At 48.5% G+C, this 68622-nt stretch overlaps 4 protein-coding genes and 1 non-coding gene across 12 annotated transcripts in view; 2 read left to right on the forward strand and 3 right to left on the reverse strand.

The window, feature by feature from the left end:
• The first annotated feature begins 28924 nt into the window (after positions 1-28924).
• Positions 28925-31484, forward strand: Avpr2 (arginine vasopressin receptor 2). 2 transcript variants are annotated; one of them, XM_045140924.1, is made up of 4 exons: positions 28925-29053; positions 29250-29449; positions 29693-30577; positions 30727-31484. In XM_045140924.1, exons 2-4 carry the CDS (start codon positions 29425-29427, stop codon positions 30930-30932), a joined length of 1116 nt encoding a protein of 371 aa, XP_044996859.1. In that variant the 5' UTR covers positions 28925-29053; positions 29250-29424; the 3' UTR covers positions 30933-31484. The 2 variants fall into 2 exon arrangements, with proteins under 2 accessions (XP_044996859.1, XP_004672146.2); XM_004672089.2 differs by having other exon boundaries at positions 28945-29053; positions 29253-29449.
• A 481-nt stretch (positions 31485-31965) lies between these two features.
• Positions 31966-51922, reverse strand: Arhgap4 (Rho GTPase activating protein 4). 2 transcript variants are annotated; one of them, XM_004672090.2, is made up of 22 exons: positions 51843-51922; positions 47211-47418; positions 46970-47132; positions 46343-46405; positions 45934-46140; positions 44980-45108; positions 44670-44891; positions 38767-38868; positions 38426-38617; positions 38246-38330; positions 38002-38029; positions 37691-37793; positions 35516-35576; positions 35327-35404; positions 35103-35237; positions 34894-34999; positions 34565-34798; positions 34408-34481; positions 34142-34325; positions 33707-33799; positions 33331-33430; positions 31966-32404 (listed from the first exon to the last, which is right to left on the reverse strand). In XM_004672090.2, exons 1-22 carry the CDS (start codon positions 51907-51909, stop codon positions 32165-32167), a joined length of 2874 nt encoding a protein of 957 aa, XP_004672147.1. In that variant the 5' UTR covers positions 51910-51922; the 3' UTR covers positions 31966-32164. The 2 variants fall into 2 exon arrangements, with proteins under 2 accessions (XP_004672147.1, XP_044996858.1); XM_045140923.1 differs by lacking the exon at positions 34894-34999 and having other exon boundaries at positions 34565-34892.
• LOC123456869 lies at positions 42477-42587 on the forward strand. The gene has a single exon (XR_006634742.1). It is a non-coding gene; the product is annotated as a U6 spliceosomal RNA (small nuclear RNA).
• A 6235-nt stretch (positions 51923-58157) lies between the features above and the next one.
• On the reverse strand, positions 58158-63938 carry Naa10 (N-alpha-acetyltransferase 10, NatA catalytic subunit). 3 transcript variants are annotated; one of them, XM_004672053.2, is made up of 8 exons: positions 63790-63938; positions 63340-63438; positions 62942-63000; positions 60824-60869; positions 60614-60729; positions 60362-60406; positions 58960-59044; positions 58158-58431 (listed from the first exon to the last, which is right to left on the reverse strand). In XM_004672053.2, the coding sequence occupies exons 1-8, from the start codon at positions 63808-63810 to the stop codon at positions 58222-58224; spliced, it is 681 nt and encodes a 226-aa protein (XP_004672110.1). In that variant the 5' UTR covers positions 63811-63938; the 3' UTR covers positions 58158-58221. The 3 variants fall into 3 exon arrangements, with proteins under 3 accessions (XP_004672110.1, XP_044996498.1, XP_044996499.1); XM_045140563.1 differs by having other exon boundaries at positions 58158-58522; XM_045140564.1 differs by having other exon boundaries at positions 58343-58518.
• Positions 63939-64106: 168 nt separating this feature from the next.
• LOC101611089 (renin binding protein) overlaps positions 64107-68622 on the reverse strand; it is a 10963-nt gene continuing 6447 nt past the window's right edge. For 3 of the 4 annotated variants that reach the window (XM_045140560.1, XM_045140559.1, XM_045140561.1), the window contains exons 10-11: positions 64340-64481; positions 64107-64253 (exon numbers count right to left, since the gene is read on the reverse strand). In XM_045140560.1, coding sequence (XP_044996495.1) covers positions 64123-64253; positions 64340-64481 — 273 coding nt within the window. In that variant the 3' untranslated portion in view covers positions 64107-64122. The remainder of the gene's footprint in view (positions 64254-64339; positions 64482-68622) is intronic. The other variant, XM_004672092.2, reaches the window with a different exon arrangement.

Here is a 68622-nt window from a genome sequence, read left to right on the forward strand (position 1 = left end):
ATTTTTTATTTATTCATTTGAGAGAGAGAACGGGTGCGCCAGTGCCTCTAGCCACTGCAAATGAATTCCAGACGCGTTCGACCTCTTGTGCATCTGGCTTATGTGGGTCCTGAGGAATGGAACCAAGGTCTTTTGGCTTTGCAGTCAAATGCCTTAACTGCCATGCCTTCTGTCCAATCCCCCAACATGTATTTTTTTATTAACAACTTCCATGATTATAAACAATATCCCATGATAATGCTCTCCTCCCCCCCACTTTCCCCTTTGAAACTCCATTCTCCATCATATCCCCTCCCCCTCTCAATCAGTCTCTCTTTTTTTGTATTTTATTATTATTATTTTTTTTTTTTTTTGGTTTTTCGAGGTAGGGTCTCACTCTGGTCCAGGCTGACCTGGAATTAACTCTGTCATCTCAGGGTGGCCTTGAACTCATTGCAATCCTCCTACCTCTGCCTCCCGAGTGCTGGGATTAAAGGCGTGCGCCACCACGCTCGGCCTCTCTTTTATTTTGATGTCATGATCTTTCCCTCCTATGATGATGGTCTTGTGTAGGTAGTGTCAGGCACTGTGAGGTCATGGATATCCAGGTCATTTTGTGTCTGGAGGGAGCAGGTTGTAAGGAGTCCTACCCTTCCTTGGCTCTTACATTCTTTCCGCCACCTCTTTCACAATGGACCCTGAGCCTTGGAAGGTGTGATAGAGATATATAAACAAGCACTTTTAACCACTTACTCATCTCCCAGCCCCCACCATTGTTATTTAACATTAACCAAGGAAAGCAAGAGAGAAAAACCAAGAACACATCTTGGATGAAGCAAAGTTCTTACTTCAGCTGACCCTTGAACGTGGGTTTGAGTTCCACTAACACTTCTCGGCCCATTGTTTTCTTTACTGTGCTGAGAATGGATCTTAGAGCCTCCTTCCTACTTGCTAGGCTAGCACTCTGACACTAAGCCACACCTCAGCACTAGATTTTGCTTTGAGATTTGTAACAAGTTTAAAAAAATCCAGGGCCTTCTGGGCATGGTGGTGCATGGACCCAAGTTTGGTTGTTTTTTTTTTTTTTAATTTTTTTGTTTGTTTTTATTTATTTATTTGAGAGTGACACAGATTTTTGAGGTAGGGCTTCACTCTAGCCTAGGCTGGCCTGGAATTCACTATGTAGTCTCAGGGTGGCCTTAAACTCACAGCGATCCTCCTACCTCTCTTTTTTAAATTTTTTATTTATTTATTAGAGACAGGGAGAGGGAGAGAGAGAGAATGGCCTTCAGCCAGTGCAAATGAACTCCAGACGAATACACCATCTTATGCATCTGGCTTACGTGGGACCTGGAGAATCGAACCTGGGTCCATTGACTACATAGACAAGCGCCTTGACTGCTAAGCAATCTTTCCAGCCCAGTGAGACACTTTTTGAAAAAAAGTGAAAAGAAAAAAAAATGGCATGAATCTTTAGGGACTTGTTTTTGTGTGCCAAACATCACATGTTCTCTCTCATATGTGGATCCTAGCTACAAATGACCGGACTTCTGTGTGAGTAGGAAGAAAACTCAGTAGCAAAGGCCAGTAAGGTAGAAAAGAGATATAAAGGGAAGAGAAAGGAAGGGAGGGGGATACTTAATAGGATGGTGTTGTATATATATAAGTAGAAGAATAGATTAATGGGGGTGAAAAGGCCATAAGTGAGGTCATGGGAAGAGATTGAGTAAAGGAAAGGTGGAGGGAGGGCTAATCAAAATCTAAGAGGATGCAAATAAATTATACGGAAACCTACTTTTTTGGACAATGGAACACTCAGGAGCCATAGATAGTTGCTAGAAAATTTTCAGTGCCAGGGATGGGATAACCTCCAGTGAGTTGTTGGCCAGGGAGGTCCCTGATGCCCCCAAAACATTACAGGCCATTGCCAAGGCCCTTGGTTTCCCACCAGGAATAGATGGTAAGACCCTATTGCTGAAGACTCCACATACTTGGGCTGCAACGTCATGGAGAAATCCTGCTGGAGCTGAGCTGATAACCTCCTCCATGTAGACCAGCTGACAGAAAGCTGGAAGAAGCCATTCTGCATTTAGTTCAATGAGAGAGAGAGAAATCACCAGTGAAGATACTCTTTAGGGATTTGTTTTTGTGCAGATGTGTGAAAAAAATCATTCAAGGTTTCTGTGTGTATGTCTGTGCACACATGCACATGTATATGTGGTTTGCACGCATGTATGTATGTTCATATGTGTGTAGACACAATGCTGGTACATGCAGGTGCCTTACACATGTGTCTTCACACATGTGGAAGCCAGAGGTGAACATTGGGTGCTTTCCTTTGTTACTCTCCACTTATTTTTGGTCTCACAGTGAACCTGGAGTTCACTGGCTCAGAGAGTCTAGCCAGCCAGCTTGCCTCCGGGGTCTACCTGCCTCTGAGCACAGGGTTACAGTCCTGTACCACCACACCTACCCAAAATTGATGTGGGTTCTGGGGGTCTGAACTCAGGTCTTCAGGCTTGCTCTGCAAGCACTTTACCCACTGAGCTGTGTCTACAGTTCCCAAGGGTTCCAATTTCTTACACAGCAGATGTTTGGAGGTTCCCCCAGCCCTCGCGGGCATCTCTGCTACCCTGGAGCCTCCATTTGAACCTCAAAGGTGAAAGATCCAGACTTCTCAGGTTTGGACCTGAGGTGGTGTGGGGAGCTAGAGGACTCCCTTAGGTGGTCCTCAGAAATGCCATCCACTTCCTCGCAGACAGGATTTCTTTCTCTTTTTTAATTGTTTTCTTTTCTTTTTTTTCTTTTTTTTTTTTTGCTTTGTTTTCTTTGTTTGTTTTTTAGAGATAGGGTTTCACTCTAGCTCAGGCTGACCTGGAATTCACTGTGCAGTCTCAGGTGGCCTCAAACTCATGGCAATCCTCCTATCTCTGCCTCTTGAGTGCTGGGATTAAAGGCGTGCACCACCATGTCTGGCTAGGATTTCTTTTTTCTTTTCCTTTTTTTAAAAAATTTTTTCATTTATTTATTTGAGAGAGAGAGAAGGAGAAAGAGGAAGATAGAGAATGGGCACACCAGGGCCTCCAGCCACTGCAAACGAACACCAGATATGTGCACCCCTTTGTGCATCTGGCTTACGTGGGTCCTGGGGAATCGAACCTGGGTCCTTTGGCTTTGCAGGCAAGTGCCTTAACTGCTAAGCCATCTCTCCAGGGTCTCACTCTAGCTCAGGCTGACCTGGAATTCACTATGTTGTCTCAGGGTGGCCTCGAACTCACAATGATCCTCCTACCTCTGCCTCCCAAGTGCTGGGATTAAAGGCGTGCACCACCATGCCCAGCTCTATACCTGGCATTTTTATGTGGGTCTGGGCATCAAACTTAGGTCCTCATGCTTGTAAGTTAAGCACTATACCAACTGAGTTATCTCCCCAGACCCAAGATAGATAAGTTGTCTAAGCCAGTTGTAGTGGGTCACACCTGTAATCCTATTACCTGTAAGGCTGAGGCAGGCATATTGCCCTCAGTTTGAAGTCACCTGGACTACATGGCAAGTACCAGTTCAACCTGAACTACACAGCAAGTCCTCTTTCAAAAGCAAATAAGACTGGCTACACTAGCTGATTTGGTGAGCTCTAAATTCAGTGAGAAATCCTGTCATAATAAAAATAAGGTATGAGGGGCTGGAGAGATGGCTTAATAGTTAAGGCATTTGCCTGCAAAGCCAAAGGACCTTGGTTTGATTCCCCAGGACCCATGTAAGCCAGATGCACAAGGGCGTGCATGGGTCTGGAGTTCATTTGCAGTGGCTGGAGGCCCTGACGCATCCATTCTCTCTCTCCCTCTCTCTGCCTCTTTTCCTCTCTCTCAAATAAATAAATAAAAATAAAGTAAAAACAAATAAAGTGAGTGGGACTGGAAGGATGGCTTAGCAGTTAAGGCATTTGCCTGCAAAGCAAACAGACCCAGGTTCAATTCCCCAGGACCTATGTTAACCAGATGCACAGGGGGCACATGCGTCTGGAGTTCGTCTTCAGTGGCTGGAGGCCCTGGCACGCCCATTCTGTCTCTCGCTCTCGCTCTCTCTCTGTTTCTCCTTCCTCCTCCTCCTCCTCCTCCTCCTCCTCCTCCTCCTCCTCTTCTTCTTCTTTCTCTATCAAATAAATAAAAATGAAACATTAAAAAATAAGGTGAGTGGGCTGGAGAGATGGATCTATGGTTAAGGGTACTTGCTTGCAAAGCCTGACAGCATCTATGGAAAGCCATTGCACAAAGTGGCACATACATCTGGAATTGGATTGTAGTGAGAAGAGGTTCTGGCATGCCCATTTTTAATCTTATTCTTTTGCTCTCTCTCCCTCTTTGTAAATAAATAAATGAGAGAGAATAAGGTAGATTAAGACTGTTGATGACTTTTCTCCTCCAGCAGCCTGCATAGCCCTTTGGAGCATTATGACAGCTAGTCCCAAGGGAGGCTTTCAGGTCAGTTCTGGCTTAATGTTTCAGTGTCTGCAACTGAAGTGTATGGTATCTTCAGCAATAGGATAAGGTCTAGTTCTAATGGGCAAGCAAGAATTTTGTCAATAGTCTGTGTGGTTTTAAGGGCCTCCGTGACCAACAACTAATTCACTGGGAGGTATCCCACTCCTGGCACTGGGATTTTTCTTTTCTTTTTTAATGTTTTTATTTATTATTTGCAAGGAGAGAGAGGGAGAGAAGAAAGCGAGAAAGGATGGATGCAATAGGGCCTATTGCCACTTCAAACAAACTCCAGTGCATGTGCCACTTTATTTTGGTACTGGGGAGTTGAATCCAGATTGGCAGGCTTTTAGAGCAAGCAGCCTTAACAGCTGAGCAATCTCCCAGCCTGCACTGGGATTTTCTGTATGGCCTCTGTGTGCAGCCTTCTCCACCTTCATAATCTCTCTCTCCCTCTCTCCCTCCCTTCCTCTCTCTCTCTCTCTCTTTCTCTCTCTCTTTGGTTTTCCAAAGGAAGCTTTCACTCTGGCCCAGGCTGATTTGGAGTTAACTATGTAGTCTCAGGGTGGCCTCGAACTCACAGTGATCCACTTGTCTCTGCTGAGATTAAAGGTGTGCACCACCACGCCTGGCTCCAGCTCTTCTTTTAAACTCACATATCTCATTTATATACATTTTTTCATTAGGTAAAAAAGAAGTCTGAAGACGAACTCCATATGCCTGGTTCATAACTTCCTTGGGGGTTTTTTGTTGGTGGTGTTTTTGTTTGTTTGTTTGTTTTTTAGAGGTCCAGGCTAACCTGGAATTCACTATGTAGTCTCAGGGTAGCCTTGAACTCATGGCAATTCTCCTACTTCTGCCTTCCAAGTGCTGGGATTAAAGGTGTACACCACCATACAAAACTCTTAGATTTTCTTTTTTTCTCTTAGTGTTTTTTCTTTATTTTTTAGTATTTTTAAATGTACAATTCATTTTTAGGGTTTTTTTGTTTGTTTATTTTTATTTATTTATTTGAGAGTGACAGACAAAGAGGGGGGGGGGAGAGAATAGGCCCGCCAGGGCTTCTTTATTTACTTGAGAGCAAGAAACAGGGAGAGAGAAAGACAGAGAGAGAGAGAGAGAGCATGCCAGGGCCTCTAGCCACTACGAATGAACTCCAGATGCATGTGCCCCTTGTACATCTGGCTTACATGGGTCCTGGAGAATTGAACTGGGATCCTTTGGCTTTGCAGGCAAATGCCTTAACCACTAAGTCATCTCTCCAGCCATAATGTATAATTTTTTATTGACAACTTCTATACTTACAGACAATAAACCATAATTATCTCCCCTCCTCAACTTTCTCCTTCACAACTCCACTCTCCATCATATCTCCTCCCTCTCTCCATTAGTCTCTCTTTTATTTTGACGTCATCATATTTTTCTCCTATTATGAAGGTCTTGTGAAAGCATTGTTAGGCACTGTGAGGTCATGGATATCAAGGCCAATATCTGTCTGGACAGTTGTATGTAAGGAGTGGTGCCCTCCCTTTGTCTCTTACATTCTTTCTGCCACCTCTTCCACAATGGGCCCTAAGCCTTGGAGGGTGTGATAGAGATGTTTCAGTGCTGGACACTCCTTCATCACTTCTTCTCAGCATCCCAGTGGTCACCGCCATCTGAAAAGAGAAGCTTTTCCCACCAAAAGTGAGAGTAGCATTAATATATAATATGAACATTAAGTGTAGTGTTTAAGGGCAGTTTGGTGAGAATAATATATGCAATTAGCCAGACAAGAGCAGGCGTTATACCCCTGAGGGTCAGGACCTCCCCTACCATAGGCTTTTTTTAAATTTATTTTTATTTTTATTTTTTTTTAATTTTTATTAACATTTTCCATGATTATAAAATATATCCCATGGTAATTCCCTCCCTCCCCATACCATAGGCTTTTGATTAGGTTTTCAGTACTAGGCATGTATTCCCTCCCATAGAGCAGGCCTTCAGTCCAATTAGAGAGCAGTTGGTTTCCCCCAGAGCAGACATGCCACTATTGCACCCGTTCAGTCATTTGGCCTGTCTGGCCAAACTTGAGGCTTCCAGTGTCCATGTTTTCGCTGCTGATGACTTCTGTCTCCCAAAGGGCTACAGGCAGTGCAGCTTTTTCCAGCTTTCAGTTGGCTGGTCTACAGGGAGGACCCCAGCTCAGCCCCAGCTTGATTTCTCAGTGACCTTTCTGTCCAGGCATGTGAAGTCTTCAGCAATATCTCTTAGTTTTTTAAAAAATATACTTTATTTATTTATTTGCAAGCAGAGAGAGATAGAGAGAGGGAGAGAGAGAGAGAGAATAGGCACACAGGGCCTCCAGCAGTTGCAAACTTCAGATGCATGTGCCACTGTGCATCTGGATTTAAATAGGTACTAGGGAATCGAACTCAGGTTATTAGATTTTGCAGACAAGCACTTTAACTGCTGAGCCATCTCCCCAGCCCCACATCCTTAGTTGTTTTGTTTTTTTTTGTTGTTGTTGCTGTTGTTGTTTGGTTTTTCGAGGTAGGGTCTCAATCTAGCCCAGGCTGACCTGAAATTCATTATGTAGTCTCAGGGTAGCCTCGAACTCATGGCAATCCTCCTACCTCTGCCTCCCCAGTGCTGGGATTAAAGACATGCACCATCACACCTGGCTTTTTAATTCTTTTTTGTTTTCATCCTTAGTTTTAAAAAAAAGCATTTTTATTTGGGCTGGAGAGATGGCTTAGTGGTTAAGGCATTTGCCTGAAAAGCAAAGGACCCCAGTTCAATGCTCCAGGACCCATGTAAGCCAGATGCACAAGGGGGTGCATGCTTCTGGAGTTTGTTTACAGTGGCTGGAGGCCCTGGTCCATCTATTCTCTCTATATATCTGCCTCTCTCTCTCTCTCATAAATAAATAAACAAAAATGTTTTAGGGGCTGGAGAGATGGCTTAGCAGTTAAGGCACTTACTTGCCTGCAAGGCCAAAGGACCCAGGTTTGATTCCCCATGAACCACATAAGGCAGATGTACAAGATGGCGCATGTGTCTGGCTGGAGGCCCTGGTACACCCATTCTCTCTCAGACTCTCTTCTTCTTTTTCTCTCTCTCACACAAATAAAAATAGTTTTTTTTTAATATATCTTTATTTGGCCAGGCGCGGTGGCACACAACTTTAATCCCAGCACTCGGGAGGCAGAGGTAGGAGGATTGCCATGAGTTCAAGGCCACCCTGAGACTACAGAGTGAATTCCAGGTCAGCCTGGGCTAGAGTGAAACCCCCAGTCAAAAAAAAAAACAAAAAAAAAATCTTTATTTGTGTGTGTGTGTATGAGAGAGAGAGAGAAAAAGAGAGATGGAGGGAAGGAGGGAAAATGGGCACATCAGGGACTCTTGCCATTGAAAATGAACTCAAGACACATGTGTAATTTTTTTTATTAACATTTTCCATGATTATAAAATATATCCCATGGTAATTCCCTCCCTCCCCACCCCCACACTTTCCCATTTGAATTTCCATTCTCCATCATATTACCTCCCCATTACAATCATTGTAATTACATATATACAATATCAACCTATTAAGTATCCTCCTCCCTTCCTTTCTCCACCCTTTATGTCTCCTTTTCAACTTACTGGCCTCTGCTACTAAGTATTTTCATTCTCACGCAAAAGCCCAGTCATCTGTAGCTAGGATCCACATATGAGAGAGAACATGTGGCGCTTGGCTTTCTGGGCCTGGGTTACCTGACTTAGTATAATACTTTCCAGGTCCATCCATTTTTCTGCAAATTTTATAACTTCATTTTTCTTTACCGCTGAGTAGAACTCCATTGTATAAATGTACCACATCTTCATTATCCACTCATCTGTTGAGGTACATCTAGGCTGGTTCCATTTCCCAGCTATTATAAATTGGGCAGCAATAAACATGGTTGAGCATGTACTTCTAAGGAAATGAGATGAGTCCTTTGGATATATGCCTAGGAGTGCTATAGCTGGGTCATATGGTAGATCAATCTCTAGCTGCTTTAGGAACCTCCACACTGTTTTCCACAATGGCTGGACCAGATTGCATTCCCACCAGCAGTGCAGAAGGGTTCCTTTTTTTCCACATCCCCGCCAACATTTATAATCATTTGTTTTCATGATGGTGGCCAATCTGACAGGAGTGAGATGGAATCTCAATGTAGTTTTAATCTGCATTTCCCTGATGACTAGTGACATAGACCATTTTTTTAGATGCTTATATGCCATTCGTATTTCTTCCTTTGAGAACTCTCTATTTAGCTCCTTAGCCCATTTTTTGATTGGCTTGTTTGATTCCTTATTATTTAACTTTTTGAGTTCTTTGTATATCCTAGATATTAATCCTCTATCAGATATATAGCTGGCGAAGATTTTTTCCCATTCTGTAGGTTGCCTCTTTGCTTTTTTCACTGTGTCCTTTGCGGTGCAAAATCTTTGTAATTTCATTAGGTCCCAGTGGTTAATCTGTGGTTTTATTGCCTGAGCAATTGGGGTTGTATTCAGAAAGTCATTGCCAAGACCAATATGTTGAAGGGTTTCCCCTACTTTTTCCTCTAGCAGTTTCAAAGTTTCCGGTCTGATGTTAAGGTCTTTAATCCATTTGTACTTAATTTTTGTGCATGGCGAGAGAGAAGAATCTATTTTCATCCTTCTGCAGATATTTATCCAGTTTTCAAAACACCATTTGCTGAAGAGGCTGTCTCTTCTCCAATGAGTATTTTTGGCATTTTTATCGAATATCAGGTGGCTATAGCTACTTGGGCTTACATCTGGGTCTTCTATTCTGTTCCACTGATCTACATGTCTGTTTTTGTGCCAGTACCATGCTGTTTTTGTTACTATGGCTCTGTAGTATAGGTTAAAATCAGGTATGGTGATACCACCAGCCTCTTTTTTGTTGCTCAGTATTATTTTAGATATTCGAGGTTTTTTGTGATTCCAAATGAATTTTTGGATTGTTTTTTCTATTTCCATGAAGAAAGCCTTTGGAATTTTGATAAGGATTGCATTAAATGTGTAGATTGCTTTAGGTAAGATTGCCATTTTCACGATATTGATTCTTCCAATCCAGGAACAAGGGATGTTTCTCCACTTTCTAGTGTCTTCTTCAATTTCTCGCTTGAGTGTTTTAAAGTTCTCATTGTATAAATTCTTTACTTCCTTGGTTAGGTTTATTCCAAGGTATTTTATTTTTTTTGATGCAAGTGTGAATGGGAGTGATTCTCTGATTTCATCTTCTGTGTGTTTGTTGTTAGCATATATGAAGGCTACTGATTTCTGTGTATTTATTTTGTATCCTGCTACATTGCTGTAGGTTTTGATCAGCTCTAACAGCTTGCTAGTAGAGTCTTTAGGGTCCTTTATGTATAGAATCATGTCATCTGCAAATAATGATAACTTGATTTCTTCCTTTCCAATTTGTATCCCTTTTATGTGTGTCTCTTGCCTTATTGCTATGGCTAAGACTTCCAAAACTATATTAAATAGTAGTGGGGACAGTGGACACCCTTGTCTTGTTCCTGATTTTAGTGGAAAAGCTTCCAGTTTTTCCCCATTTAGTAATATGTTGGCTGTAGGCTTGTCATAAATAGCCTTTATTATATTGAGATATGTTCCTTCTATTCCCAGTCTCTGTAGGACTTTTATCATGAAGGGATGTTGGATTTTGTCAAATGCTTTCTCTGCATCTAATGAGATGATCATGTGATTTTTGTCCTTCAACCCATTTATGTAATGTATTACATTTATAGATTTGCGTATGTTGAACCATCCCTGCATCTCTGGGATAAAGCCTACTTGGTCAGGGTGAATGATCTCTTTGATATACTCTTGTATTCTGTTTGCCAATATTTTGTTGAGAATTTTTGCATCTATGTTCATGAGGGAGATTGGTCTGTAATTTTCTTTTTTTGTTCTATCTTTGCCTGGTTTTGGTATCAGGGTGATGCTGGCCTCATAGAAAGAGTTTGGTAGAATTCCTTCTTTTTCTATTTCCTGGAAAAGCTTAAGAAGCAATGGTGTTAGCTCTTCCTTAAAAGTCTGGTAAAATTCAGCAGTGAATCCATCCGGGCCTGGGCATTTTTTAGTTGGGAGATTATTGATAACTGTTCGGATCTCCATGTTTGTTATAGGTCTATTTAAGTGATTAATCTCATTTTGATTTGATTTAGGTAGGTCATATAGATCAAGGAAATCATCCATTTCTTTCAGATTTTCATACTTTGTGGAGTATATGCTTTTATAGTATGTCCCTATAATTTTTTGAATTTCTCTGGAATCTGTTGTGATGTTACCTTGTTCATCTCTGATTTTATTAATTTGTGTCTCTTCTCTCTTTCTTTTGGTCAGATTTGCTAAGTGTTTATCAATCTTGTTTATCCTTTCAAAGAACCAACTCTTTGTTTCATTAATTCTTTGGATTGTTCTTTTTGTTTCTATTTCATTAATTTCTGCCCTAATCTTTATTATTTCTTCCCGTCTACTAATTTTTGGTTTGCCTTGTTCTTCTTTTTCCAAGGCTTTAAGGCGAAGCATTAGGTCGTTTACTTGCGACCTTTCTAATTTCTTAATATAGGCACTTAAGGCTATAAATTTACCTCTTAGAACTGCCTTCATTGTGTCCCAGAGATTTTGGTATGTTGTGTTCTCATTATCATTTGACTCTATAAATTTTTTGATTTCCTTTTTGATTTCTTCATTGACCCACTCATCATTTAGTAGTGTATTGTTTAGTTTCCATGATTTTGTGTATGCTCTATAGCCTTTCTTGCTACTGATTTGTAGTTTAATTCCATTGTGGTCAGATAGAATGCAAGGAATTATTTCAATTTTCCTGAATTTGTGAAGATTTGCTTTGTGTCCTAATATATGGTCTATTTTAGAGAATGTTCCATGTGCTGCTGAAAAGAATGTATATTCTGCAGCCTTTGGATGAAATGTCCTATATATATCTGTTAGGTCCATTCCTTCTATGACCTCATTTAGTCCAGATGCCTCTCTGTTTATTCTTTCCCTGGATGACCTGTCAATTGATGAGAGTGGGGTGTTAAAGTCACCCACCACCACTGTGTTTGGTGTTATCTGTGACCTTAGTTCTAATAGTGTTTGTTTGACGAATTTGGGAGCCCCCATGTTAGGTGCATATATGTTTAGGATTGTAATGTCCTCCTGTTGGAGTGTGCCCTTAATCAATATAAAGTGACCTTCCTTATCTTTCTTGACTAACGTCGGACTAAAGTCTACCCTGTCTGATATTAGGATAGCAACCCTTGCTTGTTTTCTAGGCCCATTTGCTTGAAACACCGTCTTCCAACCTTTCACCCTAAGATAATGTCTATCCTTTGTAGAAAGGTGAGTTTCTTGGAGACAACAAATTGTAGGATCCTGCTTTTTAACCCAGTCTGCAAATCTATGTCTTTTCATTGGGGCTATACTCAAATACCAGTTAACAGAAGAGAGCACAGGTAGAACCAGTAACACACACACACACACACACACACACACACACACACAAAATGGCAAACATAAATACACACCTTTCAATAATATCTCTTAATATCAACGGTCTCAATGCCCCAACGAAAAGACATGTGTAATTTTGTGGATCTGGCTTTATGTGGGTACTGGGGAATAGAACCCAAACTGTCAGACTTTGCAAGCAAGAGCTTTTAACCACTGGGCAATCTCCACAGTCCAGCCATTTTAGTTGTGAGTAAACTACAAAGAATGAGAAGGAGAGCTTTGGAATGCTGTCTTCAGACACAAAGTGGTCATGTCATTCATGACCACACAGCAGCTACCTGGACAACACCTTCTGTAATACTGAGCACATCAACAAGTTGTCATGATGATGGAGGAAAGCAAAAAAAAAAAAAAAAGAAGAAGAAGAAGAAAGAAAGAAAGAAAAGAAAAAAAGAAATCAAGGGTTTATTACTGAAGACTTCACATACTTGGGCTGCAAGGCCACTGAGAAATCCTGCTAGAGCTGAGCTAATAACCTCCTCCATGTAGACCAGCTGACAGAAAGCTGGAAGAAGCCATTCTACATGCAGTTCAATGGGAGAAAGAGATACCACCAGTGAAGATACTCAACAGTGGACACTGCAAGCCCTATAATTGGCCAGCCAGGCCAAATGAGCCAACAGGTGCAATAGTGGCATGTCTGTCATGGTGGAAAACAACTGCCCTCCAGTTGGACTGGAAGCTCACTCCATGGGAGGGAATATATCCCTTATACTGAAAACTTAACACAGGGGTAGTCATGAGCCCCAGGGGTACAACATCTGCTGATATCTGGATAAATGTATGTACTATGCTTATCAAACTGCCCAGTAGGCACTTTTCTTAATATTCATACCCTTATATTAATGCTACTCTCACTTTGGGTAGAGAATCTTCTCTTTTCAGATGGCAGTGACCTTGGGACGACTCAGAAGGTATCATAGTGCTGGAAAGAAGTGACTGGAGTACTGAGTAACATCTCGATCACACCTTCCAAGGCTCAGGGTCTAATGCGGAAGAGGTGGTGGAAAGAATGTAAGAACCAAAGGAAGGGTAGGACTCCTTACAATGTGCTCCCTCCAGATATAAAATGGCCTGGATATCCATGACCTCACAGTGCCTGACACTACCTACACAAGACCATCGTAAGAGGAGGAAAAGATCATGACATCAAAATAAAAGGGAGACTGACTGAGATGGGGAGGGGATATGATGGAGAATGGAATTTCAAAGGGGAAAGCGGGGGGAGGGAGGGTATTACCATGGGTTATTTTTTATAATCAGGGAAAATATTAATAAAAAATTGAGAAAAAAAAAGAAATCAAGGGCTGAAGAGATGGCTTAGCAGTTAAGGTCCTTGCCTACAAAGCCAAAGTAGCCAGGTTTCATTCCCCAGTATCCACATAAGCCAGATGCACAAGGTGGCATGTGTCTGGAGTTCGCCTGTAACAGTTGAAGGCCCTAGCATGCCTATTCTCTCTTTATCTGCCTCTATCTTAAAGATGTCAAAATAGAAGAGGATTTTTTTTTGGTGGGGGAAGAGGAATATCCGTAAAGAAGAGGGTTCAGTGAAATGGGGTAGGAAAGGGAGGACAAAGGAAGCTGGGAGAAATTATATAATTCTTTTTATGTAGGGTTTCACTCTAGCTCAGGCTGACCTAGAATTCACTATGTAGTCTCAAGGTGGCCTCGAACTCATGGCAATCCTCCTACCTGTGCCTCCTGAGTGCTGGGATTAAAGGCATGTGCCACCATGCCTGGCTGTTTTTGTTGTTGTTTTTTGTTTGTTTGTTTGCTTTTTGAGGTAGGGTCTTGCTCTAGCCCAGGCTGACCCAGAATTGGTTTCATGGTGTCCTTGAACTCATGGTGATATTAAAGGGCTGGAGAGATGGTTTAGTGGTTAAGATGTTTGTCTACAAAGCCTAAGGACCAATTCCCCAGTACCCACATAAACCATATGCACAAAGTGGCACATGTGTCTGGAATTCATTTGCAGGGGCTACAGGCCCTGGTGTGCCCATTCTCTTTCTTTCTCTCTCTCTCTCTCTCTCTCTCTTTGAAGTAAATAAATAAATAAAATATTTTTAAAACAGTAAAAGTTTACATAATTTGGGCCGGGTATGGTGGTGCACACCTTTAATCTGAACACTTGGGAGGCAGAGGTAAGGAGGATCACCATGAGTTCAAGGCCACCTTAAACACAGTGAATTTCAGGTCAGCCTGGGCTAGAGTGAGACCTTACTCAAAAAACCCAAAAACTGGGAAAATGACTTAGCAGTTAAGGCATTTACCTGCAAAGCCTAAGGACCCTGGTTCAATTCCATAGGACCCACATAAGCCAGATGCACAAGGTGGCGCATGCATCTGGAGTTTGCTTGCAGTGGCTAGAGGCCCTGGCATGCCCATTCTCTCTCTTCCTCTCTCTCTCTCTCTCTCTCTCTCTCTGTGCCTCTTTTTCTCTCTCTCAACTAACAAACTCACTTACTAACTAACTAAATAAATAATAGATTACTGTTTTAAAAAGGCACCATTAAAGGGTAGAGAAAGGAAGGGAGGAGGATACTTAATAGGTTGATATTGTATATATGTAATTACAATGATTGTAATGGGGAGGTAATATGATGGAGAATGGAATTTCAAATGGGAAAGTGTGGGGGTGGGGAGGGAGGGAATGACCATGGGATATATTTTATAATCATGGTAAATGTTAACAAAAATTTAAAAAAAAAAAAAGGCACCAGGTTAGGCATGCGCCACCACACCTGGCTATATATATATATGGGTTTTTTTTGTTTTCTTTTTGAGGTAGGGTCTCACTGTAGTACAGGCTGACCTGGAATTCACTATGTAGTCTCAGGTTGGCCTCGAACTCATGGCGATCCTCCTACCTCTGCCTCCTGAGTGCTGGGATTAAAGGCATGCACCACCATGCCGGGCTTGTTTTTATTTTTTCAAGGTAGGTTCTCACTGTCACTCTATCTCAGGCTGACCTGCAACATTGTAGTCTCAGGGTGGCCTCGAACTCACTGTGATTCTCCTACCTCTGCCTCCCGAGTGCTGAGATTAAAAGCATGTGCCACCATTCCCGGTTTATAAATAAATATTTTAAGTATATATTTTTATTTATTTATTTGCAAGCAGAGAAAGATAGAGAGGAGAGAAAGAAAGAGGGATGGGCATGCCAGGGCCTCCAGCCACTGCAGACAAACTCCAGACACATGCACCACTTTGTACATCTGTCTTATCTGGGTTCTTGAGAATCAAACCTGGGACCTTAGGCTTCACAGACAAGGACCTTAACTCCTAAGCCTTTTTTTTTTTTTTTTTTTTGAGACAGGATCTCATGTAACACAAGCTGGCCTACAACTCACTGTTTAGCTAAGGATGGCACTGAACTGATCCTCCTCCCTCTAGCTCTCTAATACTACGATTAGTATATGACAGGCATGCAATAACATACACAACTTGGCTTTGAACTCAGTAGAGCCCATACTAGCTTGTACTTGTGTTCCTCTTGCCTCAGCCTCGCCAGTGCTGGACTTCCAGGACTTTGCTATGTGCTTGATCTTTGCTATTTTTCTTTGCACTGTTTTGCTGTGTGATTTCAATGAAATAAAAATTTTGATATTGGGCTGGGGAAATGGCTTAGCAGTTAAGGCGTTTGCCTGCAAAGCCTAAGGACTCCGGTTCGATTCCCCAGGACCCATGTTAGCCAGATGCACAAGGGAGTGCATGTGTATGGAGTTTGCTTGCAGTGGCTTGAAGCCCTGGTGCACCATTTCTGTCTTTCTCTCTGCCTCTTCCTCTCTCGCCCTCTCACCCTCTCTCTCAAATAAAGAAAAAAGTTTAAAAAAATTTTTGATATTGAAGATGAATTTCTTCATAAACTTACTGTTAGACTAGACATGACTAAGAAATTAATTAGTGGCCAAGCATGGTGGCACACGTCTTTAATCTCAGCACTGAGGAGGCAGAGGTAGGAGGACTGCCATGAGTTCGAGGTCATCCTGAGAACACATAGTGAAGTCCAGGTCAGCCTGGGCTAGGGTGAAACCTTATGCCGAAAACTAAAAAAAAAGAAAAAAGAAAAGAAAGAAACTGGGGGGAGGGTCAATCAAAATTCAAGATATTCTGAATAAGACATATAACAATCTACTTTCTTGAATAATGGCATATCCAGAAGCCATAGATTGTCACTAGAAAATTTTTAGTGCCAGGGATGGGATAACTTCCAGTAAGTAGTTGGCCAAGAAGCTCCCTGTTACCTCCAAAGCATTACAGGCTATTGCCAAGGTCCTCAGTTTCCTGTGAGAAAGAGATGGTAAGACCCTATTGCTGAAGACTTCACATGCCTGAGCAGCGAAGTCACAGAGAAATCAAGCTGGTGCTGAGCAGAAAACCTCCCTGCAGCCCAGCCAACTGGAAGGTGGAAACAGCTGCACTGTATGCAGCTTTATGGGAGACAGAAGTCATCAGCGGTGAAAACTGGACACTGGAAACCTCAAGTTTGGCCAGACAGGCCAAATGACAGAATGAGTGCAAAAGTGGCCTGTCTGCTCTGGGGGAAACCAAATGCTCTCTAATTGGACTGGAGGCCCACTCTGTGGGAGGGAATACATGCCGGCACTGAAAACCTAATCAAAAGCCTATGGCAGGTGAGGTCATGAGCCTTAGAGGTATAAAGCCTGCTCTTGTCTGGATAAATGCATTTCACCAAATTGCCCTGAAGACACTACACATAATGTTCATACTCATGTATTAATGCCAATCTCACTTCTGGTTAGAGAAGCTTCTCTTTTCAGATGGCGATGACCACTGGAATGATCCAAAAGGCAACATAGTGCTGAGAAGAAGGGATGGAGGAGTGTCCAGCACTGAAACATCTCACACCCTCCAAGGCTCAGGGTCTACTGCAGAAGAGGTGGCGGAAAGAATGTAAGAGGTAAAAGAAGTATACCACTCCTTACATACAACTGTCCGGACAGAAATTGGCCTCGATATCCATGACCTCATAATAGTGGAAAAAGATGATGACATCAAATTAGAAGAGAGACTAATGGAGAGAGGGAGGGGATATGATGGAGAGTGGAGTTATGAAGGGGAAAGTGGGGGAGGGGAAGGAAATACCATGGTTTGTTGTCTTTAAGTATAGAAGTTGTCAATAAAAAGTATATATATGGGCTGGAGAGATGGCTTAGCGGTTAAGCGCTTGCCTGTGAAGCCTAAGGACCCCGGTTCGAGGCTCAATTACCCAGGACCCACGTTAGCCAGATGCACAAGGGGGCGCAATGCATCTGGAGTTCGTTTGCAGTGGCTGGAGGCCCTGGCGCGCCCATTCTCTCTCTGTCTGTTTGCCTCTTTCTCTCTCTGTCTGTTGCTCTCAAATAAATAAATAAACAATAAAAAAATTTTAAGTATATATATATATATATATATATATATATATATATATATGTATATATAAATTAGTGAACTTGAACACAAGTAAATAAATATTATCCACACTGAGCCAGGCGTGGTGGCACACACCTTTAATCCCAGCACTTGGGAGGCAGAGGTAGGAGGGTCACCATAAATTCAAGGCCTCCCTGAGACTACATAGTGAGTTCTAGGTCAGCCTGAGCCAGAGTGAGATCCTACCTCAAAAAACAAATATAAATAAATAAACCATATATATATATATATATATATATATATATATATATATTCCAAACTGATGGGGCTGGAGAGATTGCTCAGTGGTTAAAGTTGCTTACTTGCAAAGCCTGGGTTTGATTCACCAACACCCAGGTAAAGCCGGATGCACAAGGTGGTGCATGCATCTGGAATTCGTCTGCATTGGCAGGAAGCCCTGGCACGCCCATTCTCTTCCCTCCTCCTTGCAAATAAATAAATAAAACATTAAAAAAAGGAAATTAAGCCAGGCATAGTAGTGCACACCTTTAATCCCATCTTTTGGGAGGCAGAGGTAGGAGGATTGCCATGAGTTCGAGGCCACCATAGAGAATTCCAGGTCAGCCTGGGCTAGAGTGAGACCCTATCTGTAACCCAGCACTCGGGAGGCTGAGACAGGAGGGTCACCATGAGTTTGGAGGCCATGAGCTACATAGTGAGACTTTCAAAACGTCCAACCCAAGCCAGGCATGGTGGCTCATGCCTTTAATCCCAGCACTGAGGAGGCAGAGGTAGGAGAATCACCGTGAGTTGGAGGCCACTCTGAGTCTACATAGTGAATTCCAAGTCAGCCTAGCTATAGTGAGACCCTACCTCAGGAAAACAAACAAACAAACAAACAAACAACATGAAAAAAAAAACAGGCATGGTGATGCACGCCTTTAATCCCAGCACTGGGGAGGCAGAGGTAGGAGGATTGCCATGAGTTCGAGGCCACCTTGAGACTACATAGTGAATTCTAGGTCAGTTTGAGCTAGTGAGACCCTACAGAAAAAAAAAAAAAAATCCAACCCAAACAACAAACAAAAATATAACCCTGAAATGCAAACAGAAACAGAGTATGGAAAAAAAACAGAACACCTGAGATGTATGAAATAATATCAAATTGTTTAATATATGTACAGAGAAAATCAAGCAGAAAAAAAATCTAAATAAAGAGATGTAACCAAAATTCTTCCAAAACTGCCATCATGTTGGTACATATCTTTAATCCCAGCACTCTGGAGGCAGAGGTAGGAGGATCACTGAGAGTTCGAGGCTACTGTGAGACTACAGAATGAATTCCATGTCAGCCTGGACTAGAGTGAAACCCTACCTCCAAAAAACAAAGCAAAACAAAAAAAATCCAAAACCAATGAAAGACATTGTATCCATCAAAAAAACAACTGAAGGGCTGGAGAGATGGCTTAGTGGTTAAGCGCTTGCCTGTGAAGCCTAAGGACCCCGGTTCGAGGCTCGGTTCCCCAGGTCCCACATTAGCCAGATGCACAAGGGGCGCACGCATCTGGAGTTCCTTTGCAGAGGCTGGAAGCACTGGCGCGCCCATTCTCTCTCTCTCCCTCTATCTGTCTTTCTCTCTGTGTCTGTCGCTCTCAAATAAATAAATAAATAAATAAATTAAAAAACAACAAAAAAAAAACTGAAAAAAAAATCAGTTTAAGGGGCTGGAGAGATGCTTAGAGGCAAAGCCAAAGGACCCAGGACCCACAGAAGCCAGCTGCACAAGGGGGCGCATGCGTCTGGAGCTCGTTTGCAGCCACTGGAGGCCTTGGTGGCGAGCACAGGGAGGAAGCAGAGTGATGAATGCCTCTGCCTGGCCAGCTCTCTCCTTGCCATGCATTCCAGGGAATGGCGCTGCCCACAGTGAAGGTGGGTCTTCCACCTCCAGTAACCTAACCAGCTCATCCCTCACAGGTGATTCGAGGTCCAATCAAGTTGAAAGGCAATATCAACCATCACAGATATGATCAATCCATCGATCCAAAAATCTTTGTGAACTTTAAACCAAAGAAACCCTTTCTAGGCACTTTATACTCAAACTGCCGATAAACAAAAATAAAGAGAAAAATCTTGCAAGTAGTCAGAGCTTACTCTTCCCCTGACATGACCGAGGCCAGAAGGTAAGGGAACATTTTCAAATGAAAAGTAAAAAAATAAATAGGTGGTAGCAAACTCTGGTAATCTCAGAACTCTGGAGGCTGAGGCAAGAGGCTTGTCACAGGTTTGAGGCCAGCCTGTGCTACATAGTGACTTCGAGGCAAGCCTGGGCTATACAGTTGATAGATGAAGGGAAAGGAAAGCAGTGGGAAATAGGCTGGTTCAATGAGAGGCACTTGAGAGGAATTACCCTTCTAGAATTAAAATTAGGGGGCTGGAGGGATGGCTTAGCAGTTAAGGTGTTTGCCTGTGAAGCCTAAGGACCCAGGTTCAATTCTCCAGATCCCATGTAAGCCAGATGTACATGGTGGCACATTCATCTGGAGTTCATTTGCACTGACTAGAGGCCCTGGTGTGCCCATTTTCTGTCTTTCTCTCCCTTGTCTCTAATAAATAAATAAAATAAATTATGAAAATCCAAAGGACCTAGGTTCAATTCCCCAGGACCCATGTTAGCCAGATGCACAAGGGGGTACACACATCTGGAGTTTGTTTGCAGTGGCTGGAGGCCCTGGCATGTGCCCATTCTCTCTCTCTCTTTCTCTTTCTCTGTCAAATAAATAAATTAATTAAATAAAAATATTTTAGAACCAAAATTAAAACTACTACAGCTAGGAGTGATAAAGCACGCCTTTGATCCCCGCACTCCAGAGGCAGAGGTAGGAGGATCGCCATGAGTTCAGGGCCACCCTGAGATGACAGAGTTAATTGCAGGTCAGCCTGGACCAGAGTGAGACCATACTTTGAAAAACAAAAACAAAAACAAAAACAAAAAACAAAAAACAAAAAATGGCCTGGGCATGGTGTCCATTCTTCCTCTCTCCCTCTCTCTTCTATCTCTCTCTGCTCACAAATAAATAAATAAATATTTTTAAAAAGAAAAGAAAAACTAAGAGCTGGGTGTGGTGGCACACACCTTTAATCCCAGCACTCAAGAGGCAGAGGTAAAGGGATCGCTCTGAGTTCAAGGCCAGCATGGGACTAGAGTGAATATTCCAGGCTGACCTGGGTAGAGAAGTGAGACCCTACTTCAAAAGCAAAAAAAAAAAAAAAAAAAAAAAAAAAAAAAAAAAGAACTAGTTGGAAAAAAGATCCAGTGGAGAATCATTTTATCACTATAAGGTTCATTTAAGAGGAACTGAGGTTTTTACAAGAGGATATGGAGAGAGACTTAGAAAACACATGGCATCCGCCCGTGCTTTTCTGAAGAGGGGAAGTATCAAAGCAGAAGAGAAATTGAGGGCCTTTGGGGAAAAAAAATAACTGGAGTAGAGCTGCAAACACATGGAGGGGAAATAAACTGAGGCTTAAGGAGAAATTATGGTAAAGCTGTTGGCACATGGAAAAGCACAATCTAGGAGCTTGTGTAGGGACACCCAGGAGGAACCCGCGTGGCATCTGCCATGTGTTTGCAGAGGCGTTAAGAGGACCAACGGTGAGGCTCAACGGGAAAAAATGAGAAGGCAGATAGATTTCAGAGAGACTAAGATTCAGAGGAGAAATGAATGATGAAGAGCGTTACACTCATGGCTCCCCTGAGTTCCGAGTTCAGGAGAGGGGATTAGGAGGGAGACAATGGAAGGTGGTGGGAGGGTACTGCGCTCATGATAAATAGTCTATATGAGCCGGGCGTGGGGGCGCACGCCTTTAATTCTGACATTCGGGAGGCAGAAGTAGGAGGATCACCGTGAGTTCAAGGCCACACTGAGACTACATTGTGAATTCCAGGTCAGCCTGAGCTAAAGTGAGACCCTATCTTGAAAAAATAAAATAAAATAAAAAGTAATATTGTCTATATGTATTGATGTTGTCAGTAAAAGTTTTTTTAAATTTTATTTATTTATTTGACAGAGAGAGAGAGAGGGAGAGAGAGAGAATGGGCACGCCAGCGCCTCCAGACACTGCAAAGGAATTTCAGATGCATGTTCCCTCCTTGTCCATCTGGCTAACGTGGGTTCTGGGGAATTGAACCTGGGTCCTTTGGCTTTACAGGCAAATGCTTTAACCGCTAAGCCATCCCTCCAGCCCAATAAAAGTTTTTTTAAAAAGGCTGGAAGCCGAGCATGTTGGTGCATACATTTGGTCCCAGCACTAGGGAGGCAGAGGTAGGAGGATCACTGTGAGTTCGAGGTCACCCTGAGACTACATAGTAAATTCCATGTCAGCCTGGGCTAGAGTAAGACCCTACCTCGAAAAACCAAAAAAAAAAGAAAAGAAAAGAAAAGGGGGGGGCTGGAGTGATGGCTTAGAGGTTAAAGCACTTGCCTGCAAAGCCTAAGAATACAGGTTTGATTTCCCAGTGCCCACATAAAACTAGATGCACGGTGGCCCATATGTTTGGAGTTTGTTTGCAGCAGCAAGGGGCCCTGGTGCTCCCATTCTCTCTCTGTCTCTGTCTCTCTTCTATTTTTTTTTTTCACCTGAGGTAGTCTTGCTGTAGTCCAGGCTGACCTGGAATTCACTATGTAGTCTCAGGGTGGCCTTGAACTCACAGCGATCCTCCTACCTCTGTTAGGATTAAAGGTGTGTTGCCACCACGCCTTTTTTATTTTTTATTTTTGGGTTTTACGAGGTTAGGTCATTCTAGCTCAGGCTGACCCAGAATTAGTCTCATGGTGATCCTCCTACCTCTGCACCACCATGGCCAGCTAGCTTCTTTTTCTTTTTCTTTTTTTGGTTTTAATTTCGAGGTAGGGTCTCACTGTAGCTCAGGATAACCTGGAATTCACTATGTAGTCTCAGGATGGCCTTGAACTCACAGTGATCCTCTTACTGCTGTCTCCCGAGTGCTGGCATTAAAGACGTGCACCACCATGCCTGGCTGTTTCTATTTTTTAAACCTACATTTTTGGACAATGGAACACACAGGAGCCATAGATTGTTACTAGAAAGTTTTCAGTGCCAGGAATGGGATACCTTCCAGTGAGTTGTTGGCCAGGGAGGTCCCTGAAGCCTCCAAAACATTACAGGCCATTGCTGAAGCCCTTGGTTTCCCACCAGGAATAGATGGTAAGACCCTATTGCTGAAGACTCCACATACTTGGGCTGCAAGGCCACTGAGACATCCTGCTGGAACTGAGCTGATAACCTCCTCCATGTAGAACAGCTGACAGAAACTGGAAGAAGCTATTCTGCATGCAGTTCAATGGAAGAAAGAGAAATCACAAGTGAAGATACTCAACAGTGGACACTGCAAGCCTTGTATTTGGCAATAACGGCATGTCTGTTATAGGGGAAACCAACCGCCCTCTAATTGGACTGGAGGCCTGCTCCATGCCAGGGAATACATCCCTGATACTGAAAACCTACAACAGGGGTAGTCATGAGCCCTAGGGGTGTAACGTCTGCTGGTGTCTGGCTAAAGGTATATACTATGCTCACCAAACTTCCCAGTAAGCACTTCTCTTAATTTTCATACCCATATATCAATGCTACTTTCACTTTTGGCTAAAGAGCCTTCTCTTTTCAGATGGCAGTGACCTTGGGATGACTCAGAAGGCACCATGGTGCTGAGAAGAAGTGACAGAGGAGAGGAATGCTCAGCACTGAAATGTTTCTATCACACCTTCCAAGGCTCAGGGTCCATTGCGGAAGAGATGGCAGAAAGAATGTAAGAGCCAAAGGAAGGGTGGGACTCCTTACAACGTGCTCCTCCAGACACAAAATAGCCTGGATATCCAAGACCTCACAGTGCCTGACACTACCTACACAAGACCATCATCATAGGAGAAAAAAATCATGACATCGCAATAAAAGAGAGGCTGATTGAGAGGGGGAGGGGATATGATAGTGGAGTTTCAAAGGCAAAAGTTGGGGGAGGGAGGGAATTACCATGACATATTGTCTAAAATTAGGGAAGTTGGCAATAAAAAATATTAAATAGAGCCGGGCGTGGAGGCACACTCCTTTAATCCCAGCACTCGGGAGGCAGAGGTAGGTGGATCACTGTGAGTTCAAGGCCACCCTGAGAATGCATAGTAAGTTCCAGATCAGCCTGGACTAGAGTGAGACCCTACCTCAAAAAAATATATTAAATTAAAAAAATAAACTGATGGACAGAGGGAAGGGATATGATAGAGAGCAGAGCTATGAAGGAGAAAGTGGGGGAGGGGAGGGGAGGAGAGGGAAATACCATGGTTTGTTGTCTGTAAGTATAGAAGTTGTCAATAAAATGTATATATATAAAGCAAACAAAAATAAATAAAATATTTGAAATAGCCAGGTGTGGTGGCGCACGCCTTTAATCCCAGCACTCGGGAGGCAGAGGTAGGAGGATCGCCATGAGTTCGAGGCCACCCTGAGGCTACAGAGTTAATTCCAGGTCAGCCTGGACCAGAGTGAGACCCTACCTCGAAAAAAGAAAAAAAAAATTAAAATAAAATTAACTCTTTTTAAAATGTATTAATTTGGGAGAGAAAGAAAGAGAATGGGAGCTCTAGGTCCTTCTGCCATTGCAAACTTCAGATGCATGAGCCACTTTGTGCATCTGGCTTTATGTGGGTACTAGGGAACTGAACCCAGGCTATCAGACTTAGCAAGCAAATACCTTTAACTGCTGAGCTATCTCTCCAGCCCCAAATTAATTCTTTTTTGTTTGTTTCTTCAAGGTAGGTTCTCACTCTAGCCCAGGCTGACCTAGAATTAGTCTCAGGCTGGCCTTGAACTCACATTAATCCTCTTACTGTTATCAAAGTGAAGAAGGGGATGGAAAACACCATATGGGATACATATATACTTACTCTTTACAGATAAAAGTAAAAATAATAGCAACATAATTTGGGTTTTTTTTGTATATTATATGAAAAATAAAAAATATAACAATAAGAATATAGGCTGGAGAGATGGCTTAGCAGTTAAGGCGTTTGCCTTTGAAGTCTAAGGACTCATGTTCAACTCTCCAGGTCCCATGTTAGCCAGACGCAAATTTGACACAAGCACACAAGGTTGCACATGCGCACACATGGCACAGTTGTCTGGAGCTTGATTACAGTGGCTGGAGGCCCTGGCGTGCCAATTCTGTCTCTCTGATTTAAAAAAAAAGAATGCCGGGCGTGGTGGCGCACGCCTTTAATCCCAGCACTCAGGAGGCAGAGGTAGGAGGATCACCGTGAGTTCGAGGCCACCCTGAGACTACAGAGTTAATTCCAGGTCTGCTTGAGCCAGAGTGAGACCCTACCTCGAAAAACCAAAAAAAAAAAAAAAAAAAAAAAAGAATGATAAGAACACAAAAGATGTAACTGTAGCAATTACATTTTTCTATTTATATAATTTTTAATATTTATATTTATATAAATATTTTTAATATTCTATTTTTATTCTTAAATATTTTTATTTATTTATTTAAGAGAAAGAGAGGCAGATAGAAGAGTGAATGGGCATGCTGGGCCTCCAGCCATTGCAAACAACTCCAGATGCATGGGCCAACCTTAGGCTTTGCAGGCTAGCACCTTAACCACTAAGCAATTTTTCAGACTTCCTTTAACAGTCTTAAGTTGTTCAAGAAATAGAACACTGGGGGCTGGGGAGATAACACAGTGTTTAAAGGCACTGATTTACAGACCCTGTTGGCCCAGGCTTCATACCCCAATACCCACATTAAAGCCAGATACACAAAGTGGAACATGCATCTGAGTTCATTTGCAGTGAGTAGAAAAAGGCCTTAGTGTACCCCTTTGCTTTTTCTCTCCCTCTCTCTGCTTGTAACTACATAAATAAAAAAACTTTTAAAAAACAAGGTGTGGCCGGGCGTGGTGGTGCATGCCTTTAATCCTAGCACTTGGGGGGCTGAGGTAGGAGGATCGCCGAGAGTTCAAGGCCAGCCTAGGATTACAGAGTGAGTTCCAGATTAGCCTGTGCTAGAGTGAGACCCTACCTTGAAAAACAAACAAACAAACAACATCAACAACAACAACAAAAACCCCACAAGGTGGTTGTGTTGGCTCACACCTGTAAATCTTAGTCGGAAGATCAGGAGTTCAAGGTTATCCTTGGCTACATAGCAATTTCGAGACCAGTTTAGGATACGTGAGACCCTATTGGTAATAGTTTGAACATAAAATGTCCCCTGTAACCTCAAGTGTCTGGTTAAGCCTTCTATTTGATCCCTAGCTTGTAGAGCCTTGCTTGAGGATGAGTGTCACTGGGGCAAGACCTTGGGATTTTATAGTCCAGCCTGCTTGCGGGGGCTGACTCATGAGGCACTGATGGTGGATAAGGTCCATCAGCTCTTCTTCCCATCTTTCTGATTCTCTAGTGAGTGGCTAGGGCAGAACCTGCCTGGAGCCTCTTACTTCTTTTTAATTATTATTTTTATTTTTTACTTTGAGAGAGAGAGAGGAAGGGAGAGAGAATTGGCATGTCAGGGCCTCAGCCCCTGTAATAGAACTCCAGAAACTTGCGCCACCTAGTGGGCCTGTGTGACCTTGCACTTGCCTAACTTTTGTGCGTGTGGCTAACGTGGGATCTCGAGAGTAGAGCATGGATCCTTAGGCTTCGCAGGCAAGCGCCTTAACCACTAAGCCATCTCTCCAGCCTGGGACCTCTTACTTCTGATGGGCTCCTTGCTGCAGGTGGTGAGACTTGGCTAGCTGTCCTCTCAGCTGGCCCAACACCCAGGCACCCCTACCCGTGGTCTCACCCTCAGGCACCCTCTGCTGTGGAATCTAACTCCCTCTGCTAACTCCTCTTGTCTAAGGGGTCCTCAGCTCCTGTTGGAGGTCCCCAGTATAGTGTCCTGGCTGAACAGAAGGAACTGAGCCTTGTTGATGTGAACATAAATCCCCTCCCTTGTTCCTTGGAGCTAAGAGGATGGCAATGGGGTCCTTTCCTATGACTTTCTTAGTCTGACTAGGCAGTGAGCGCAGCAGAGGTAGCAGACATGGTTTCCTGGATTGGGGTCTCAGACTATCTTTGTGGCCATGCTGTTTGGCCACATTCAGGCAGAGCAATACAGGCTTGATTTTCTGCTTACACCAAATGGCCAGCTGCCGCCTCTCTCACTTCCAGCCTGGAAGCCAAGGTAGTCCTGGGGCCCTTCAATCATTCAGAGGAAGCCAAACGAGATGAGTGTTTAAGGTCATGCATCCATCAGGGGAGTGGCAAAACCAGGCCCTTGCTTCGTCTCATTCCTGAACCAGGGTCCCTCACTTCTTTGCCCTTTGTGAGATATCTTTGTGTGACAAGGCAATGGACCAGCACACAGTCAGGTATGAAGAAAACTAGAGGACGTAGTAAGTGGCCAGAGTCCCCAGAGGTTAGCCAGGAACGATCTGGAGGGTATTAAGAAGGATCCGGTTCTGGGGAAGAATATGAAGACTAGTATTCTGCAGCTGGAGTGTCCATGCCCAGGTGTCTATTTTTTTTAATATTTTACTTTATTTATTTATTTGAGAGTGACAGAGAGAGAAAGAGGGAGACTGAGAGAGAGAGAGAATGGGCATGCCAGGGCCTCCAGCCACTGCAAACGAACTCCAGATGTGACCCCTTGTGCATCTGGCTAACGTGGGTCCTGGGAAGCCAAGCCTCAAACCGGGGTCCTTAGGCTTCACAGGCAAGCGCTTAACCACTAAGCCATCTCTCCAGCCCTAGGTGTCTACTTTTTGCAACTAATTTGCAAATGTTCAAAAAAAAAAAATCCTGGCGTGGTGGTGCATGCCTTTAATCCAAGTACTTGAGAGGCAGAGATAGGAGGATGGCTGTGAGTTTGAGGCCACCCTGAGACTACAGAGTGAATTCCAGGTCAGCCTGGGCTACAGTGAAACCCTACTTTGAAAAAAAAAATATAAAAGGCAGAGGTAGGGCTGGAGAGATGGCTTAGTGGTTAAGGCTCTTGATTGTGAATCCTAAGGACTCATGTTTGACTCTCCAGGTCCCACATAAACCAGACACACAATGCTCACGAGATGAAGCCTGCGTCTGGAATTCAATTACAGTGGCTGGAGGCCCTGGCATGCTGGTTCTCTCTCTTCCTTTCTCTCTTTCACTCTCTCTCTGATAAAAAAGAAAAAAAAAATTTAAAAAAAGGCCGAGGCAGCCGGTTGTGGCGGAGCCTGCCTGTAATCCCAACACTGTGGAGGCAGAGGTAGGAGGATCGCTGTGAGTTCAAGGCCACTCTGAGACTGCGTAGTGAATTCCAGGTCAGCCTGTGCTAGAGTGAGACCCTGCCTCGGAAAACCAAACAAACGAAAAGGCAGAGGCAGCTTGCTAATTCCAGGACAGCTGAGTTTACACTGTGAATTCCACAACATCCACTGAGACACTGTCTTAAACAAAAAGATATAAGGAAATAACATAAAATCATGACCTGGGTTATGTGTGTGACAGAGACATTGTATGTGTATGCAGTGTGCATTGGGTGGTATGTGGGCTCGGGAGCAGGGTATGTGCTGTGTGGATGACTGGGCTGCATGGTATTGGCTGTTAGCAAGGTCCCTGGGCCTGGGTTACGCTAAAGCTGTGTGGTTGCTAGCCTTGCAGGTGAATGGGAGAAGCCAAACAAATGGGAAAAACGGAGCCTGGTCCTGGGTGGGCTGAGGCCTGGGGCTGGGCCAGCCGGGATGAACTGGGTTGACTTAGAAAAGACAGGGAGCCATAGAAGGAAGGGAAGCTGGTGGGCTTCAGGGTGCAGGGGTAGGGTGTGGAGAAGAAGGGAAGCTGCCCTCTCAGGCCCCTCCATATGGAAGCTTGCGTCCCTGTACTGTGGCATCTGCTGGCAAGTGTGGAACTTGTGGGGCTAGCGTTTATGTGACGGTGTGTGAGAGCGGTGGCACGTACAGACTCGGGGCACGGAGGGCCAGAACAGCCAAGCATTGGGGATGAGGCAGGAAGCCCCTCCTCCTGAGGCAGGTAGTAGCAGGTGGGGGAGGAGAAGGAAGGTGGGGCCGTTCCTGGCTCCCACAGGGCCCTAGGGAGGAAGCTTGAGCATACAGGGTACATTAAGCCCTGGCTTGGCCCCCACCCCAGCCCCTCCCTTCCTGTCCCTCATCTCCAGGCAGCCTTAATTGAGGAGGAGGGGCCTGCAGAGGCTTGGGGAAGGGGAATCAGGATTTGCTATGGAGAGGTTATGATCCTGGGTCTCACTTTCCCGGCTTACAAGATGAATAATTTCCCACACCAGAGAGCTGGGGGCACATGGAGAGGAGGTTGCTGCTGGGCCAAGCTGAGGACTGGCGCAGGCTCAAGGCCTTCTGGGGTGTGTGTGTGGGGGGGAGTAAGAGTTCTAGAGACACATCAGGGAAGCCTGGGGGGCAGGAAGGGAAATAAGAGGCCAGGAACCTACTTCCTGGTGGATGAAGGCGGGAGGCCAGGAGAGGCAGAGGGGGAGGGCAGGGGAGGAAGTCTCCGGTACAGGTCACTCCCTGAGGCTGGGCTGGGGCGGGGCGGGGCGGACGATGGAGAGCAGATCGAGCGCCCCGGCCACCTTCACGCTGCTGCCCAGCCGCCCTGGAACCCCAGAGCCCGGCCAGGTAAGCACCTGCAAACAGCCCCTCCTGCCCAGTTCCTAGCCTTCCAAGGTTGCCCCCTCCAAGGCTCTGTTGGGGCAGGAGGTTCTTTGTGTCTACCTCAGATGCCCACTCCGCAATTTGGATCTTGTGGGCTGCTTGGGTGGATCCTCGACTTTGTTGTGTGTTGTATGCTTGACCGTGTATCTTGTCTGCCTAGCAGTGGGCACAGGCCGGACCCCTATCCTGTGCACATAACCACAGACAAGCACCTGCTGCCTGGAACTTCTCCAAGGGCTCCTGGGTAGTGACCCTGGACGGCGGGGCTGGCCCCTCCAGTGGAGGCTGACTTGGCCTCGGTGACAGGAGCTCGGGACACCTGCCACAGCCCCACTATGCTCCTGACATCCACCGTATCAGGTAAGGCTCCAGCCACCCTTGCTGGGGTGTAAAGACCTCCTTCTTGCTCCTGGGGGTGGGTGGACTATCCTGAGAGGAAGGGGAGGCAAGTGCACATGTGTGCAGATCCTTTGGGGTCCCTACTGCTGGGAGCCAGGAAGTGGGCAGTGAGGCAGGCAAGAGGCTTGATGGAAGAACCTCTTTGGTCCAGGGACCCAGAAAAGCACCCTACTAACTTGGCCTTCATCCCTCACCCTTGCCCAGCTGTGCCTGGGCCCCTCTTTTCCCCCAGCTCGTCAAGCAATGGCAGCCAGGAGGAGCCATTGGATGCCCGGGACCCGCTGCTAGCCCGGGCGGAACTGGCCCTGCTCTCGACAGTCTTTGTGGCTGTGGCCTTTAGCAATGGCCTAGTTCTGGGGGCTCTGGTACGGCGCGGCCGGCGCGGCCACTGGGCACCTATGCACGTCTTCATCGGTCACTTGTGCCTGGCTGACTTGGCTGTGGCTTTGTTTCAAGTGTTGCCCCAGCTGGCTTGGGATGCCACCGACCGCTTCCGTGGGCCCGATGCCCTGTGCCGGGCTGTCAAGTACCTGCAGATGGTGGGCATGTACGCCTCTTCCTACATGATTCTGGCCATGACGCTAGACCGCCACCGGGCCATCTGCCGCCCTATGCTGGCATACCGCCATGGAGGTGGGGCTCGCTGGAACCGGCCAGTGCTGGTGGCCTGGGCCTTCTCACTGCTTCTCAGCCTGCCTCAGCTCTTCATCTTTGCTCAGCGCGACGTGGGGAATGGCAGTGGGGTGTTTGACTGTTGGGCCCGATTTGCAGAACCCTGGGGCCTTCGTGCCTATGTCACTTGGATTGCCCTGATGGTTTTTGTGGCGCCTGCCCTGGGTATTGCTGCCTGCCAGGTTCTTATCTTCCGGGAGATTCATGCCAGTCTGGTGCCAGGGCCATCTGAGAGGGCTGGGGGGCGCCGCAGAGGGCACCGGACTGGCAACTCAAGCGAGGGCACCCGGGTGTCGGCAGCCATGGCCAAGACTGTGAGGATGACGCTGGTGATTGTGATTGTCTACGTGCTGTGCTGGGCACCGTTCTTCCTCGTGCAGCTGTGGGCAGCATGGGACCCAGAGGCCCCGCGGGAAGGTGGGTATAGATAGAGAAGTGGGGGTGATTCCGTACCAGTACTGTCCACACCCACCCTTGTAGCAGTGGGCCCACGCACGGCCCTCATGGCCTGCTAGCCCCACGTGAGGGACCCCCTGAGCTCCAGCCTGTACACCCCCTCTCCACAGGGCCCCCGTTCGTGCTACTCATGTTGCTGGCCAGCCTCAACAGCTGCACCAACCCCTGGATCTACGCTTCCTTCAGCAGCAGCGTCTCCTCGGAGCTTCGCAGCCTGCTGTGCTGTGCTCGGAGACGCACTGTCCCGAGCCTGGGGCCCCAAGACGAGTCCTGTGCCACAGCCACCTCCTCCCTGACCAAAGATACTCCCTCCTGAGCAGTGGGGGCCTTTCTCCCCGAAAGGCTGCTCCTGTCTGGCTGGGGCTTGTTCTAGGAGTTACAAGGAAAGGGAGCCCCTGGTCCAGCCCTGGCTTCCCCTAAGTTTCACTGTCCCCGGGTGTACAAGGAGAAAGGCTCTAGGATGATACAGGGATTCTTAGGTCAACTTGTTTTTTTTTCCAAGGTAGGGTCTCACTCTAGCCCAGGCTGACCTGAGACTCACTCGGTGTGTAGTCTCGGGCTGGCTGTGACTTCGAACTCACAGTGCTCTTCCTACCTCTGCCTTCCGAGTGCTGGAATTAAAAGTGTGCCCCACCACACCCGGCTAGGTGATCTTCTTTGTGCCAGGCCTGGGGGAAGACTCTGGCAGAGGGCTGCAGGGTCTGGAGGCGCATGTGCCTCCCATCCTGGCAGTCACCCCCAGAGCGAGGCAGAGGTCCCAGGGAGCCGAGGAAGGATTAGGGTGGGGCCAGTATTCCTGTCTATGCCACACTTGTCCCTCCTTTCTCACTGCCTTCCTAATAAAAGTTACAGTTCATTTTTCCACATAGAGAAGGGTCTCTTTGGACCAGAGTAATGGTGGATATAGAGGTCACAATGCAGACACACAAAGACCCCCATACACCCACAGACAAATGTGTGGCTCTGGAACTCATGCTGCAGACAACTAAGATGGCATTTTGTTGTTTTTCGAGGCAGGGTCTCTCTCTAGCCCAGGCTGGCCTGGAATTCAGTATGGAGTCTCAGGGTGGCCTCAAACTCATGGCAATCCTACCTGGGCCTCCCAAGTGCTGGGATTAAAGGCATGTGTCATTACCCTGACCCCAAGATAGCATTTTTTGTGTGCAGGTAACATAGGACTCCCCCCCTCCACTTTGGACCGCGCTGTGTCAGGGGACCCCCAGTGGAAGATGTTCAAAATGCTCAACCTGCTGCTTTGGCATTTTTCCCCTGCCAGTGCAGGTGCCGAGGACGGCCCTGTATCCCCCCTGCCCAGTACCCCACAACAGAGTACAGGCTGTCATCTGGCAATCAGTGCACAGGTCTTTATGCATTGCCGCTGCCCCCGCCCCCACGGCCAGACAAGCCCTCTTAGCAGAGCTGGAGAGGTGACGGTCCCCAGCGTTCTTCCATCGCTGCCTCCCAAAGGGACTTAAGCCAGGGCAGAGGAGAAGCGGAAGACCTCGGGAGAACGGAGGGTTTGCTGGTGGCCGCCTGACATGAGCTGCCTCAGTGTGGCTTGAGGGGCACTCCTGAGTCTGGGCCCTGGGGACGGGAGGCAGAGGGTGAAGCTGGAGCCCCAGCTACCAGGGAGAAGCCTTTGGTTTTGCCGAAGCGGCTGCAGACCAGATGTTTTGGGCTTCGGGTCCCTGGGCTGTGGGAGGCCGTTGCTGCTGGTCCAAAGCCCTGGCGGACAGCAGTCTTTCCCAAAAGCTCCTTAAACACAGAGTCCATGTTCTGCGCCACAGCCTGGAATAAAGGAAAAGATGGAGAAGGTCCAGGAAGAACTTCCTTGATTCCTCAAGCCCACCCTGAAGCCAGGCCAGCCCCTGAAATGTGAGCCACACGGGGGGCAAGGGAGTTGTTTGAGCCTCCAGACCACCTTCCTGTCTCCACTTCCACTTTCAGTATCTCTGCCACAACTTATTTTGGGGACCGAAATTCCTTTAGTCTGGCTGTGAAGTGGGGGCCCTCTATTCTTACCTCCATTCCCTCCCTGACTGATATCACAGCCTCCATTCCGGCCGCCTCTGAGGCCATCAAGCTGCTGGGGACTGTCATTGCCTTCCTCTGTTGTCTTCCAGCTGCCCAGCCACAGCCTGGACCCCTAGTAGCCAGGCTCCACCTCCTGTGTGTCCCCTAGGCGAGCCGCTCCTCCTAAGGTTCAACAACTGTCCCCAGGGCCTCTCTAGTCATCCCATGGGGACTCCCTGAACCCACTGCACTGACAGTACGCCTCGGGTCGTGCCACTCGCCAGAGCCTGTCTTAAGCCCCTCTGCTCTTCAGCCAGCTGCTCCACTCCTCCTGCCTCCCTGCCATCTGTCCCTTTCATCCTCTCTAGTGTGCATCTCACTGCCTGGCACCTAGTCTGGCTCTAGGTGCCAGCCTTGAAGTATTCCCTGGAACTCCTCACCCACAACCATCCCGGAGTGCCTGGCTGCTGCCCTACTCAAGAATGTTCCCCCATCCCTGCCTGTGTGCCTCTGTCTCGCCCATCTTACCCCCCCCTTTTACCCCTCGTCCCTTCCCTGGATTCTGTCTTGCGCCTGCCTGCCTGTTGCCAGGTGCCCCTGAACAGAGGTCAGAGAGAGAGAAAGAGAGAGAGAGAGAGAGAGAGACACGAGGGGGGGGAGAGGCGCCCCCTGCTGACCACATAGCCAGTCCTAGCACTTACCTTATCTAGCTCCACATTTTGCTCTGGGGATGTGGGGACCAAACAGTGTCTTCTCTGCCCAGAGGGGCTAACAGCCTCAGATAGGGTATCTGGCTCTGGCCTGTAGACACAGATAGGCAACCTGGTGAGAGCCCTGGCTAGCCTATGTGGTCCTCGGGCTCTTCCAGAACCTCTCCCTGTCACAGCCAGGCTGGCTTTGTTTTGTCCACTCTCAGTTGTCATGTGACAACTCCCCAAACACCACGTGGCCAAAGAAGCCCGAGCCCACGCCCTCTAGCTTGCCATAGTTGGGGACAGCCTCTGGCCTTGGTGTCTGCTACCGGGGACAGCGCATAGGGGACAAGTGAAGCCCTCAGGGAGGACTTCCCTTACTCACCGATGGGTGAACTCCAAGGTCAGGAGGCCCTCTGGACGGCTTACAGACTCACCTGTGGCCTGCAGCCCTGGCCCAGTCACCTGCTTCTCATCCCTGGGGGGCGGGGAGAATGGCCTATTTCAGACACCTCCTGAGCTGAAGCCCACGTGCCAGTAGCCTCAGCCCCAGCCGAAGTAATCGTGAATGCTTGCTCTTAGGCCCAGCCCAGGCCTCTGGACTGTGGCTTGGGATGAGGAAAGGCAGCAACCCAGGTTTGAATAAGGCCTGTGTGAGCATGTTGAGGTGGCAGACGCTACTTCCAGCGAGAGCTGGAGAATGAGCAAGGTCTGAAGACTCCATGCTCATTACGGGCCAAGGGGTACCTATGAGCAATCACAACCCAGAAAGGCCAAGGCTGACGTCATGGGACCCTCCACAGGGCTGCGGTTCACTCACCCGTCAGGCAATGTGATGTACTTATGAGGAATGAGCCCCCGCACACCGGCATGCTCCCCTCGCCACCAATCATTCGATGCCCGAGCATGCAGGCGCAAGATGTCCCCTCGCTGGAACGTCAGCTCCTGGGCTGTGCGGCCCGTGTAGGCAAAGCAGGCTACAGCCTCTATGACCCCCTCCATGTCTGGAGAAGTAAAGAGTTCGACCGGAGTTGGAGGAGACACCCACAAAGAAGCTAGGGTAGATCCTCCCTGATCCCTCCTTACCATCCTCCTGAGCTGTGGTCCCAGCTTCCAGCTCAGGGTCAGTCTCCCCCACTAGGCTCTCCAGCTGGGCGTCCCTGATGTTTAGAGCAGAGCAAAGCACGTAAGGGACCTCCACTCCACTAGACATCCCCCGCCCAAGGCAGTCCGAACAACCTACCCCAGGCAGCTGGCAGAAGGTGGTGCCATGCACTTCTCATAGACAGGGCCTGGCAGCGTGGCCAAGGGTGGGAAAACCCGGGCAGGTTGTAGGATGAGCGTTTGCACCAGCTGGTTCACCCGGCCCTGCAAGGCCACTGGGTCCTGTCCAGCAGGCACAGGCAGTAGTGTGGGTCCAAAGCACACAGCCAAGTTGTAGGGGTCCATCATATTCTCATCACTGTACTGAGCCAGGCTGGGAGGGGGGGACACAGGGATCACAGGCAGGGAGCTCCAGCACGGGATGTCCCCTCTACCCCCATAGTCAAATTGCTCCCGGGAAGCACTCACTGGTTGAGGAAGGTGAATAGGTAACGCAAGACCACCAGCACGGGTCCGGGCAGCCGGGACAGCAGGCAGCTCACAGGCTCCACCCGCTCACCCACAGCCTCCAGCTCTGTGGCCAAGGCCACCCCCAAGAGAGCACACTGAATGAGGCCACTGCCACTAGCACTCATGCTTGTGGGTGCCCCCCCCTCCCAGCTGGCCTTAGGCCTCACCTGTACAAGCCAGTAGCTCATTGAAGAGGTCCAGGGAGAAAAGTGGGGGCTCCAAGCTGCGGAAGTACAGCTTTAGCACCCCAGCCACTGAGTCCAAGTCATTGGCACTACAGCCTTCCACCAGAGGGTCCTCCCCTGTGGGCAGACAGGTGGGCGACAGGGCAGGGTGAAGAGGCTGCCTGACGTGGAACCCACCGCCATCCTGCCCTCCTGCCGGTCCTCACCTCTCTCAAAGGCATCGCGGATCTCAGAGATCCTGGCCTGAGCCCCCGAGACCCGGAAGATGCCCTCGTGCTGCAGGCCTGCGGCGGACATGGAGCTTGTGACCGAGTTCCTTTTCTTCAAGCCCGCCCCACCCCCACCCCCGCATCAGGTGCCCGGGCCCAGGGTGACAGAAGATGTGCGGAGCTTACCGTGGAGGTTAATGAAGCGGATGCAGCTTTCCACCACCAGGGGCACTAGCTGGCCTGAGCTCTGGGGACAGAGAGGGTGTTTACTTCACTAGGACACAGCACGTTGTCCTTGTCATTCCCTTGACTTTTCTCTCAACAGTGTTTGTTACTGTGGAGTTTCTCAAGTCACTTCAAAGGTCTGACTTGCTGGTGCTATTTAAAGTGGTGCTTTACATTTTATTTGTAAATTGTTGTCAGAATGTTAAAAATAAAAACCGTAGCCGGGCGTGGTGGTGCACGCCTTTAATCCCAGCACTTGGGAGGCAGAGGTAGGAGGATTGCCATGAGTTCAAGGCCACCCTGAGATGACAGAGTTAATTCCAGGTCAGCCTGGGACTAGAGTGAGATCCTACCTCGAAAAAGCAAAAAATAAAAAAATAAAATAAAAACCGCAATCAAAATCTGGATGCTGGTTGGGTGTGGTGGTGCACACCTTTGATCCCAGCACTCAGAAGGCAGAGGTTGGAGGATCACCGTGAGTTCGAGGCCACCCTGAGACTACAAAGTGGCTTTCAGGTCAGCCTGCGCTAGAGTGAAACCCTACCTCGGAAAACAACAACAACAACAAAATCTGGATGCTGACCTTTTTAATCAAGTAACTTTACAAAATTTAATTTGTTCACTGAAATAGTCTGATCCTTTCGAATGCTCTATGTATATAATCACGTCATTGTAAATGATAGTGTTGACTTCTTTTCAGATCTGTTTTAAAAATACTATCTGTGTGTGCCACAGCATGCATGTGGAGGTCAGATGACAACTTTGAGGTGTCTGTGCTCACCCTCCTTGAGACCTGGTCTTGCTGCTGCAGATGACCTACCAAGCTGCAAACAAACTAGCTGGCCCATGAGCTTTAGATTCTCCTGGCTCCGCCTTCCATTTTTGTACATGTGCCACTTTGCATCCAGCTTGACAAATGAGTGGAACTGAACCCAGGCCACCAAGCTTTGTAAACAAGTGCCTTTAACTGCTGAGCCATCTCCTCAGCCCCCTATTTTTTTTTGTTTATTGAGACAGTCTGTGTGTGTGTGTTTCGAGGTAGGGTCTCGCTCTAGCCCAGGCTGACCTGGAATTCACTATTTAGTCTCAGGGTGGCCTTGAACTCAGGGTGATACTCGACCTCTGCCTCCCCAGTGCTGGGATTAAAGGTGTGTCACCATGCCCACTGAGACAGAGTTTTATGTAGCCCAGCCTGGCCTTGGATTCACTATATAGCTGAGGTTGCTCTTGAACCACTGATCCTACTGTATTGCCTCCAAAGTGCTGTGATCACAAGCATGTGTCACCATGCCTGTTTCTTTCAGATTTAAAAAATATATATTTTATTTATTTATTTGAGAGAAAGAGGGGGAGAGAGTGAGAGAGAATGGGCACGCCAGGGCCTCAAGCCACTGCAAAAGAACTCCAGATGCATGTATCTCTTTGTGCATCTGGCTTACGTGGGTCCTGGAGAATTGAACTGGGATCCTTTGGCTTTGCAGGCAAACACCTGAACCACTAAGCCATCTCTCCAGCCCTCTTTCAGATCTTTTTTTTAATTCCTGTTTTTTTCTGTCTAGGACTGCCAAGGCTATATAGGTCAGAAGGGAGCTTTTGGGTGTCTCTTACTGATGCCAGTTGCAGGGAAAACTCTCAATATCTCACCCCCAAATATGCTATAGCTCAAGTTTTCTGTAATTTTTTAAATTTTATTTTAGAGAGAGTGAGAGAGAGGAGAGAGAGAGAATTGGCCCGCCAGGGCCTCAGCCACAGCAATTGAACTCCAGATGCTTGCGCCACCTAGTGGACACGTGCGACCTTGCACTTGCCTCATCTTTGTGCATCTGGCTAAGGTGGGATCTGGAGAGTAGAACCTGGGTCCTTAGGCTTTGCAGGTAAGCGTCTTAACTGCTAAGCCATCTCTCCAGCCCAGTTTCCTGTATTCTTTAACAGTTTCTTTCAATCAGTGGAGGCCACTGGGAAGCCCAGGAGGCCTAGGAAAGGTCTGCCTAGGCAGAGACTCTTGAGCTCCACCCAGGAAGGTTGGGACTTAGGGTACTGGAATCAGGCAGCCGCTTGGGCCACAGAGGAGATACAGGGCTGGAGAAGGGCCAGAGATGGCCTGAAAATGAGTTGGAGTGCAGGCAAAGGGAGTACCTGCATAAACTTCTCCAGGTCACCTCCGAAGAGTTTCTGGTTGTACTGGGAGGTAGGTCGAGGTTGGCGGCTCTTCTGGAATTTTCTCTGTGTGTATTGAGTCCTGTGAAAAAGAAATGGGAGCTGTTTCTGATAGAAGCAGGCATGGAGAGGAAAACACTTCATCCACAAGTCAGTGCAGGCCCCAAGCCTCCCAAGTCATTTCAGAATCCATTTGGCAAATTGGTACACAGATGCCACCAAGCGCTGGGCAACAAAGAGGTGGGGTAGATGGGGATCCAGAATAGGTCAACACCTCATGAGGGACTCACCACGACATCTCTCGCTCTTCCTTGTCACCTAGAAAAGGGAAAATGTTGGTCTGCCTCTCAGGCTGGGATATCTTCAGTGAATCCCAGAGAGGAGGCTTAGCTCAAAGGCTCCGGGCGGTCAAAGGGCCAAGGGCAGGAGAGAAGCGAGGACGCTTGCACGCTTGGTTACAACCTCTCTAGGCAGGGAGGAACATGTGCTTGGTGAGGTAAAGGATGGAGATGGAAGGCCAGGAGCAGGACCCACCTCGCTGTATGGCCTCCTGCAGCTTCTCATGCTTAGCCTGCAGCTTGGCACGGATGCTCCGGCCGCTCAGATACTCTTGCAGCTTCTGCAAAGCCACAAGATGAGCCCAGAGTTCTAGAGCAGCTCTATAACCTCTGCCCCCCCTGCCCTGTAGGGCCCTCCCCCATCTGCCCACCCCACCGTGAGGTAGAACGTCTCAGTCTCCTGCTGCTGGCCGCGTCTGCGGCCTGTCTGCCGGGTGCCTGGGTCTGAGCTTGTGGACTTGAGGGACTCAGTGGAGGGGCTGGCCTGGAAAGAGTCAAGTATGTCCCCATCCTCTGATGTCACCACCTCCAGCAGAGCCTGCAATGTTGCCTTCAGTGTCTTGTTCACCTGAGAGGACAGCACCAGGGCAATAAGAAGGGAACAGTGTGGGAGACAGGAAGGCCACTGCCAGCTAGAAGGAGGGTATTGTTAAGGGCAGCCAAATCTGAGAGAGGGCTCCAGGTTCCTGTCCCCACTCCAGGCCCAGCCACTCATGCCTCCTCTGTCTCGATGGTCTGTCGGTCCAGACGGCTCTGGATATTTTGAGCTCTGGGCAAAATCTCATCCCGCAGCTCCATCTCTACCCGGATCTCAGCCACCTGCAGAGAGCAGTACCAGGGGCTGAAGGCTAGGCTGGGGCAAACAGTGTGTGTGTGCGTGTGTGTGTGTGTCTGTGCGCGCGTGTGCGTGCCTGGAGGTTGGGCCTGAGGGACAAAGTACATTTCTGCTGACACTCAGACCAAAGAATGTTGAGGTAGCTCCCCAAGGGAAATGAAGACATTCACTTGGGACTTGTGTGTATACGTTCATGGCGACATTACTCATAACAGTTTGAGGGTGGAAGCAAAAGTGCCCACTAGACAACAATTGAAAAATCATGCGTCCATCTACACAGTGGGACATTACTCAGCTATAGAAAGGAATGAAGTACTGCTTATTTATTTATTTGTGGGTTTATTTTATTTTATTTATTATTATTATTATTATTATTATTATTATTATTATTTTGGTTTTTCAAGGTAGGGTCTCACTCTAGCCCAGGCTGACCTGAAAGCCACTTTGTAGTCTCAGGGTGGCCTTGAACTCACAGTGATCTTCTTACCTCTGCCTCCCAAGTGCTGGGATTAAAGGTGTGTACCACCACACCCAGCTGCTCTTTGTTTATTTATTTATTTATTTTTTTTTTTTGAGGTAGGGTCCGGCTCTAGCCTAGGCTGACCTGGAATTCACTATGGAGTCTCAGGGTAGCCTCGAACTCATGGCAATCTTCCTACTTGTTCTTCCCGAGTGCTGGAATTAAAGGTATGAGCCACCATGCCTAGCTCAATCCCTCTTGTTTTTTTTTAATATGTTTTTATTATTTTATTTTAGTGTGTTTTTTAAATTTATTTATTTATTTATTTGAGAGCGACAGACACAGAGAGAAAGACAGATAGAGGGAGAGAGAGATAATGGGCACGCCAGGGCTTCCAGCCACTGCAAACGAACTCCAGACGTGCGCCCTCTTGCGCATCTGGCTAAGGTGGGACCTGGGGAACCAAGCCTCGAACTGGGGTCCTTAGGCTTCACAGGCAAGCACTTAACCGCTAAGCCATTTCTCCAGCCCTTTTTGTGCTTTTTTTTTTAAGGCAAGGTCTCACTCTAGATCAGGCTGACCTGGAATTCACTATGAAGTCTCAGGGTGGCCTCAAACTCATGGCAATCCCCCTACCTCTGCCTCTTGAGTGCTGGGATTAAAGGTGCGTGCCACCACGCCCGGCTCTATTATTTTAATTTTAGAGAGAGATAGAGAGAGAGAATGGGCACACCAGGGGCTTTCAGCCTCTGTGAAGGAACTCCAGACGTATACGCCCCCTTGTGGCGCATTGCCACATTGCATGCTTGCATCACTGCATCTAGCTTACATGAGACCTGGAAATTCAAACATGCGTTCTTAGCTTAGGCTTCACAGGAAAGCACCTTAACTGCTAAAATCTCTCTCCAGACTTTACAAAGATTATTTATGTTGGGTGTGGTAGTGCACACCTTTAGCCCCAGTCCTCAGAAAGCAGAGGCAATGACACTACCTACACAAGACCAGCATAAGAGGAGGAAAAGACCATGACATCAAAATAAAAGACAGACTGATTGAGATGGGGAGGGGATATGATGGAGAGTGGAATTTCAAAGGGGAAAGTGTGTGTGGGGAGGGTATTACCATGGGATACTTTTTATAAACATGGAAAATGTTAATAAAAATTGAGAAAAAAAAAAAAAGAAAGCAGAGGCAAGAGGACTTCCATGAGTTAGAGGCCATCCTGAGACTCCATAGTGAATTCCAGGTCAGCCTGGGCTAGAATGAGACTATACCTTGAAAAACAAAACAAAACAAAAATTTAATTTGTTTATTTGAGAGAGAGAAAGAGAACATAACTATGGGTGCACCAGGACCTCCTGCTGCTGCAAGGAACTCTAGATGTGCCATTCTGTGCATCTGGCTTTATGTGGGTCCTGGGGAATCAAACTCAGGCTGTCAGGCTTTGCAAGTAAGTGCCTTTAACTGCTGAGCCATATCCCTAGGCCTGTCATATGTTTTTTGTTTGTTTTGTTTTTTAATATTTTATTTTTATTTATTTACTTATGAGAGAGAAAGAATGGGTGTGCTAGGGCCTCTAGCCACTGAAAATGAACTCCAGATGCATGTGCACCATGTGCATCTAGCTTACGTGAGTTCTGGGAAATCAAACCAGGGTGTTTAGGCTTTGCAGGCAAGCACCTTAACTGCTAAGCCATCTCTCCAGCCCCCTTGTTTTGGGTTTTTAAGCTGAATGTTATGTATTACAGTGTGGTCTCCAACTCATGTAGCTAAAACTGACCTTGGAACTCCTAATTCTCTTGCCTCCAGTTCCTAAATGCTGGAATTACAGGTGAGCATCACCACACCTGGCCATCATTCTTTGTTTCCTTTTTTCTTTTTCTGCTCTCCTTCCCTTCTGTCTCCTCCCCATCCCCTCTCTCTGAGACATGGACTCATTATGTAGCCCAGGCTGCCTTCCAACTTGTGGTGATCCCCTTGCCTTTTCCTCTTGGAATTACAGGCATGTACCACCATGCCCAGCTTTATTCTTTAGTCATACGACATGCAGCTATCAGGTCCTTCTACCATTGAGCACGATGTACTCTAGATATTTCTATGTTACAGTATGGAAGCCACATGTGGTAGTCCAGCACTGGGGAAGCTGAAGTAGGAGGATCACTATCAGTTCAAGGCCAGCCTGAGACTACACAGTGAATTCTAGATCAGCCTGAGCCAGAGTGAGAGCCTAAACAAACAAAAAAGCTGGGCACGGTGGCACAGGCCTTTAACCCCAGTGCGGGAAGGCTGAGGTAGGAGGATTGCCATGAGTTCCAGGTCAGCCTGGGCTAGAGTGAGACCTTACCCTAAAAACGAAAACCAAAAAAAATCCTACTGAAAAAAAAAACATAAATAAAAGCTGATCTTAATGGTGCACACCTTTAATCTCAGCACTGGGGAGGCTGAGGTAGGATTGCTGTGAGTTCTAGGTCAGCCTGGGCTACAGTAAAACTCCACTCTGGGAAGAAAGACAAAATAAAAGCATATGGGGGCTGGAGAGATGGCATAGTGGTTAAGGCCCTTGCCTGCAAAGCCTAAGGACCCAGGTTTGACTTCCCAGAATCCACATAAGCCAGATGCACATGGTGGTGCATATGCCTGAGTTTGTTTGTAGTAGTTGAAGGCCCTGGCATACCCATTCTCTTTCTTTCTCTTTCTTAAATAAGTAAATATATAAATAAATACAATATTGTTAAACCGGGCATGGTGGCACACACCTTTAAACTCAGCACTCAGGAGGCAAAGGTAGGAGGACCACCATGAGTTCGAGGCCACCCTGAGACTACATACTGGGACTCCAGGTCAGCCTGGGTTAGAGTAAGATCCTACCTTGACAAAACAAAATAAATAAATTAATTAATTTTTTAAAAAGCATACAGGGACTGGACAGATGGCTTAGTGGTTAAGGCACTTGCCTGCAAAGCCAAAGGACTTCGGTTCGATTCCCCAGGACCCATGTAAACCAGATGCACAAGGTGGTACATGCATCTGGAGTTCTTTGCAGTGGCTGGAGGCTCTGGCATGCCCATTCTTTCTCTCTCTTTTTCTGCCTCATTCTCTCTCTCTCAAATAAATAAATAAAAATAAAGTATAGTGCTCGCTTCAGCAGCACATATAACAAATTTGGTATGGGACAGAGAAGATTAGCATGGCCCCTGCGCAAGGATGACAAGCAAATTCGAGAGGCAGAGGTAAGAGGATTACCGTGAGTTCGAGGCCACCTGAGACTGCATAATGAATTCCAGGTCAGCCTGTGCTAGAGTGAGACCCTACCTCGAAAAACCAAATATATATATATATATATATATACCACATAACCACATATAGGAGTTAGCCAGGTGTGTTTGCTCATTCCTGTAAATCAGCACTAGAGGCTGAGGCAGGACGATCTAAGTGAGTTCAAGGCCAGCGTGGGCCTTGACAGAGCAAGACTGTCTCAAAGAAAAAAGAAAAGAGAAACAAGGTTGGGGCGATGAATCAACGGTTAAAGAGCTTTGCTTTGAAGCCTGCTGGCCAAGGGTTCAATTCCCCAGTAGGCATGTAAGGCCAGATAAACAATGTGGCACATGCATTTGATGATAATTTGCAGCGGCAAGTGGTCCTGGAGTTCTTTCTCTACTGTTGTTATTAATATTATTATTTGTTTTTTAGAGGTAGGGTCTCACTCTAGCCCAGGCTAACCTAGAATTCACAGCAATCCTCCTACCTCTGCCTCCCAAGTGCTGGGATTAAAGGTGTGTACCACCATACCTGGCAGAGAGAGAGGGAGAGGGAGAGAATGAATGAATGGATGCACCATGGCCTCTAGTCACTGCAAATGACCTCCAGATGCATGTGAGCACTTTGTGCATCTGGCTTTATATAGGTACTGGGGAATTGAACTTGGGTCATTCAGATTTATGAGCCCTAATTGCTGAGCCATCTCTCCAGCCCTACATTATTTTTTGAGACAGCATCTCTCACTAAAGCCAGAACTCACCAATTCAGCTAAAGTAGCTATCCAGTAAGTCCCCGGGATCCACCTGTCTCTGCCTTCCCAGTGCTGGGATCACAGACACACACCACCACGGCCAGCTTTCATGGAGGTGCTGGAATCTGAACTCAGACCCTCATGCCTTCACCCCAAGCCCTTTCCCTACTGATCCATCTCCCTAGCTCAGGAAAAGCTTTTTGTTTGTTTGTTTTTTTTTTGGAAATAAGGTCTCCCGTAGCCCAGGCTGACCCAGAATTGGCTATGTAGCAGAGGATGACTTTGAAATCCAGATCCTACTGCCTTTACCTCCAGAGTGGGCCATCACACCCAGCTGTGAAACGTCTTCGGCATATGGACAGCCACAGTCAACATTCACACTGTTGTAGTTGAATGTTTAGTTTATGGATGCCATTTTCTTTTATTGTTTTTATTTTTTATTTATTTACTTATTTATTTATTTATTTTGGTTTTTCGAGGTAGGGTCTCTCTCTAGCTCAGGCTGACCTGGAAATCACTCTGTAGTCTCAGGGTGGCCTCAAACTCATGGCAATCCTCCTACCTATGCTTCCTGAGTGCTGGGATTAAAGGTGTGCTCCACCATGCCTGGCCTTTTATTGTTTTGGTTTTTTTTTCGAGGTAGGGTCTCGCTCTAGCCCAGGCTGATCTGGAATTCACTATGTGGTCTCAGGCTGGCCTCAAACTCATGGTGATCCTCCTGCCTCTGCCTCCTAAGTGCTGAGACTATAGGTGTGTGCCATTCCACCCAGCTGGAAGCCATTTTCTGAGTGAGTCCCTGAGGCAGAGTGCTTGTGATGGTTTAAGTGTAACATGTCCACATATTCTCGTGTATTTTGAGTACCTGGTCCCAAGCTAGTGGCAATTTGGGAGAACTGTGGGACCTTTGGAAGGCAGAGCCTTGCTGGAGGCAGCACGTCACTGGGTGTTCATAACTAGCTCACTTTTGCTGGGACCTTCCAGCTGATGTGACAAAATGTTATGCCCAGCCTCTGCTCTGCCATGCTGAAACGTCCCCTAGAAAGTGTAAGCATGAAACTGACTCTCATGAGCTGCTTTTCGTCCCAGCAATGAGAAAGTAATTCTCACACTGCTCTGGTGGGCTATATTTTCCCCGAGGCTATGGAAGGAAGGGCTAAGAAATAAGGGACTTACTCAACCATCCAGCAATTTCTTTGCTTTAGCAGCATGTGAACTATGTGACTGACCTGTTATGTATGTACACATGAAGGCCAGAAAATCTAAAGCCCTTTGAAGCTATGCTTGGGGCCATAAAGGCGAAGGGGGAAGACCCTTACCTCATCACCTTCATGGGGCTGGTAGTCAAAACGTAGAGGCGGACAGAAAGCCATTGCATGCACCTCAAGCACCTTGGCCTTGTCTCCTGGAGGATCCAGGGCCTCCACAGCCTCTTCCAGGCTGCCTAGGCCCTGCATCTGGGAGGACTGGGTGCGACTCTCAGCAGCGGTATAGCTCCGGAGGGCCTGCCCCAAGGCCAGGTGGAAGCCTGTGTCACAGCACTGAGGAGAAGCAAGCAGACACTGGTGTGGGCGCAGAGCCAGGACCTGCAGCCCCAGCAGCCCCTCCGCCTGCCCAAGCAGAGCTCACATCCATGAGGTCTAAGATATCGTGCAGGTAATAGTTGCTGACTGCCGCATTGACGCTAGCCAGGCTGAGCAGGTACTCGTTTCGGGCCTTGGTGCACTTGAGCTTGTGTTCCAAGAACTTGGCCTGACGCTGCTCAAGACAACGAGACACACTGGTGTTACACACTTGGTGGCCCCCATCTCCACCCTTCATTCCCCTCCCTCGGTGGTCAGGTGGTCAAATACACTGACTGTGCCACAGGCCTCTCACACTCAACATAAAGCGTAAGTCCATTGCTTGGAGCACCCTCACGGATCATGGGGGCCCCACCCAACTCCCAGGAGCTATAGTTGACTCCCCAGCTCCTCACTGGCACTTTTCATGGGCTGGTGCTCTCAACTGCTTGCCATCCTCTGCCCTTTACATTGTTTGAGCCCCAACATCCCTCACTGTCATTGTCCACAGAAGTGGAAAAGGACAGCTAAGTAAATGAAATGTACACACACACACACCCGTGATAGAGGTGGAAGCTCAAGAGTTTGGGCTCCACACAGAAGGCACAGCCACCCTTTGCCCCACCCAGCTTAGGGCCTTTATCCTGGCATCTCTCATCCTCCACTTGAGAGTACCAACACCCACTGTACCCCACAGGGGCTGTGAGGGGACAAGCTTGGAACATAAAGCAACTGTATCAGGCTGCATGGGACCTGTGATCATCCGTCTCCATCTCTGCGGCCTGTTGAGCCTGTAACCCTTATAACATGACGACACAGTACTTTTCTGCCCTATAGCCACCAGGGCTGACCAGGCCAGAGTTCTCCCCTTACAAGAAGAAAGAACCTTGCTGGAAGCCTGTGGTTCCCTCCCAACCAGCCCTGTCCTAGAAACAACTGCAGATTTGCAGGGACAAAGGCCAGGAGGGACAGCCTTCAGAGCTGGACGGAGAGACAGCCTCTCGCTTCCCGGGCAGCTCACCTTCTCCACCAGACGCCCTCCCTTCTTGAGAGAGCTCTTGCGAAGGGGCCCTCCCTCAGTGTTGGTGGCAGTGGCGGTCGTGACAGCAGCGGTGGTAGGCAGGGCACTCCTGCCACCTGTCCGCTTCTCTTCCTGCCGCTCGGCCTCCCGGAGCTTGGCCTCAGCATTCATGCTTTCCGTGTGGTACACATGGTATGTCTTCTTGGTCTGCAAGGGAGGCCTCTCAGGGCCAGCCCATGCCCACCTGGGCACATTGTCTAACCACTGTGTCCCCAGAGAAGTTCTCCCCCCAAACGGTGTCCTACCCTCTGCAATCAATTCTCCTTGAGCCTGGCTGGGAGAGATGCAGCGGCTTGGGGCTGTCCTAACCTCCTTGTGGTTGGGATGGGGTGGTCCCGACCCTACTCACCATCTGGAGCTCTGAGACCACCTCCAGAAGCTCATCCTGCAGTTGCTGCACCAGGTCCTTCGTCTAGAGGTGAGGGGTTGTGTAACCACAATGTCACCTCAACCAGTCCCTGCCACTATGCTAGGACAGCCTCCTTGGCTTCAGCTTAGCAACAGTGCCACCAGATAGAGCCCCCCCTGGGCTTTTTTGGGAGGGCTGAGGTAGGGTCTCACTCTAGCCTAGGCTGACCTGGAATTCACTATGGAGTCTTAGGGTGGCCTCGAACTCATAGCAATCCTCCTACCTCTGCCTCCTGAGTGCTGAGATTAAAGGCGTGCACCACCACTCCAGGCTATGGGCTTTTCTTTCTTTCTTTTTAAAATTTTTTTTGTTCATTTTTATTTATTTGAGAGTGACAGACACACAGAGAGAGGCAGGGAGAGATAGAGAGGGAGAGAATGGGCACACCAGGGCCTCCAACCACTGCAAACGAACTCCAGACGCGTACGCCCCCTTGTGCATCTGGCTAACGTGGGTCCTGGGGAATCAAGCCTTGAACCGGGGTCTTTAGGCTTCACAGGCAAGCATTTAACCACTAAGCCATCTGTCTTTCCTTGATAGATCTACAAGGCCCCCACCACACCTTACCTTTCTGATGACACGGCCCACATCCTCTGCGATGTGACTCAGGCGCTGGACCAGGGGCCCAGCCAGCATTTCACTAAGGGCCGCACTCTCTCGACTCTGTTGCCGCGTCTGCTCCAGCAACACAGCCCAGCAGTGCAAGGGTGACAGGAGCGACGGCTCTTTCCTGGGGCACAGGGACACTCAGACCACGGATTCTAGGCCTTGGCTCTGAGAGAGGCATACCAGCCCTTGGCGTACCTACCGGAAGCTTTGCTGCTCCCGGCTGCTGCCCCCCAGGCGGCCACTGCGGCTGGCAAAGCGGTCGGCCAGCTTGTCCAGGCCCCGGGAGTACTCCAGCTCCACCTCGGCTCGGCGCCGCATGAACTCAGCCAACTCCTGCAGCAGCTCCCTCCGCAACTCACCTTGGAGCTCCAAGCAGCGCAGCTGCTCACTCAGCTGCCAGCGCATCTCTGCAATGGGGACCAGGCACGGCTCAGGCCTGGCACGCGTGCACTGCATGGTCTAGCCAGGCTCTTTTTTGTTGTTGTTGTTGTTGTTTTTTTCTTCAAGGTAGGGTTTTACTCTGGCCCAGGCTGACCTGGAATTCACTATGGAGTCTCAGGGTGGCCTTGAACTCACGGTGATCCTCCTACCTCTGCCTCCCGAGTGCTGGGATTAAAGGCATGTGCCACCACGCCTGGCAGCCAGGCCCTTTTTCCCCCCTTGCTTATTTATTTATGATATTTTTATGGTTGACACCTTCCATGATTGTAGACAATATCCCATGGTAATGCCCTCCCTCACCCCACTTTCCCCTTTGAAACTCCATTCTCCATCATATCCCCTCCCCCTCTCATCAGTCTCTCTTTTATTTTGATGTCATCATCTTTTCCTCCTCTTATGATGGTCTTGTGTAGGTAGTGTCAGGCACTGAGAGGTCATGGATATCCAGGCCATTTTGTGTCTGGAGGAGCACATTGTAAGGAGTCCTACCCTTCGTTTCTAGCCAGGCTCTTGAAGGGTTGTAAAAATGAGGACCCAAAGACAACCATCCTGTCTGTCCTGAAGGTTCTTTGGTGCCTGACTAGGTTAAATATCTGGAGCCAGGGCTGGAGGGATGGCTTAGCAGTTAAGGCGTGTGATTCCCCAGGACCGACATAAGCCAGATGCACAGGGGTCGCATGCATCTGGAGTTCATTTACAGTGGCTGGAGGTCCTGGAAAGCCCATTGTCTTTCCCTCTCTCCTTCATTCTTTGTTAAATAAATAAATAAAATATTAAAAATCTGGAGCGAGAGCCGGGTGTGGTGGCGCACGCCTTTAATCCCAGCACTCGGGAGGCAGAGGTAGGAGGATCACAGTGAGTTCAAGGCCACCCTGAGACTACATAGCGAGTTCCAGGTCAGCCTGGACTAGAGTGAGACCCTACCTCGAAAAAAACAAACAAACAAACAAAAAAATCTGGAGCCAGAGGGAAAAAAGAAGTATTCCTGGAGCAAGACACCCCATGCTCAGATCTCCAGCAGGAGGGAGTTCTGTGCTTTGGTTTCTAGATACACACAGGCACATGGGCCTGCTCAGGGGTGGGGGCTGCCGTGGTGTTCTGTTCCACCAGGCCCACAGTGAACCTGTGGCCTCAGTAGTCAAAGAGTCCTTGCCTAAGGCCAAACTGGGCAGTCCCACCAGGTGAGATGCTGGGGTTGGTAAATGAAGGGACAGAAGAGGTTGGTTCAATACTTGTCTGCAGTTTCCACTTGCAGTCACCCACCCCAAGGCTTTCCCAGCACCCCACAGAAGAGCCCTGACCGGGCCCTACACCACAAGCTTTTTGATATCTTATCTCTCTAGCTAGATTTGGGCAATGCTGCTTCCCTCACCCAGGCCTAAAGCAAAAACCTGCCTGCCTTGCAAGTTTGAGCAACCTATTAGAGACACTTTTGACCCCATAATGGGCCCAAGTGGGCACTGGAGGCCCTGGGGACATAAGATATTGTCTTGGCTTCCAGCAAGAAAGACATACTGCCTATAGACAGGTCTCTGGCCACCACCCTGGGGCAGGATACTAACTGATTTCTTCATTCAGCAGAAAGGTCACTTCACATCCATTTTGTTTCAGGAATATTCTAGAAACAGTGGCCTGCCCTCCTGAAGCTGGGACTGAAGTGGGGGACAGAGCCATCCTAGAATATCCAGGAGCAATGCATACAGAGATGCACACAGAAGGCCCCCGCCCCACTCTTGACATCTTGCACTATCCTTCCCAGGGACGACTCTCGTATCCAGCTGTGTACTGGCTTGTTTACTATTTTTCTCTCCCTCCAGGCCAGTGAACCTCGTGAGAGCAAGCTCTCTCTTGTACAGCAATGTATTCCTAGAGCTCAGGGCAAAGCTGATGCATAAAAAAAACCCTGGGGGGGGTGGCCTGAGGGGAGCTGAGTCAGTAAAATGTTTGCCATGCAAGCCTAAGAACCAGAGTTCAGATCCCACACTCATGCAAAAGCCAGGTACAGCAGCAAACATCTGTAATCCCAGCACTGGGGGAGAGAGACAGAAGGATCCTTGGGGCTTTCTGGTTCTAGGTTCAGTAAGAAACCTTGCCTCAAAAAATAAAGGTGGAGGGCTGGAGAGATGGCTTAGCAGTTAAGGCGCTTGCCTGCAAGCCAAAGGACCCAGGTTCGACTCCCCAGGACCCACGTAAGACAGATGCACAAGGGGGCACACACATCTGGAGTTCGCTTGCAGTGGCTGGAGGCCCTGGCACACCCATTCTCTCTCTACCTGCCTATTTCTGTATCTTTCTCTCTCTCAAATAAATAGATAAAAAATAAATTATTAATTTATTAATAATTAGCAGTTAATTGTTTGCCTGTAAAGCCTAAGGTCCCCGGTTCGAGGCTTGATTCCCCAGGGCCCACATAAGCCAGATGTGCAAAGGTGGCACATGCATCTGGAGTTCTTTGGAATGGCTGGAGGCCCTGGCATGCCCATTTTCTCTCTCTGACTCTTTCTCTGTCTGTTGCTCTTAAATAAATAAATAAAATTTAAAAAAAGAAGAAAAAAGAATTTTTGTTGTTTAAATAAATAAGGTGGATGCCGGATGTGGCGGCACACACATTTAATCCTAGCGCTCAGGAGGCAGAGGTAGGACAATCGCCATAAGTTCGAGGCCATCCTGAGACTCCATAGTGAATTCCAGGCCAGCTAGAGTGAGACCCTACCTCGAAAAACCAAAAAAAAAAAAAAAAAAAAAGCAACAAAAAAAGTGGAGTGTGGTTGAGGAACATATCTAATGTTAACTTCTGGCCTCCACACACATGTGCACATTCATGTACATCTACATGCCTAATACACTCATACACACACACATGCACACACCATAACACATAACTCCCAAACAAAAACAGCTGGCAACCCGATGTAATGGCATACAAGTTTGTAATCCCAGCACTTGGGAGGTTGAGGGAGGAAGACTGCTGCAAATTCCAGGCCAGCCTAGGTCACATAAGGAGCTTAAGGTTAGCCTGAGCTACATGGTAAGATCCTGTTTCAAGCAAGCAAACAAATAAAAGACCGCTGGCAAAAAGGAGGGACAGAACCCTGTACGTCTGAATTGCAAAGTTGGGCCTCAGGCCCCACCCGCACTTCCTGCGAGCAAGACATTGGCTCCCACTTCTGCTGACAGCCTCTCAACAACGACTATGCTGATCTTTCAGAATTTAGGGTCTCAAGACAGTGCCCACACTTCTCTAGCATGGTGGGGTATCTGGGAAAAATAAAATCCATGAAGACTAGAGACCTAGAGCGAGCAAGGGACCCCTTGAAGACAGTCTTGCTCCAAACTCCAGTTTCTTGGTGGGAACTAATTGGCCCATAATTTGCTGACTGAAGATTTTTCAAAGTCCTTAAGCTTCATGACATTTTGAGGAAGTGGGATGGGATCCTTGTCTCCATCTCAGAAATGCTGAAGGCCAGACTTACAGAGCTGGCTCACCTTCTGCAGTCACCCCAAGATGGCTCTGGACACTAGGTGGCTTCTTCCAAAAGGGGAGGATGGGGACACACTCTGGAAGGTAGCTGTAGTCATCACAATGCTACCAACACATTCCAGGGGCACACTGGTGTAAACTGCTTGTACAGAACAACTACGTTGAAACTGGCACCTACATTATATCTCCTGGGAACTGTTGTGCTGTGTGATCACAGGTAAGTCAGTGTGCATCTCAGACCTGGTTTCCATAATGGGTAACATAGAGCCACGGAGAGTGACAAGGAGTTGGACATCTGGAGGCAACAAGGAACTATCAACTCTTACATGCAGCATTCTTTCCTTAGCAAGTTACCACACCCGGAATCTGTCAGCTAAGAATTTGCAAGGCTCATTTGCATGTGATTTGCACAGCGGTGTTTATCAGACAAGCGCCCAGAAGGCTGCACAGACGGCCCTGCTGAATTTCTGGAGCCCAGATTCACTCCCCTCGCTTGACCTGGGACCAGAGCCACCCTCATCTGTAGGCTACCTCAACTGCCAAAGGGAAGTGAAGGTGCCGGGGCTGCAGGGACTGCAGTGGTGTTAGGATGAGGTGGTCACCATCAAAGTCAAGGTGGCCCACTATACCCTGGGTAGAAAGCCACCTTTCTCGGTCTGCCCTTCCCTCGGGCCACCAGAGTCCTCATTGCGCATGAGTGAGCAGGAGCAAGTTGGGCAGAGAGGCCCGAGGGAGGGAGGAAGGGAGGCGCTGGGTGAGGCCAAAAGAGATGCCAAGAGGTAGGGCTCGGGCTCCCTCCTCCAGCCCTTTCCAGGAGTTGCAGAGAATCAGCAGCGGACGCTTCGGGTTCCCCCACGACATTCGGGGTCTCGCCAGGGAACCAGGCCGGAGCGCCCGGGACCCCCTCACCTTTCACCTGCGTCTCATACTCGGCCTGCTGCCCCCGCTCCCGCCGCAGCTTCCCGTGCGCCGCCATGGTCGCGGGCCGCTCGCGCCGTCGAGTCCTGACGCTCCCACGCGGTGGCGAGCTGGCCGGGAGCTGGAACCAAGGCAGCCACGGCCAGCAACCGGTACTGACTCCGCCCCGTCCCGCCCCGCCCCCAGCGTGGTCCCCGGAGAGGCGGGGAGACCCAAGCCTGGACCTGCCCCCCTGAGGCTCCTTGGGATTGGGCGCCCCCTCCCAGCCTGGCACCTAGACCACCTAGTGCCCAATACCCCACTGGCTGCAAGAGTGAGACTCCAATATGCCCCCGGAAATCTGATACCACCTGCTACTGGTCGCCACCACCTCCAGATGGCTATCTTTGGTCACCACTGCCAGACTTCACCCCCAATGACCACTGGCCCTCAATACCAAAAGAAAATGGCTCCACAACTGATCCAGGCCCAGGATTGCTACTGGGCTGCCAGCACCCCCTTTCCTCCCAGGACACCAGATACCCCCGCTCTTCCTTAGACACAGCCCCTAGAGAAGCCTAAAGGAGCCCAGGGGTGGGAAGGTCCCCAGAGGCCAGTAAGCTTGTGTTTCCCTGTGGCGGGGGCCTCTGGGGGGAAGCAGCAGAGATGGGCTATGGTTCCCCTTCTGCTCAACCCCAAAGGAAAGAACAAGGCTCATTTCCCCATAGGTGGTTATCACTTCCTGCTGCCGGAAGATAGTCTTCTACCCCCCCCCGCCCCCCCCCCCCCCGTGCCTGCAGCTTGAACCTGCCAGGTCATAGACTGGGGGGGTACTTAGGCAGCTAAGCCACGGGGCCTCCCTTACCTGCCTCTACCAACTCTAAGCTACCTACTTGCAAGCAAATGTGTGGGTCCCTTTTTTTGAGTAAATTTGTGTGGGGGTTATTATTTTTTTTAATTTTATAATTTTTTTTTGCTCATTTTAATTTATTTGAGAATGACAGAGACAGAAAGAGACAGACAGATAGAGAATGGGCATGCCAGGGCTTCCAGCCACTGCAAACGAACTCCAGACGCATGCGTCCCCTTGTGCATCTGGCCAACATGGGTCCTGGAGAATTGAGCCTCGAACCGGGGTCCTTAGGCTTCACGGGCAAGCGCTTAACCACTAAGCCATCTCTCCAGCCCAGGGGTTATTATTTTTAAATATTTATTTATGTATTTACAAGGAGAGAGAGACTGAATATGGGCATGTCACAGGGCCTCTTGCCTGACACATGTGCCACCTTGTACATCTGGTCCCATCTGTGGGTACTGAGGAATGGAACCTAGGCCAACAGGTCTTGCAATAAGTGCCTTCAACGCTGAGCCATCTCCACCACACTGGATTGTTTGAGACAGGGTGGTAGTCACTATGTAGCCTAAGCCAGTCTAGCATTGGAGGCAATCCTCCTGCCTCAGTCTCCTGAGTGCTAGGATTACCGTCATGCACCACACTGGGCTTTTCCAGTAAATTGGGAAGGCAGGAGGCAAGTGACAAGCCACCTGTCTTCCAGGTGAGGCAGGTTTGAAGGCACCAGCACAAAGAGCTCCAGTCCTGTGCATGCATGGATATGGAGGTGCATATGTGGGCACACATGACCTTGACCTGCAGATGTCGGAATCTTCCCAAACCCCTTCCCACACAGCATGTACACGTGAACCTGCTCCTATGTTAAGAGACCCACATCTCAGTAGTGCCTCGTGCTAAATGGAGTTGGGCACTCATATCCTCATTAGCTAACCCCAAGCCATCCTACCTAGCTTCTACTCCTGTCTGAGCCCTACCTAACTGGTCCCCAGAAGTTCCTCATCCATTCAGCAGAGCCAGACCCAGGACTCAGGCATATAAGAGATGGTTGCTGAACTGGCTTTCTTTTCTTTGGAAGTATATGTGTATTCCTATGTGTGTGGAGGTCAGAGGTGAGAGGTGTCGGTCTTCCTCAATTGCTTCTCTACCTTGTTCTTTGGCAGAGCCTGCTCCTGAACTTGGATGTCAACAATTGGGCTAGACTAGATAGCCAGCAAGCCCTAGGAATTCCCTGTCTCTACCAGAAGGTTCCAGCTATGAGATTCCAGCGTGAGCCACCACCATGAATTTATGTAGATTCCAGGGACTGAGCTCAGCACTTTGCCCAGAATCACTTCCCCAGTCCCCTTTTCTCCCCTCTCTCTTTTTTTTTGGGGGGGGCGGGGTTCGAGGTAGGGTCTCACTCTGGCCCAGGCTGACCTGGAATTCACTATGTAGTCTCAGGGTGGCATCGAACTCATGGTGATCCTCCTACCTCTGCCTCCCAACTGCTGGGATTAAAGGTGTGCGTGACCACACCTGGCTTTTTTTTTTTTTTTTTTTTTTTTTTGGTTTTTCGAGGTAGGGTTTCATTCTAGCTCAGGTTGACCTGGAATTCACTATGGAGTCTGAGGGTGGCCTTGAGCTCACAGCAACCTCCTACCTCTGCCTCCCAAGTGTTGGGATTAAAGGCATTTGCCACCACGCCCCGCTAAGGCTTTTTTTTTTTTGAAACAAGGTTTCATGTAGCCCAGGTTGGCCTTAAATTTATTATGTACGTAAGGATGACCTTGAACTTTTGATCTTTCTGCTTCCGCTAGGATTACAGGCAGAAGCCACCATACCTAATTTATGAGGTACTGGGGGGGGGGCATGGAATTTAGGCAAGTACTCTACCAACTGAGCTACCCCTGGCCCTCTCTCTGTGGTATCAAATGCTCACCTCAGTCCTGACTCCAAAACTACTCATATGGTGACCTATTCAAGCCTCTGAGTGAAAAACAAAAAACAAAACAGAAACCTCAAGGGTTTGGTAATCTCAGGACACTTGCTTGGCATCTGAACCCCTAAACGGAACTGGGCCTGATTGCTTCTGCTCTCCTTTGCACCCTTCAAGAATCCAAGCCAAAGCTGGGCATGGTGGCACACACCTGTGATCTCAACACTCTGAGGTAGGAGGGTCGCTATGAGTTCGAGGCTAGCCTGGAAGTTCCAGGTCAGCTTGGGCTAGAGCAAGACCCTACCTCGAAAAAAGAAAGAAGGAAGGAAAGAACAAACGAACGAAAGATAGAAAGAAAAAAGAGCCGGGGGCTGGAGAGATGACTTAGTGGTTAAGTGCTTGCCTGTGAAGTCTAAGGACCCCGTTTGGAGGCTCGATTCCCCAGGACCCACCTTAGCCAGATGCACAAGGGGGCGCATGCCGCTGGAGTTCGTTTGCAGTGGCTGGAAGCCCTGGCGCGCCCATTCCCTCTCTAACTGTCTCTTTCTCTCCCTCTCTCTCTGTCACTTTCAAATAAATAAACAAAAATGAACAAAAAATATTTTTAGAAAAAAGAGCGGGGCGTAGTAGTGCACGCCTTTAATCCCAGGCAGAGGTAGGAGGATCATCGTGAGTTAGAGGTCACCCTGAGACTACAGAGTGAATTCCAGGTCAGCATGAGCTAGAGTGAAACCCTACCTGGAAAAACAACCAAAAAGGAAGAAGGGAAAAAAAAAAAAGGCCGGGTGTGGTAGTGCACGCCTTTAATGCCAGAACTTGGGAGGCTGAGGTAGAAGGATCGCTGCGTGTTCTAGGCCATCCAGATCAGCTTGGGCTACACAGCAAGACCCTACCTCGACCCCCCCCCCAATTTTTTTAATCCTATGAGACGGAAGGAGAGAGAGAATGGGCCCGCTAGCCACTGCAAATGAACTCCAGATGCATGCGCCATGTGCATCTGGCTTACGTGGGACCTGGAGAATCAAACCTGGGTTCTTAGGCTTCACAGGTAAGTGCCTTAACCGCTAAACCATCTCACCAGAGCCCCCAAAAGTCAGGTGTAGGGGATGGGGACTGGGCTCACATGTCACACCAGCATTCAGTAGGAGAATGTTAGCGAGATCTAGGCGACGCCAACCTGGGCTACAGAGTGTGTGACCTTGGTTCAAACAAGCAAGCAAAGAACAGTAAGGGTCCAACCAGCGGAAGCGTCCCTGGAGCCCACCCCAGGCGTACATGGAGGAAGCACGGGTTTCTGCTGCCTTTTACCCTAAGTTCTTGGGCACTGAAGCCGCCCCTCTCAAGAGGCGGATGCAGCTTAGGGAGGGGGAAGTGCTGGGCCCTGAGGGCTTGCGGTTTCTGACCCTCTCCGCTGCTCCCACCTCCGCCCAGGAAACCTAACCGCTCTCAGGCTGGAGGGGGCGACAAAGCACCAACGGGCCGCCAGGGACTCAGAGCAGGGAGGGCAGAGGGCGGGCCACGCTCTGCAAGGCGCCTTGAGAACCTCCGCAAGCGCCCGCCCACCCGCGCTGAGGCGCGGCCAAGTCAGCGCGCATGCCCTATGGCCCCGCTGAGCGAAGTCCGGCCCTGGAGCGCCCGGACCAATCAGAGCCTGGGAACTAAGGCTGCCACCGGTTTGCGAACCGGAAGAAACTGACTGCGGCTGAAGTGGGCGGGACAAGGCTCTTCCAACCATACAAAGGGAAAGCACGCGAGTTAAACCAATCAGAATGCAGTTTCACTAGAGCTCGAGCGCTAGGGGAACCTGGGCGCAGGCGCGCTGTACCTCCCCAGTGGTCTCGGTTTCCTGCAGTTCGTGGGGATTGGCAAATGGAGATCCGTGCCCTAGGTGTCGGTGGCAAATTATTCAGTCCAGCGGCCAAGCAGTATACTACCTACAGTAGCAAGGATGATAGCACCGGAGGCCCGCGCTGGCCCAGGCAAAGCCCGCCTACAAACTAAGAGCCGGAAAAAGGCAAGGGCGAGGCTGGACTCATTGTCTTTTATATTCTAGGGAAGCCGTGCTAGTGAGCCCCCTTCGTCTCAGCTTGGCTGGGCTGAGATAGGAGTGAGGAGGGTTAGGGTTACTTATTCTTTCTCCCTCATCTAAGTCTGCCTACACCTTAAAAAGGGGAGGGGCAGAGGTGGAGGCAGGAGAGATGGCTTGATGGTTAAGGTCTTTGCCTTCAAAGCCAAGGACCCAGGTTCAAATCTCCAATACCCACCTAAGCCGGATGTACACAGTAGCGCGTGTCTGGAGTTCACTTGCAGTGGCTAGAGGCCCCGGTGCACCCATCCTATCTGCCTTGATCTCTCAAATAAATGAAAAAAAAAAAAAAAAAGCCGGGTGTGGTGGCACACGCCTTTAATCCCAGCACTCACGGGAAAGAGGTAGGAGGATTGCTGAGAGTTTAAGGCTACCTTGAGAGATGGCTTAGTGGTTAAGCGCTTGCATGTAAGCCTCAGGGCCCCGGTTCGAGCCTCGATTCCCCAGGACACACGTTAACCAGATGCTGGAGGCCCTGGCGCGCCCATTCTATCTTCTCTGTCACTCTCAAATAAATAAAAAAAAATTTAAAAAAAGTTTACACACACCTTTAATCCCAGCGCTCAGAAGAGGGAGGAGGATTGCCATGAGTTCGAGGTCACCCTGAAAATACAGTGAATTCCAGGTCAGCCTGGGCTAGAGTGAGAGCCTACCTTGAAAAACAGACAAGACTAAAAAAAGGACCATGGGGCTGGAGAGATGGTTTAGTGGTTAAGGCGTTTGCACGCAGAGCCTAAGGACCCAGGTTCGATTCCCCAGGACCCACATAAGCCAGATGTACAAGGGGCACATGCATGTGGAGTTTGTTTGCGGTGGCTAGAGGCCCTGACATGCCCATTCTTTCTCTCTCTGCTTACAAATAAATACAATTTTTTTTTTAAAGTACCATGGTGACTGAACCCACAGAACCTGCTGGCTGTTGAGGTGGCAGAGAGGAAGTAACAGGACTAACTGCCAGGGCTTGAGCAACTAACTGGTGGCTGCCTGCACCAGTATCCTCCTAGTATCAGTAGAAAAATGCATTTAGGCTCAAGTATGAATTGGATTTGCTGTGGCCAAAAGCTGGAAGCAAGTATGATCCAGGAAAGGGCTGAGGGAGGAATGAAGCAAAGCAGAAAAGAACTGCCTTGGAAGCCGCAGCCGGCTAGCCCAGGCTTGTCCAAGGGCATTCAGTTCAGTGAGGGAGTTAGGAAGCCTTGCAACGTTAATGGAGATGTCAGCAAGGACAGAGAAGTCCCGCGAGGCAGCAGCAGGACTGCAAGGACACCACATGTGCCACCTCCATTCCAAAGCTGCAGGGAGCAGGCAGACTTGGGAGTCCTACCTCCGAAGTCTGGTGTGTGTGTGTGGGGGGGGACCCTCTTCCCTTGTATTCATGAGCTTGGTAGGTGGCTCACAGATGAGCTGCAAAAGAAAAGAGCTCTCCCTCCCTGCAATATGCACATTCACAAGAAGTCCCCAAGGGCAAAGTCCCCAAGGGCGGAGTGAGGTTTATTGTAAAAACACATGGATGAGGCTGGGCTGGGCGGGGAAGGCTCTAAGAGACCGAGTCAGAGGCTTCGGAGCTGTCTTTGATGTCTGTGCTCTCTGTGGTCTCGCTGACCTCGCTGAGGTCCTTGCTGTCCCCACCACTATCTTCAGCAGCCGAGGTCTTCTCCTCGCGACAGGCCTCTGCTGAGCTCAGAAGTGGGTTGCCTTTGCTCTCCGCGAGCTTGCCCTTCTCCTTCAGCTCCAGGTGCCGTCTCAGCTGCCGCCGGGAGCCCAGGGGGAAGCGGGTGGAAAGAGACAGGGCCTAAGTCTCCAGAGACAAGACAAGGGGAGCCAGGCTCTGTGGCTGGCTGGGGGAAGGGGCACAGTGAGAGGTGGCAGGGTCAGGGCAGAACACAGGACTGGGTGGGGGAGCCCTGGTTTCAATCCCAGCTCTGCCCTTCTGGGGGTCCCTTATCTGTCAAATGACAAGGGTCATGCTGCCCTGTAACACTGGCAGTGCCCCTGTGAGCAACCCTGCCCCTCAGAAGCTCTACTATCCCCCTTTCTGCCCAGCCCAATTTGGTCCTACCTCTGAGCCCACAGACTCTCTCAGATCACAACCCCTTCTAGAGCCAAGCCAAGGGTGGGTCACACTTGACAGTGTAAGAAACTAAGGGTAAGAGGGGTCTTGCCTCGAGCCACCAGGGTATTCCTCCTATCTCTGGGCTACTGAGTATCCACCTTCCCCCAAGTTAGGGCCTTCCTTCCAGCTGGGACTGCTTCCCTGGCCTGGCTGGATTCTTACCTCATCAGCCATCTGGGTGAGGTCACGCTTCATGGCGTAGGCATCCTCCCCATCGGCATAGTATTTGGGCTCCACCTCGCTGATCCTGGGGATAAGAGACGGGTATCACCTCCCCATGAAGGGCTCTTGTGGAGGTTAGCCAGCCTGAAGGAACTCTTCTCTCAGCCACCTCGCATTCACCAGCAAAGCCAAAGCAGCACCCAGGCTGACTAGCAAGGCTTATGTATCTGTGGCATCTTACCAACTGAAGCCCTCAATCCTAACTGTTCCTTTCCCTGCCCTGTTCCCTGACATTCAATGAGCACACAGGTGGCTCCTCTGCCGGGGGGGGGGGGGAGGGAATATATATGTATGTATATATGTATAAATGTATGTGTGTGTATATATGTATATATATAGTATACTGCACTGTATGAGAGTAGTTATGCCCAGGCCAGCTGAGAGGCAGTGCCCTGCCACTGAAAGGGGAGCCAGGCTCCATGACCTAGAAAAGCCTTGCCAAAGTCAAGGGAGATTTTGTTTGGAGTTTTTCTCGTTTTGGTTTTCTGAGACAGACCTGAAACTGCCTATGTAACCCAGGCTGGCCTCAAACTCACGATCCTCCACAGGATCACAGACATGAGCCACCACACCTGGCTGGGAATTAATTTGGCATATGAAGTAGTTCCCACCAGAGGCATCCTTCAGTGTGTTAAGGTTCCCTCTACCTGTGAAATGGGAATTTTGGGGCTCCTTCCAGTCACCTGGATCTGGATGCTGAGCCCAGTCCAGCCCTGTCTGACAGTATTAAAAGCCCAGTGTCTCCGCATAGGCAGGGCACCCAATCTCACTTTCTTTTCTTTTTTCTTTTTTTTTTTTTTTTTGTAGTAGGGTTTCACTCTACCCCAGGCTGACCTGGAATTCACTATGTAGTCACTCAGGGTGGACTTGAACTCACAGAGATCCTCCTACCTCTGCCTCCTGAGTTCTGGGATTAAAGGTGTGCACCACCAATCACTGTAAAGTCCTATCTCCTATACTGGACACAGAGATGCCCACATCTTGAGCGAACCTCCCCTTGGCCAACAGGATACCTAGGGCTGTGTGTCCCTTGCTGCAGCCTTCTTCCTTCTACTTTCGAAGGACCCTTGCTCCTCACACCCAAGGCCCACCTGTCTCCACTCCCCAAGTAGCACGAAGCAGCCTTGTGTGCTCTTTACCACACTGCCCTTCCCCAGCCTCACCAGCACCAAGGCACCCCTCTGCCACCCAGCAACACACGCCAGATGCCTCCAATACCCCAACACACAGCAAGCAGATGCCTCCTCCGTGCCAGCTGAGGAGGATAGAGAAGGCCCCTCCCGCCCCTTGCCTGGGAGGCAATGCAGCAGCGCGCCCCTGAGAGAGCGCTGTGTCTACTCACTGAAAGTTGAGGGTGTTGGAATAGAGATGCAGGGCGGCCCGGTTACTGCAGGGGAATAAGGCACTGCTGAGCTACAAAAACTTGGCCGGGCAAAGTGACAGATCATGTCCAGGTCCCGCCACTCTTCCTGGCTGACCCCTCTTCCCACTAATCCTACCTCCCAAATCTTCTCCAGAAGGCAGGACACCCTTGTCGACATGGTGTCTTCTGCCACCCCCCCCCAACCGCCCATTCCCTCAGTTTGGCTTCCACCTCTTTCGGACATGCAAGGAGACATATTTGGCATTAAAGTTCTCTATCATGGCTCGAGAGGCTTGGTCCATCAGCTTCTGAGCTAGGCCAAGGCGCCGGTGGGAACGCTTTACAGCCTGGGGGAAGAAGGATAGGTGGAGGTGCGACCTTGGAGGCGTCCCTAAATACCCCTACTCCACCTCTACCAACCCCCCAGGGAGCCGCACTCACCAGTGAGGTGATGTGTCCATGGGGCACGTCATCTGGGTCTTCTTCCCTAGAAGAATGCTCGAAAGGAGTCCGGCGCAGGTGCTGTCACCCCAGGTACCAGTGTACAGCAGGTGTGCACCCCCTTTGAGACTGCTACCACCGCCCTCCATACCCAGGTGGGGGGGATGGGAACCTCTGAACCAGAGCAGCCAATCCTGCCTCACGCAGAGCCCCATGCTGCACACACTAGAAATGTGCAGCGTCAGAAGAACATTGAAGGGGCTGCAGAGATCGCGTAGTGGTTAAGGCCTACAAAGCCAAAGGATCCCGGTTCGATTCTCCAGGACCCACGTAAGCCAGATGCACAAGGTGGCACAGGCGTCTGGAGGTTGTCTGCAGTAGCTGGAGGCCCTGGTGCACCCATTCTCTCTATCTCTCTCTTTCTTAAATATATAAAATATATTTAAAAATAGAAAAAAAATTTTAAAAAGAACATTGAAGCTGGGCGTGGCACACACCTTTAATCCCAGCACTAGAGAGGTTGAGGTAGGAGGATCTCTGAGTTTGAGGCCACCCTGAGACTACGTAGTGAATTCCAGGTTAGCCTGAGGTAGAGTGAGACTGTACTTCGGAAAAAAAATTACATCGATTGTGATTTAAATATTAAACACTTTTTTTTGAGGAAGGGTCCCACTCTAGCCCAGGCTGACCTGGAACTCACTCTGTAAGGATCTTCCTACCTCAGCTTCCCAAGTGCTGGCAGTAAAGGTGTGAATCACGACACCAGGCTTTAAAGCAAACTTTCAAGCCACAAAAAGAATAACAGGGAACACAGAAAGTGTATCACTGAATGAAGGCTACAGATGTCAAATCTGTGACATTCTGAAAAGGCACAACAGCAGCTACCATAAAGACCAGTGGTCAGGGGGGAGGGGGGAAGGAGGGACATTCCAACTGTTTAACTTTGAGGGCCCACAACACAGAATAACTGTAAATCATGGAATTTACTTTTAAATTGCAGCTTTGGCTCCTCACATCTAACAAATCCATTAATGTACATGTTAGTAGCAGAGAAAACAAGGAAAAGGGCTTATATAGAAACTCTGTACCTTCTGCAATTTTTTTTTTTTTTTGGTTTTTTGAGGTAGGGTCTCACTCTAGTGCAGGCTGACCTGGAATTCACTATGTAGTCTCAGGGTAGCCTCAAACTCATGGCGATCCTCCTACCTCTGCCTGCTGAGTGCTGGGATTAAAGGCATGTGCCACCACACCCAGCTTCAATTTTTTTTTCTGTAAAATTTAAACTTTCTTTAAAAAAAAAGTTGGGGCTGGAGAAATTGTTCAGCAGTTAAAGGTGCTTGCAAGGCCCAATGGCCTGGGTTCAATTACCCAGTACCCAAGCCAGATACACAAAGTGACCCATGTGTCTGGAGTTCATTTGCAGAGGAAAGAGGTCCTGGTGCACCCAATTCTCTATCTTTTTTTTTTTTTTTTTTTGGTTTTTCGAGGTAGGGTCTTGCTCTAGCCCAGGCTGACCTGAAATTCACTTGTCGTCTCAGGGTGGCCTTGAACTCACAGCAATCCTTCTACCTCTGCCTCCCAAGGGCTGAGATGAAAGGCATGTGCCATCACGCCCAGCTCTTTCCTCTCTTTTTCTCTCTGCTTGCAAATAAATAATTAAAAATATAAAAAACCAGCCAATTGGTTTAAAACAAAAACAAACAACGGCAAAATAACGGCTGGAGAAATGGCTCAGCAGCTAAAGGCACTTGCTTTTCAAAGCTTGATAGCCTGGGTTTGATTCCCCATTACCCACATAAAGCCAAGATGCACAAAGTGGTGCATGTCTCTAGAGTTCATCTGCAGTGTCAAGAGGCCCTGGTGCACTCTTTCTCCACCTCCCCCCCAACCCCGTCTCTCCTTGCAAATAAATATATAAAAACCTCAGCAAGTTGGACATGGTACTTCATGTACTTACAAGTATGAAACAAGATTGCCACGAGTTCAAGGACAGCCTGGACTGTCTCAAACAAACCTACAGCAACGCCCACCAGACATGGATGGCATCAGCCTCCCCCTGCAAAGTTTGACCCCTCCAGCCCCAACACTAGGCTCCTCACTCACTCCTTAGGGACTCACATTTTGGCCAGGACATAGCCCACAATCTTCCCATTCTCGTCCTCAGCAATATAAGAGAGCTGGCAAGAGAGGAAGAGGAAATCAAGTGAGAGCAGGTAGGAGGAGCTCCCTGCTGTGAGTCTGAAGCCGCTTAAAAGGTTAAGTTCTATGACAGCTGGTGGCCTCCAGTCCAAAGGCTCAGTTTCCCCCAGGCCACGCTGCACCCTGTCTTTACCTGGCAGTGGACAGGTACAGGCAGGAGTCTTGTGCCCACGCCTGTCTCTAGCCTTCACTCCTTTCATGCCCCTCCCCTGGCCCCACTCTCCACCAGCCGGGAAGACTGGCCCTCACCATTCCTAGGCGCCTACGGCTGGGCCCACTCGGCCTGGATGTCCCCCCGCACTCCGGAGGCTGCCCACCTGCGGCCAGGAGAGGCCGTGGTAGAAGTAGTACTTCATCTGGTAGTTCTCCGGGAGGCACAGGAGATTGCAGTGCTGCATGTTCATCAGGTCCTCGGGCTGCAGGGAGGGACGGCGGCCAGTTCGCGGTTACAGTTGTCAGGTGGGACCCCCTACTCCTGGTAGGCTCCTGCCCCACCCCCAGGCTCAACGCTAGCCTGGCCCCCAGCCGCTGGGCAAACCGTGCCAGGGCCAGGATTTCCTAGAACGATCGAAGGCTTCCAGAGGCCACACCACGAAGCCCTGCCGTCAGGCTTCGCGGCCTCCTCCCTGGCCGCCCCGCAACCTAGGGGAACCGTAAGGATTGCGGGGGTGCAGGGCTGCTGCCCCCAAGTGCCTCGGGGGCATGCGCACGTGGCCACCCGTCCCGTCCCGCGCCCACGAGGCAGGCTTCGCACTCCCGCCCCTCACCCTCGCGTTGCGGATGTTCATGACGGCGGCTGGGATCCCGGATCCCACCGGGCCCGGATCACGCGCACAGTCCGCTGCCGCCGGCCCCGAAGCGACGCGAGGCAGTTCGGAAGGCCAGAGATGGGGCCGGGCTCGCTGGGGCGGAAGAGGCGGCCGGAGGCGGATGTGCGCAGCCCGCAAGGATCAGCCCTCCCGGCCGCTCAGCCAATGTGCACCGCGTCCCGAGCACGGGCGAGCCAATGGGCGCGGCAGAGCAGCCGTTGGCTCGGGATTAGCCGCCCCTCCCACCGGCCCACAAAGGCGCGCACGCTGACAGGTGGAGCAGGGTCATCTTTATTTCTCGTCTTCGTGGGCGGACAGCGTGGGTGGGCAGCCGGTGGCGACTGGAGCCTGGGCGAGGCGGTTCAGCAGGGCGCCCAGCATCTCCTCGCACATCGCTAGGCACCGGGGCACGTGGAAGCAGCCTTCGGGGAGATAGGCGCGTGGGTTGGGGCGGTAGGGAGAGCAGAATGCCTGGAGCCCCTTCAAGTGTCGCTCTGTCTCTACTTACCTTTGAAAGGACCTCCCTTGATGGTGAGGGCCACCTTTCCCTCTCGATTCAGGTAGCCAAACCATTCCCCGTACTCGGAATCTCTAAACTGGAACGAGACAGTGACAGCTAGTGTGGACAGGACCCACTCCAGCGTGATGACCTGAGGAAAGAGCCCCCGCTGTCTCCACTGCATGGGTGATCAGAGCTCAAATTAAACCCCCAGATGTCATGGCTCCAGAATCAATGCTTGCTTGCTCCACCTCCCCCAACCCCCAGGTACAGTCTCGCTCTAGGCCAGGCTGACCTGAAATTCACTATGTAGTCTCAGGGTGCCCTCGAACTCTCGGCGATCCTACCTCTGCCTCCTAAGTGCAGGAATTAAAGGCGTGCGCCACCACACCCGGCCTAAAGATATTATCTTTCAGAGGCTATTTATTTATTTATTGCACCGGCTTCAGAATCAATGCTTTAAACCGACCATGTTCTGATGAAAGCTGAGGGATGGGAGGCAGCAGGTGGTCTGAGGCTGTGGAACTAGATAGGATGGGCTGTAGGTGATGTGTTGAAACACTGTGAGATAGAGTAGAAAGTACCCTGTTCTAGAACCGTGAGTCCCTCTTAGACGTTGTGGACTTTGATTGTGATGATCACATAGAAGTAAGCAGTATCAGTGCATGTGCATGCTTGAGTGTGCGTGTGTGTGTATACACGCCAGGGTCTCTGCTGCAAATGCCAGACACTTGTGCCACTTTCTGCATCAGGCTTAAGTGGGTAGCTTGGTCCAGCAAGCTTTGTAAGTAAATACCTTTTGTAAGTAAGTGCTGTCTTCCCAGCCTCTTTATTATTTTGATCCAGGAGCTCACTCTAGCCCAGGCAGACCTGAAACTCATTCTGTATCACAGACTGGCCTTGAACTCACAGCAGTCCTCCTACCTCAGCTTCCTCAGTGCTAGGATTACAAACTTGAGCCACTACCCCTGGCTTTATAGTCGCTAAGCCATCTCTCTAGCTATTTATAGCCTTACTTTTTAAAATATTTTTTTTAGGACTGGAGAGAAGGTTTAGCGGTTAAGCACTTGCCTGTGAAACTTAAGGACCCCCGGTTTGATCTCAAATAAATACATAAATAATAGTTAAAATAATTTTTTTTGTTTTTTTGAGGTAGGGTCCAGGCTGACCTGGAATTAACTATGTAGTCTCAGGGTGGCTGCGAACTCTCGACAATCCTCGTACCTCTGCCTCCCGAGTATTGGGATTAAAGTCGTGTGCCACCACGCCCGGCTTAATTTTTTAAAGATTTATTTTTATTTATTTATTAGAGACAGAGAGAGAGAAAGATTGGGCATGCCAGGGCCTCTAGCCACTGCAAACGAACTCCAGATGCATGTGCCACCATATAACCTTATTGTAAAAAATATTTATTTGCAAGAAGAGAAAGAGAACTCTTCGACCACTGCCTCCCAAGTATTGGGATTAAAGGCGTGTGCCACTACGCCCGGCTTAATTTTTTAAAGATTTATTTTTATTTATTTATTAGAGACAGAGAGAGAGAAAGAATGGGCGTGCCAGGACCTCCAGCCACTGCAAACAAACTCCAGACACATGCGCCACCATGTGCATCTGGCTTACATGGGACCTGGAGAATCGAACCTCAGTCCTTAGGCTTCACAGGCAAGTGCCTGAACTGCTAAGTCATCTCTCCAGCCCTATATCATTATTTTTTGTTTGTTTTTATTTATTGATTTGAGAGCGACAGAGAAAGAGAGAATGGGCGTGCCAGGACCTCCAGCAGCTGCAAACGAACTCCAGATGTGTGCACCCCCTTGTGCATCTGGCTAACTTGAGTCCTGGGGAATCAAGCCTCAAACGGGGGTCCTTAGGCTTCACAGGCAAGCGCTTAACCGCTAAGCCATCTCTCCAGCCCCCCTATAACATTATTTTTAACTTGATCTGGCATAGGATGATAATGGAGGGGTAGAAAGAGGAACACAGAACTGAAATTTTCCTAGGTTGTGTTTCTGTCATGTTTTTTTTTCTTGGCTATCTACATTTTTGCTTTCTATATTGTTATATTGCTTAGTAATAATGATTTACCTATTACAACTTTCTTAATTTTTTGTTTGTTTGTTTTTGAGGCAGGATCTCACTCCAGCTCAGGCTGACCTAGAACTCACTCTGTAGCTCCATGCTGGCCTTGAATTCATGGCAGTCCTCCTACCTCAGCCTCTCTAGTGCTGGGATTAAAGGAGTATGCCACCATGTCTGGCTTTGGTTTTTGAAGCAGGGTCTCATTCTAGCCCAAGCTGACTCGGAACTCCAGCCCAGTCTGGCCTGGAACTCATGTGGAACCTCCTACCTCAACCTCCTGAGTGCTGGGATTAAAGGCATGTGCCCCACCACACACAGCTGTAATCCGTTTTTACATTTTCTGAGATAGTGTTTGCTATGTAGCCCAGGAAGGCATTGAACTCAACAATCTTCCTGGCTCAGCCTCCCAAGTGCTGGGATCACAGACGTGTACTACCACACTGGGCTCTTGTAGTTTAATGGCATCTCCATTTTGTTCAAATGTATTCTTACTTCATTTTGTAGCTAAAACTGGTGGCCTCCAATCCAAGCACTTTACACATACATTCAGTATTAAGACAGAGAAGTAGGCCAATGACTGGTTTGGAAGAAGTGGTGAGCAGCATCAAAGAGAGCTGGAGTTGGGCTTCTAGGTGAGATTTGATAGAAACATATCTAGGATTTTGTTACCTTCTACCACAATAAAACTATGCTAGATTTCAGTTACAAGTTAGTAAAAACATTAGCGGGTGTGGTGTGGTACATGGCTGTGATTCCAACACTCAAAAGGTGGAGGCAGAGCTGGAGAGATGGCTTAATGGCTAAGCGTTTGCCTGCGAAGCCTAAGGACCCCAGTTCAAGGCTCGACTCCCCAGGACCCATGTTAGCCAGATGCACAAGGGGGCGCACACGTCTGGAGTTCATTTGCAGTGGCTGGCCCATTCTCTCTATCACTCTCAAATAAATAAATTAATTAATTTTTTTAAAAGGTGGAAGCTGGGTGTGGTGGCACATACCTTAATCCCAGCACTTGGGAGGCATAGGTAGGAGGATTGCTTCTGAGTTCGAGGCCACCCTGAGACTACATAGTGAATTCCAGGTCAGCCTGGGCTAGAGTGAGACCCTACCTCCAAAAAAAAAAGCAAAGTTAAAATAAAAGGTGGGGGCAGGAGGATAAGGAGTTCAAGGTTGGGCTGGAGGGATGGCTTAGCAATTAAGGCATTTGCCTGCAAAGCCAAAGGACCCACATTAGCCAGATGCACAATGTGGCACATCCATCTGAAGTTCATTTGCAGTGGCTGGAGGCCCTGAGACACCCATTCTCTCTCTCTTCTCCCCTCTTTCTCTCTGTCAAGTAAATAAACTATATATATATATATATATATATATATATATATATATATATATATACATACATATATATATATGTATGTATGTATGTATGTATATGTATATGTATATGTGTATATATATATATATATATAAAAGCCAGGAGGCAGAGGTAGGAAGATCTTCATGAGTTCAAGGCCACCCGGAGACTACAGAGTGAATTCTAGGTCAGCCTGAGCTAGAGTGAGACCCTACCTCAAAAAATAAAATAAAAATAAAAGATTTCAAGGTCATCCTCTGATACATAGAAAGTTTGAGTCCAGCCCAAGATATTTGAGATCCTGTCTTTAAAAAGGTGTGTGGGGGTGGGGTGGGGTAGCTGGAGAGATGGCTCAGCAGTTAAGGTACTTGCCTACAAATCCTAATGACCAGAGCACAATTCCCCAGAATCCATGTGGAGCTACATGCTCAAAGCGGCACATGCATACGGAATTCATATGCAGTGGATAGGGCCCTGGTACACCCATTCTCCCTGTGTTGGAGGTGGCGGTACACGCCTTTAATCCCAGCACTCGGAGGCCAAGGTAGAAGGATTGCTGTGAGTATGAGGCCAGCCTTAGACTTCATAGTGAATTCCAGGTCAGTATGGGCTAGAGCAAGACCTACCTCAAAAAAAAAAAAAAAAAAAAAAAAGCACAGTTAAGGTTATCATTTATTCTAAGGCCAAAGTTATGGGTCCCAGAATGAGAACCCCAGCTATAGTTGCAGAATTACCACTGGAGTCGTGGCTTTGGAAATACACCACCATTATTCATTTGTTCCCCACCTACTTGGGCTTCTGGCTGGGGCATGGCTTGGTTTCTTTCTTGCTTCATGGCTGATCCTGGTCTCCTTGCTGGCCTCTA

This window comes from Jaculus jaculus, chromosome X, assembly GCF_020740685.1.
Source record: "Jaculus jaculus isolate mJacJac1 chromosome X, mJacJac1.mat.Y.cur, whole genome shotgun sequence".
Taxonomy (NCBI): domain Eukaryota; kingdom Metazoa; phylum Chordata; class Mammalia; order Rodentia; family Dipodidae; genus Jaculus; species Jaculus jaculus.

Excerpts from the sequence above, each read along its gene's own strand:
- Avpr2 (XM_045140924.1), top strand. The coding sequence starts at position 29,425 with ATGCTCCTGACATCCACCGTATCAG. Across the intron at positions 29,450-29,692 it reads CCTGACATCCACCGTATCAG|CTGTGCCTGGGCCCCTCTTT; the intron begins GTAAGGCTCCAG and ends ACCCTTGCCCAG. Across the intron at positions 30,578-30,726 it reads CCCAGAGGCCCCGCGGGAAG|GGCCCCCGTTCGTGCTACTC; the intron begins GTGGGTATAGAT and ends CCCTCTCCACAG.
- Arhgap4 (XM_004672090.2), bottom strand. The coding sequence starts at position 51,909 with ATGGCGGCGCACGGGAAGCTGCGGCGGGAGCGGGGGCAGCAGGCCGAG. Across the intron at positions 35,577-37,690 it reads ACCTGGAGAAGTTTATGCAG|AGCTCAGGCCAGCTAGTGCC; the intron begins GTACTCCCTTTG and ends CTCTGTCCCCAG. Across the intron at positions 34,482-34,564 it reads CCTTCTGCCAGCTGCCTGGG|GGACGCCCAGCTGGAGAGCC; the intron begins GTAGGTTGTTCG and ends TCTAAACATCAG.
- Naa10 (XM_004672053.2), bottom strand. The coding sequence starts at position 63,810 with ATGAACATCCGCAACGCGAGG. Across the intron at positions 60,730-60,823 it reads ATGGACACATCACCTCACTG|GCTGTAAAGCGTTCCCACCG; the intron begins GTGAGTGCGGCT and ends TTCTTCCCCCAG. Across the intron at positions 60,407-60,613 it reads TCCTTGCATGTCCGAAAGAG|TAACCGGGCCGCCCTGCATC; the intron begins GTGGAAGCCAAA and ends ATTCCCCTGCAG.